At 39.1% G+C, this 72,089-nt stretch overlaps 1 pseudogene; it reads left to right on the top strand.

Annotated features, from left to right (window-relative positions):
* Positions 1-16,757: 16,757 nt before the first annotated feature.
* LOC118888892 lies at positions 16,758-17,206 on the top strand (annotated as a pseudogene).
* The last annotated feature ends 54,883 nt before the right edge of the window (positions 17,207-72,089 follow it).

The following is a 72,089-nucleotide window of genomic DNA, read 5'->3' on the forward strand; positions in this document are numbered from 1 at the left end:
ACTCTGTATGACACTCTCTAGGTCCATCCACATCTCTACAAATGACCCAATTTTGTTCCTTTTTATGGCTGAGTAACATTCCATTGCATATATGTACCACATCTTCTTTATCCATTCCTCTGTTGATGGACATTTAGGTTGCTTCCATGTCCTGGCTATTGTAAATAGTGCTGCAATGAATATTGGGGTGCATGTGCCTTTTTGAATTATGATTTTCTCTGGGTATATGCCCAGTAGTGGGATTGCTGGGTCATATGGTAGTTCCATTTTTAATTTTTAAAGAAACCTCCATACTGTTCTCCATAGTGGTTGTATCAATTTACATTCCCACCAACAGTGCATGAGGGTCCCCTTTCAATAGATATATTCTTTGTGGTTGCCATAGGGATTACATATAATGCCCTAAAGTTACAGTAATCTATTTTAAATTGTTACCAACTTAACTTCAATCACATACAAAAACTGTACTCCATTACAGCTCTGCCCCTCTCTATATTATTGGTGTCAAAAATTACATCTTTATATATACCAATTAACATAGATTTATTATTTTAAATACATTTATCCTTTAAATCTTACAGAAAATAAAAAGTGGAGTTACAAACCAAAATTACAAAAATACTGGTTTTTATATTTGTCCATGTGTCTACCTTTATCAAAGATCTTTATATTTTCATATGATTTCAAATTATTGTTTGGTGTTCTTTCATTTCAATTTGAAGGACTCCGTTTAGCATTTCCTGCAGGACACGTCTAGTGGCAATGAATTCCCTCAGCTTTTCTTTATCTGGGAATGTCTTAATTTCTTCTTCATTTTTGAAGAAGAGTTTTGCTGGGCATAGAATGCTCAGGTGACAGTTTTTTCCTTTCAACACTTCAAATATGTCATGCTGCTGCCTTCTGCCTCCACGGTTTCTGCTCAAAAATCTACTGATAATCTTTTTGAGGATCTCTTGTATGTAATGAGTCACTTTGTCTCTTGCTGCTTTCAAGACTTGATTATAATGTATTCTGGGTCTCTTTGGGTTTAATCTACTTGGAGTTCATTGACTTTCTTGTATTTGTATATTCATGTCTTTGCTCAAATTTAGGAAGGTCTTGGCCATTATTTTTTTCAAATAATCTCATGCCCCTTTCTTTCTGTCTTCTCCTCCTTGGACTCCAAAAATGAATATAGTGGTCCCCTTGATCATGTCCTGTAAGACTTTTAGACTCTAATCATTTTCCCTCATTCTTTTTTCTTTTTGTCTTTCAGACTTGATAACTTTAAATATTCAGTCTTCAAGTCCACTGTTTTTTTCTTCTTCCTGTTTGAGACTGGTGTTGAACTCCTCTAGTGAATTTTTCAACTCAGTTATTGTGTTTTTCAGTTCCAGATTTCTGTTTGATTCCTTTTAACAATTTCTATCTCTTTGTTGTCTTTCTAATTTTGTTAATATATTGTTTTGCTGACTTCCTTTTTTTCTTAGTATTTTCCTTTAACTCTTTGGGCATATTTAAGACAGTTGTTTTAAAGTCTTTATTTGGTGCATCCAATGCCTGTCCTTCTTTGGGGATGGTTTCTGCCATTTTATTTTCTTCCTTTGATTGGGGCATGTTTTCTTGTTTCTTTACATGACTTGTGGTTTTTCTGTTGAAAATTGAGCATTTGAAAAAAAAACAGTCACTCCTCTCAGTCTCTGTGAATTGATTTTGCACTAAGGAAGACCTTCACTAATTAGTAGGGCATGTTGTAAATCTTCAAATTAACCCAGAGTTAACACTTAAGGTCTTTGGTCTTTTGTGAGCATGCATATTGGCTGGCCCTGAGTGTGTGTTTTTAAAATTTGCCATATACATGGTTGCTTTGAATTGTCTTAATTTTTCAAAGAGTCTCACCCCAAACTCTTCTCAGGGTCTTAGATGTTCTACTGTATTCTTCTACCCATATTCTCTTGCCTCAGGCATTGGGAGATCTGTAGGCCTCCTGCAGCTTTCATGAGCCCTGGCCACTGTGGGTTTCCATGGCTTTTCCTAGCCTGAGACCTGAGTCAGGTGAAACAGAGCTATCCCACAAGCATCCTTTAGATAAGTCAGAATGTTGCAAATAAGGTCTACTCTGTTCCTTCTATTTTGAGGGAGGGAATTTGGAACTGGGCTATGACTTCCTTCAGACTGTGCCATCTGCACTGGGGATGGACTGGGGTGAGGGTAGATAAAAAATGCCCTAAAATTTCCTACTGTTTTGAATGTGGTGGAGGATACAGAAGCAAGGACACTGTGGGTGGCATGATAGCACATAAAGAAGGACAAAGGTGAACACAAGAAGTCATATTCAGGAGTGACATCCATAAGATGACAGACTAGGTAGCTATGGTTCCACATTTCCCCACAGAAGCATTTGAAAAACAACTAGAGGGTGGCTAAAGTAATGTTACAGAAACGCTGAAAATAGTCAAAGGTCTACAGCAACCAAGTAAACACATTGGCAGTCTTTCCATTTAGCTGGAGGATGGAAAAGAGAAAATGGAAGATTGTGTGGGAGGTTTTTAATGGGTCAGTCCAAGAAGTCATACACATTTCATTGGCCAAAACTCAGTCATAGGGCCACACTTAAATGTAAGGGAGGCTGGGAAATATAGTCTAGCTTTAAAGAGTCTGTGAGTTTGTTACAATAATTTAATCATATGAAAATATTTATTAGAATAAAATGATTAAACTTTGTTAACACAAATTGGTTTTATATAAACAAAATCTGTCCCTAGGCCAGATGAAGACCCTATAGGCTTTAAGTAGAATGTCAAAAAGACAGTACTCACCCCCATACATAATTTAAACTAATAAAACATCCCTAAACTATAAAGTAAGTAGAACAAAGTTCAACAAAGTTTTGTTTTTTCCTCTGTGATGACTACTTTGAGTCATTTTTTAAAAATTCAATATTAATTTTTTTCCAAAAGCTTTTTATTCTAATTCTAATTTTGGGGGTCTCTGTGTTGGTGCATATGTTTTGACTACTTATTGGGTAATCCAGCTCTGCTTCGGCCTTTTAGAAAACCAAATTAATGTAAAATTATTCTTTAGTTTCACTTTGAGGAGTTTGGGGCAACTATGTTAAAACAGGGGGCCATACCCCACTCCCTCCCTACCCTCATGTCTTGTTTACAGATGCAAAGAAAAAGTTCAAAGAGATTTACTTCTGAGAGAAAGTAAGAGGGATTTCTTGTTCCAGCTTAAAACTCACTGTGTAGACCTCCTCTAGAGGGTAATTCAAAGGAAGACCTGTTTTAGCAGGAAGAGCCACAAAAATAAGTAAGTAGATGGAGCCTATTTTTGACTCATTCCATTAAGTGGTGATTGCTGTTCTGAAATCCAGACCTCCGGCTCACACAAAATAAGAATGGGGTAGAAAGTCAAAATCAACCAAGAATTATAAGTAAAATTTAGCCATTAAAAAAAAAACTGTAAATAGATGAGAATGAGATCAGAATCAATATTTCAAGTTCTGTTATAAAACTGATGACATTTCTTAGTTTTTGTTTCCCTCTGTCTTTGTTTTGGTACTCTCTGATTTATTTCATTATGGTTAAAAAGTTCTTAACTATTTTATGTTTTATCATTGTTAAATCATATTCATCATTCTCTTATGTAAACAAGACTGTTGATGTAGCGTTTCCCTGCAGTTCTTTAATATTTGGTTATAAGAATTAAAACTAAGCATCACTATGTTATCTGAACAGTCATTCCAGCTCAGTTTCAGAGAGAGTGAGCAGGTAATGTCTCCAACTTAGGACACAGCAGCCTCCCCAAAGTGATCACGTTGTCTTAAGGTTATACAAGCCTAGACTACAGTGTTCACATAAGGAATAGAAAGTGAATATAAGGAGTGCATATCAGAGGTACCAACAACATCAACATGTGAAGCTAAATGAGGTCATAGGGATGAATTTTTTTAAATGAGACATGGGGGAGGGGAGGAGGCAGTTTTTTTAAGTTAAATGATCAACAGTAGGACCTAAGATTAGAGGACTTGAATACTGGTTGACTATAGCACAAGAAGGTGAAGGTAAGAGTAAAAAATGACTTATTCCAAGATTTCAAGCTTGGGCTACTGGGGAGACAGTAGAAAAAGAGCATAGATTGGAGGAAATGATAATAGGTTAAAATTGGAATAAGCTTGATTTTGAGGTGACTGAGGACCACTGACATGGGTGATATAGAGTTGGTGGTTGGAGAAATAAGACTATTGTTCCAGGGAGATTCTTGCTAAAGCCAGAGTTGGGGGTCATGTGAGTGGGTGAACATGGAGAGAAGAAAAGCCTAGGGCTGAGGAGGGCCATGATAAGGTGATAGAAAGTTGGGAGAAGAGCTTCTTGAAGAAGACTATGTAGATTTTAAGACTGGGCAGATTGAGGAAAAGAATATGGGTAGGGAAACACCATGGTGTAGACAAAAGCCTAACAAGGAAAGAAAGCTACAAAAGCACAGAGAGTATAGTCTTTCTCTCCAAAGTATCATTGCCCTCCAACTATTCTTTTGTGGGTGCCTGGGTCTGAAGCATGGCAAGGGAAATTGAGATTCTGCTGGAAGACACATTACCACAAGTATCTCAGAAGAAGAGAAGATCCAAATGGTACAAGAAAAATGAAATGATTATGCCCCATGAAGGAAATGCTAAAGGGCAAGGCTTTTTGTTGGCTTTTTTCTAATTGTTTGCTAGTAGAATGCAGCAATTAGGATGTAATATGACATATTTATATATATATGTCTTTGGTGAAGAGGAGCCAAGTTGGCCAGAACAGGGATCTAATTCCTAGATCTCTTTATTTTCCTCCCTGACTCACTTTATTTTTTTAATCCTCTTTAAAAATGTGTGAGCAGCTTTGCAGTTGTCTAAAAGATTTATGGAAACTCAGGACTCAAATAGCACTAATTTTAGATCATGTACTTGCTCAATGTGAAGTGAAGAGTATGTCAATGTTTCTGTTCTGTATTTCTATTTTAATGGGTTAATTACTTGGCTAAAAAACTAGACTTGAGGCTGTAATATAGCATATTAGGTGTTGACTCCAAAACAAATTTGTTTTCACTGAGATTCAAAACAAGTTTGTTTATATGTTTGAAATTAAGATTCATTTCCTCTAGATAAAACACATTTTTGGTGTATTTTCCACCCACAAATAATTGTCATCAAAATAGAAAAATACACACTCAAGTTAAGCAAGCAATGTATCTTTATTAATTCAAAATATTTCTGGCATTGAGTCACATACGAAAATAACTCTCACTTCCAGCTGTTGAAGGCCTTCCTTCTAAAGAGAATCTCTGTCCACATCACTAGATAGCCTTTGAAGTAACCATTTTTCAGTTGTAGTAGTGTTATTGTTTTCCCCTCAGCTATTTGGTTGATTTGTTGCTCTACAATTGTTTGCCCCTGCCATATACAGTTGAACATAACAACCATTATAAAACCTGCTTGCAACATGGAACAACGTCTGAATTAATTTTCCTGGTGGAGGCCGAGAAACCAGGAACCAATGTCTGTTTTAGGGTGTTGGGGTCACCAATTCATTTACACCTTGCTGACAAAGCCCAATAGCAACAACTACCCCAGCTACCCAACTTCTGTGAGCACCATGTGAAATGCATCACATGCCTTGTCCTGTTGAATCCCCCCAACAGTCCTCTGAGATTACTATTATAGCCCCATTTTGCAGAAGATGCTGATTTAAATGATTTGCGTCAAAGTCACACAGCAAGTAAGTGGCAGAGCTGAGACAGGAACACAAGTTGGTCAAACTGCAAGGTCCATGCTGCTCTATTACCTCTCAAAGTGAGCTGGGCTATAGACAGCCCAAATAGCTTTGAAAAGGAGAAAATATGGTGGAAGCTGTGATGAAGACATCTTAAATATTTTCTCCAATTGTGATTGACGTTAAAAGAGTCAAACTGGTTTGAAAGCTTTTATTTAACCCCCTTTGCTACTCAATTAACAAGTATCTAGAGGTAAATGTCAGGTGAGTCATTTCAGGTCTTAATCCGAATCGTGTCAAGCATCATCTTTTCAGTGAAGTCTACTATGCCCACTCTATTAATAACTGCAACACTCTCCCACCCTGAATACTCCCTATTCCTTTTCCTGCTTTATTCTTCTCCTTAGCACTCACTGCCATCTAACATACTATAACATCAACCTGCTTATTTTGTTGTCTCCCCGACCAGGATGCTAGCCCGCCAAGGGCAAGGATTGCTCACTATGGTATCCTCAAAGCCTAAAAGTGTGTCTCCTACATAGTAGGCTCCTAGTAAATATTTGTTGAGTGAAAAAAAAATTTTTAATGCTCCTTGGCCTCTAGAAGGGCAGCTCTTTGAATAGCGTTGTGTACTGGTTACTGATGTTTTGATACTTCTAAATTTCTTTATAGATTTTCTGGGCTAAGTAATGGAGCTGGAGTAGTTCAGGTAAGCCTTCTTAGTAAGGTGAGTTTGGAAGCGTGTTTTTTAAAGAGAATAGTGGAGAATAAAAGAAAGACCTCCAAATTGAAGAAATACTATTCTCCAGATGGGAATGATTAGGAAATCATTAAAGGGGAAAGTCCTTGTTCAACAGTTATCAGAAATTAGAATAGATGAAGAGCATAGTTAGCCGAGGGCCCTGAAAGCCAGATAAAGACATTTGGAGTTAATGTCTTAGGGAGAGATAACTGTAGGAACACAATCCACAGATGTCAAGTTTTCTGCTATCTATGGGCTGTGTGATCTTTTCCAAATTGCTATATTTCTATGTGCTTCAGTTTTCTCATCTGTAAAATGGGAAGAAAAATAGTGCAGTTCCTGCCTCATAGGGTTGTTGTAAGAATTGAGATAACACAGACAAAGTGCTTGGCACAATGCCTGCTATATAATAAACACTCAGTGAATGTTACTTATTATCAACATCATCATCATCGTCATCATCATCATTTTATATTATGAGTCTTCTCATATGGTTTTTTATTATGAGTATTTTACATTTACAAGTCAAAACTATTGTGGCTTTTAGGGGGCCACCAAACCAAGAGCTATGGTTGAAAATATTGAGAGGGGGGGAACTGGTACGAAAGTTAGTCCATCCACAGGGCAGCAAGCATGAATCACTTTTTATCTTTTAGGTGGAGTTGCCCATCTAAATGCTGACACCAGCAAATACAGGATGTGGTGGATTCTGGAGAGCTTCCTAGATTCTGGACAGCCTGGGACAATGACCAGATTTGGGTAGGGGAGGACAGGCTATCTGACATTTTAAAGCTATGGCACCGAGGGTCAGCTCTGCACATACATTGCTACTACCTTTCTATATAGACAAATGCCTGAGTGTAATTCCCTATACTTAACCGTTTTAGCAAGTGATCAATCAAGCAAGACAGAGGGGAGGAAAATGGTTGAGTTGGTATATGAAGTCAAGGCCATCACTGTCATTTTGAGTCTTGGACACAAGATATGAAGTTTCTTCGTGATCACATATGGCAGACAAGGAAGGAGAGGGAGTAGGAACCCAGGACAAAGTCTGTTCACTAGGGTAGTGCAGGTACCCAAGGCAGTTGGTATTTGAAAATCAGCTAGGTCACCATGGAGTACAGTGCACATGTAGTAGGAGTGGAGGCCCCAGCCCCTGGACTGGGATTTGATCCTGGGGAGAAAGCTGAACAAAAACAAGAGTGGCTGGGAAGATCACTCTATGGAAGAGGAGAGTATATGGGAAATCTGTGATCATCCAATTTAGTGCCAGTTAGACCTTGAAGGTATGATTTGGACATGTGGAATTGTTTGTGGGGAGAAAGGAATTCAAGTCAAAGGGACTAAGGTAAGCAAAGGAATGGAGCTGAGAAAGCAAAGAGTGGCTGAAATGTAGGGGTAGTGGAGGTGGATAGTATGGGACAAGGCTGGAAAGGTAAGTTGTGGCTATGTCATGAATGGTCTTAAACCCCAAGCTAAAGAGTTTTATAATTAATTAAAAACAATGGGAAACTACTGAAAGTTTAGAATAGAGAAGAATGTGCTTAGAGATATGCCTTAGAAAGATTAATTTGTTGGTAATAAGGAGGGTGAGTTTCAAGGATGTTAACCTGGAGACAGGGAAACTAGTTAAGAGACAATTGCTACTATCCAGACACATGGGAATTTGGGACTAAACAGGGGTGTGGCAGTGGGGGTAGAGATGAAAGGACAAAGTGAGAGGATTTAAATGATCAAATGGCATCTGATTGGCACTAGAATACAAGCTCCAAGACAGCAGGAGCTTTTTGTCTGTCTTGTTTACTGCTGAATCTTAGGCACCTAGAATAGTCTCTGGCACATAATAGGTGCTCAATAAATAGTTTGTGAATGATGTCTAAACTTTGTGCAGCTTCTACTATGGTCTGAATGCTTGTGTCCCCTCAAATTTCATATGTTGAAATCCTAATGCCCAATGTGATATTATTAGGAATTGGGACCTTTAGGAGGTGCTTAGGTCATGAGGGTGGAGCCCTCATGAATGAGATTAGGGCCCTTATAAAAATACCCCACAAGAGCTCCATATCCCCTTTCACCATGTGAAAGTACAATGAGAAGTCTGTGACCTAGAAGAGGGTCCTCACCCAACCATGCTGGCACCCAGGTCTTGGACTTTCAGCCTCTAGAACTATGAGAAACAAATTTCTGTTTTTTATAAGCTACTCAGTCTCTGATATTTTGTTATAGCTGCCTGAATGGACTAAGACAGCTTCTATACACTGACCTGTGGTATGTATTTGCACACCTCTCTCCTGACACCAGCTAATCTTTCACACTAGATCCCAGCCCTGCCCCCACCTCAGTGCTCCAAATTCCTGCTCCTTCAATTATACCCATGTCCCACCATTACATATCTTGTGTTTAGTTTTTTTCCACTCTTCTCTTTCACACATTTTGGTTATATAGTCTAGATAACAAGAATGTTTCTTTAGGACCCAGAAAAGACATTGCGAAAGGGCCACCAAAGAAAGATAGTTGTGGTGTCACCATGGATCAAGTTGAGGAGAGGACAAGAGCAGATTTGAAGGGTCTATGCTGTGAGAAGGAAATGGGCAAGATTTTCCTTATGTGATAACTTGGGCAACAGCTTACAATTTGGTATTAAACACTAATTTAGTAAAAATTCTCTCTAATAGGTGGAATCAATTTTAAAATGAAAATTTAAAAAGAAGCCTACCTTTGCTTCTTTGGATACAATTTAAAATAAGTTAAATTATTTACATGGCTTTTAAAAAATACCACCACGTTCTGGTTTCATGATAGTAGAATGTAAAAACACTTTTAGACCTTAGTTTTGAAAAAGACCTGATTTTCCAGACAGCCAAATGCAACCAAAAACAGAGACCCGAGTAAGTTCAATTATGCTGTATTTTTGAGGCCACTGAAACTCAGAGCAATGAAAGTGAATTAGCAGAAACCAAGAGAGCCAAATAAAATACGTAACAGTTGGATATCAAGAAAAGCTTTACGATCATGCTTGTAATTCAAGCTCGTAGTCAGGAGGAACTACATGCAAAGTTGCAAGTATCTTTGGGACTTTTCAGAAGTAGCTAATGTTTATCTTAAGATCATACTCATATAGCATCTTTATATAAGACTTCTTAGCTTGAGAAGGCTTAAGAAATGCTGGGCTTTAATCTTCCCAAGTGCCTTTTTCATAGAAAGTTTGATACAAAACAAAAACCTGCAGTCTGGCTACTGGGGACAATTTATTGCACAGCTGGAGAGAAATACAGCTCATCTAATTCACACAAGACCCCTTTCAGGTATATGTCTTATGCCAATTTGGTTGAGTAATTTTCGAACTGTTCAAGTGCCACTTTTGCTCCTATTCCCCAAACCCAAATACTCTTTTTTGGGTTTTAGAAGCTGAGGGTCTGACAGAGTTATGAGAAAGGTCATTAGACTTGGGCCTACTCAACACTAAGGGATGATTTGCAGTTAGCCTGCTGAGTTTTTGAGTGTCTAATGCAAAGCCAAGCAAAGCCAATAACTTTGGCCTCTTAAAATCCCCTTGGATGCATCAGTCTATCTGGGTTGATTGCCTACGCTGATCAAATAGACTAGAGGACTGCCAGTTCCTTTTTTATGATCCCTCAATTGGAGGGGCCATTTCACAAAGTGAAATCTAGTTAGTGGGTTCCAATTAGTGGAGTCTCAAGGGAACATAACAGCCGGCTATTTTGTTGTGATCTTCAGGAATAACAGGGTGATGGAGAAGCTTGGGCCTGTGTCTTACAATGGCAGAAAGGTTTTCTCAAACATCTTGGTGAAGCACAATAACCAATCCTGCCAGGATCTGGTGATTATGCCACATTTTAGATGAGCCAGAGTGGATGGTTTTACTGAAAGGTAGTGGGGATGATCTCAGGATTGTCATGGATCAAGTGAATGCTAATTTATTGTTATCACTTATTTCTTGGAAGGCAATAACCATAAAGGTTGTGACTAGCAAATTATTGCCAGGTGTCTGGATTTGCTTGGGACTGAGGGGTTTCCCAGGATATGGGACTTTCAGTGCTAAAACCGGGACAGTCCTGGGCAAACTGGGGCACTCTAAAACTCATCACTCTAATCTTGAGCACTCACTAAGTGAATTAAAGTTTAATCTGGAGCATTCACTAAGTGAGGCAATATATAGCATAGTATTTACAAACACACACTACGCATTAGACATGCCTGAGTTCAGATCTGGTTCTACCACTCATTACCTGTATGACTTACTGTCAATTAATCTCTCTGATGTTTAAATTCCTCATGTGTACAAAATATATATATAGTATTATAACTTACCCCAAAGGGTAGTTGTGATGATTAAATGAACTAAAAATACTATGTTGATCTCAATGCTTGGCACATAATAAGTGGCCCATATTTGTTAGAAATTATTTAAATTTGCTATGATTAGGCTTGGAGGAGGGATGTTGCAGTTATGGAGGGCTGAGGTAGGGTCCAGACAAGGTCGTGGTGTGTAGGGACCTGTCAAAGGCACCAAACAGCATCCTTACTCCTTCAAGCACCACTGGATCTGCTGGATCATATGGCCCAAGTGGCAGGGCAGTGTGCACAGCATCCTGGACCTGTTGCACAGCCTTCTCCTGTCCTGGGCCCCACTCAAAACTAGTAGCTTTTTGGGTCACCCAGTAATGGGCTGGTGTAACATATACAAATGGGGAATATGGTGCCTCCAGAATCCAAAAAGTCCCACAACATATTGTGACTCTTTCTTTGGTTGTAGGAGGATCTAGGGTCCAGATCAACTTATCCTTCACCTTTGAAGGGATATTTGATATACCTCGCACCACTGGACCCCTAGAAATTTCACTGAAGTAGAAGGTCGTGAATTTTTGTCAATTTCCCACCCTCTGATACGCAAGTGTCTTACCAATAAGGCTAGTTGCTACTTTTTGCTTACAAGGTACAATCAGCATAATGTCATCAATGTAACGGACCAATGTGGTATCTCGTGAAAATTGATCAAGATCCCTATGTACTAAATTATAAAACAGAACTGAAGAGTTGATATACCCATGAGGTAGGACAATGAAGGTGTACTGCTGGCCTTGCCAGCAGAAAACAAACTGCTTCTGGTGGTTCTTATTGACAGGGGTGGAGAAAAAGGTATTTGTCAGTCAATAGCTGCATACCAGACACCAGGAGATGTGTTGATTTTCTCAAGCAAAGAAACCATATCTGGTACAGCAGATGCAATTGGAGTCACCACCTGGTTAAGCCTACAATAATCCACTGTCATTCTCAAAGATCCATCTGTCATCTGCATAAGCCAAATAGGAGAGTTGAATGGGGATGTGGTGGGAATCATCACCCCTGCATCTTTCAAGTCCTTGATGGTGGCACTAATCTCTGCAATTCCTCCAGGAATGTGATATTGATTTTGATTTACTATTTCTCTAAAACTATCTATAGGCAGTTCTAGTGGCTTCTACTTGGCCTTTCCCACCATAATAGCCCTCAAGGAACCAATGGGAGAGGTTCTGCCAGCTGCTTTAAATGACTATTCCAATTATGCATTCTGGAACAAGAGAACTAACCACAGGATGGATTCGGGGACCCACTGGACTCACTGCGAGATGGACTGGAGCTAAAACTCCATTGACCACCTGACTTCCACTAGCCTGTACTCTGGCTGGTGAACCACAGTGATGTTTTGGGTCTCCTGGAATTAGTGTCAGTTCAGAACCAGTATCCAGTAATCCCTGAAAAGTCTGATTATTTCCTTTCCTCAATGTATAATTACCCTGGTAAAAGGCCGAAGGTACCTTTTGGGAAGGCTGGGAGAAAGATTAACAGTATATATTTTCAGTAGTGCACTGGGGTTCTTCCTCAAGGGGTTCTGGGTTTTTGTAACCCTATGTCCTAGCTCAAGGCAGTCAAGCAGGAGAGTTACCTCTTACTCAAGGGAGGGTAATCTTTTTGTTTTATTCAGACCTTGAACTGATTGGATGAGGCTTACCCACATTAGGGATAGCGATATGATTTACTCAGTCTCCTGATTCAAATATTAATCTCTTTCAGAAATACCCTCATAGACACACCCAGAATAATGTTTGACTAAATGTTTGGGCACCTATGGCTCAGTCAAGTTCTCACATAAAATTAACCATACAGCACTTTTAAACAAAAAATTTAAAAATCTGGTTCTCAAATGACACAGCTAAGAAAAAGGCATAAAACACTTTGGGAGAAAACATTCTTAACAGTCTTTTGTCATTTACAGACAGTTCTGGGTGTTCTCTGATGCTTTTGCAAAAATGTTCCTATAAAAAGGTTTCATCTACAAGGAATTCATGGAAAAGACTCTGACAAGTACAGGTTTCTGGTAACTGACTATACTGCTGAACTGAATTAATAAGCATTTTCAGAACTCTAATGGAAAACTGATGAATTCATAAAAGTGCTAACAAAAGATCAAGATGAAAAAAAAAATTAATTACATGGGACTGAGTGAACTGATGAGGATGATTAAAATTTTTGTGACTTTCTGTTTGAATAAAAAAAAAATCCCACAAGGACTCAGAAGCAAAAAAATATACAAATCAATTTGCACTGCAAAGTAAAGGAGCTGTTACAGTGGAGGATTACTGGACTGAATGTCAATACTATGACATAGTATGAGTGTGTTTCGTGTTTGGTAATTGAAATCATTGTTGCTTTTGTTGTGGTCATCCATGTACAATGCTTGGTGTCAGTTTATTTATCTCTTGTAAAAATAAAATACAGTGTGTGTGAAAATAAAATAAAATAAAATGCAAAAAAAATCTTTATTCAGTATTATAAAGAACTCATAATTAAATACTAAGAAGCCATAAACAACTCAATTTTTATTTTTTTAAATTTTATTTATTTATTTATTTATTTATTTTATACAGTAGGTCCTTATAGTCATCAATTTTATACACATCAGTGTATACATGTCAATCCCAATTGCCCAATTCATCACACCACCACCCCCATCCCCCCACCGCTTTCACCCCTTGGTGTCCATACGTTTGTTCTCTACATCTGTGTCTCAATTTCTGCCCTGCAAACCGGTTCATCTGTACCATTTTTCTAGGTTCCACATATATGCGTTAATATATGATATTTGTTTTTCTCTTTCTGACTTACTTCACTCTGTATGACAGTCTCTAGATCCATCCACGTCTCTACAAATGACCCAATTTCGTTCCTTTTTATGGCTGAGTAATATTCCATTGTATACATGTACCACATCTTCTTTATCCATTCGTCTGTCGATGGGCATTTAGGTTGCTTCCGTGACCTGGCTATTGTAAATAGTGCTGCAATGAACATTGGGGTGCATGTGTCTTTTTGAATCATGGTTTTCTCTGAGTATATGCCCAGTAGTGGGATTGCTGGATCATATGCTAATTCTATTTTTAGTTTTTTAAGGAACTCCATACTGTTCTCCATAGTGGCTGTATCAATTTACATTCCCACCAACAGTGCAAGAGGGTTCCTTTTTCTCCACACCCTCTCCAGCATTTGTTGTTCATAGATTTTCTGATGATGCCCATTCTAACTGGTGTGAGGTGATACCTCATTGTAGTTTTGATTTGCATTTCTCTAATAATTAGTGATGTTGAGCAGCTTTCCATGTGCTTCTTGGCCATCTGTATGTCTTCTTTGGAGAAATGTCTATTTAGGTCTTCTGCCCATTTTTGGATTGGGTTGTTTGTTTTTTCAATATTGAGCTGCATGAGCTGTTTATATATTTTGGAGGTTAATCCTTTGTCCGTTGATTCGTTTGCAAATATTTTCTCCCATTCTGAGGGTTGTCTTTTCGTCTTGTTTATGCTTTCCTTTGCTGTGTAAAAGCTTTGAAGTTTCATTAGGTCCCATTTGTTTATTTTTGTTTTTATTTCCATTACTCTAAGAGGTGGATCAAAAAAGATCTTGCTGTGATTTATGTCAAAGGGTGTTCTTCCTATGTTTTCCTCTAAGAGTTTTTTTTTTTTAAATATCTCTGAACTTTTTTTTTTAATTCAATGCTGTTTTTTATTTATTTATTTATTTATTTATGGCTGTGTTGGGTCTTCGTTTCTGTGCGAGGGCTTTCTCCAGTTGCGGCAAGTGGGGGCCACTCCTCATCGTGGTGCACGGGCCCCTCACCATCGTGGCCTCTCTTGTTGCGGAGCACAGGCTCCAGATGTGCAGGCTCAGTAATTGTGGCTCATGGGCCTAGTTGCTCCACGGCATGTGGGATCCTCCCAGACCAGGGCTCAAACCCATGTCCCTTGCACTGGCAGGCAGATTCTCAACCACTGCACCACCAGGGAAGCCCCTTCTAAGAGTTTTATAGTGCCTGGTCTTACATTTAGGTCTCTAATCCATTTTCAGTTTATTTTTGTGTATGGTGTTAGGGAGTGTTCTAATTTCATTCTTTTACATGTAGCTGTCTAGTTTTCCCAGCACCACTTATTGAAGAGATTTTCTTTTCTCCATTGTATATCCTTGCCTCCTTTGTCATAGATTAGTTGACCATAGGTGCATGGGTTTATCTCTGGGCTTTCTATCTTCTTCCATTGATCTATGTTTCTGCTTTTGTGCCAGTACCATATTGTCTTGATGACTGTAGCTTTGTAGTATCGTCTGAAGTCAGGGAGTCTGATTCCTCCAGCTCCGTTTTTTTCCCTCAAGACTGCTTTGGCTATTCAGGGTCTTTTGTGTCTCCATACAAATTTTAAGAGTTTTTGTTCTAGTTCCGTAAAAAATGCCATTGGTAATTTGATAGGGATTGCATTGAATCTGTAGATTGCTTTAGGTAGTATAGTCATTTTCAAAATATTGATTCTTCCAATCCAAGAACATGGTATATCTCTCCATCTGTTGGTATCATCTTTAATTTCTTTCATCAGTGTCTTATAGTTTTCTGCATACAGGTCTTTTGTCTCCCTAGGTAGATTTATTCCTAGGTATTTTATTCTTTTTGTTGCAATGGTAAATGGGAGTGTTTCCTTAATTTCTCTTTCAGATTTTTCATCATTAGTGTATAGGAATGCAAGAGATTTCTGTGCATTAATTTTGTATCCTGCAACTTTACCAAATTCATTGATTAGCTCTAGTAGTTTTCTGGTGGCATCTTTAGGATTCTCTATGTATAGTATCATGTCATCTGCAAACAGTGACAGTTTTACTTCTTTTTTTCCAATTTGTATTCCTTTTATTTGTTTTTCTTCTCTGATTGCCATAGCTAGGACTTCCAAAACTATGTTGAATAATAGTTGTGAGAGTGGACATCCTTGTCTTGTTCCTGATCTTAGAGGAAATGCTTTCAGTTTTTCACCATTGAGAATGATGTTTGCTGTGGGTTTGTCGTATATGGCCTTTATTATGTTGAGGTAGGTTCCCTCTATGCCCACTTTCTGGAGAGTTTTTTATCATAAATGGGTGTTGAATTTTGTCAAAAGCTTTTTCTGCATCTATTGAGTTGATCATATGGTTTTTATTCTTCAATTTGTTAACATGGTTTATCACATTGATTGATTTACGTATATTGAAGAATCCTTGCATCCCTGGGATAAATCCCACGTGATCATGGTGTATGATCCTTTTAATGTGTTGTTGCATTCTGTTTGCTAGTATTTTGTTGAGGATTTTTGCATCTATATTCATCAGTGATATTGGTCTGTAATTTTCTTTTTTTGTAGTATCTTTGTCTGGTTTTGGTATCAGGGTGATGGTGGCCTCATAGAATGAGTTTGGGAGTGTTCCTTCCTCTGCAATTTTTTGGAAGAGTTTGAGAAGGATGGGTGTTAGCTCTTCTCTAAATGTTTGATAGAATTCACCTGTGAAGCCATCTGGTCCTGGACTTTTGTTTGTTGGAAGATTTTTAATCACAGTTTCAATTTCATTACTTGTGATTGGTCTGTTCATATTTTCTGTTTCTTCCCTGTTCAGTCTTGGGAGGTTATACCTTTCTAAGAATTTGTCCATTTCTTCCAGGTTGTCCATTTGTTGACCTAGAGTTGCTTGTAGTAGTCTCTTAGGATGCTTTGTATTTCTGAGGTGTCTATTGTAACTTCTCCTTTTTCATTTCTAATTTTATACTAAGAAGCCATAAACAACTCAGTTTTTAAAAAATGGGGAAATGGGCCTGCCTTCCTGCCCAGGTGCAGAGCCAGGCCGCGGGGAATGTCCCGGGGCAAGTTCGCGGAGACGCCCGCTGTACTCTGCCCAGCTCCACTGCTCCCTTTAGGGCCTGAGGCTCGCCGTGTTCCGAAATGGCCGAGGAGTCCAACAAAGCCGTGAAGTACTACACCGTGGAAGAGATCCAGAAGCACAACCACAGCAAGAGCACCTGGCGGATCCTGCATTACAAGGCGTACAATTTGACCAAATTTTTGGAGGAGCACCCTGGTGGGGAAGAAGTCTTACGGGAACAAGCTGGAGATGATGCTACTTAAAACTTTGAGGATGTCGGACACTCTACAGATGCTCGAGAATTGTCCAAAACGTTTATCATTGGGGAGCTGCATCCGGATGACAGTTCAAAGATAACCAAGCCTTCGGAAACTCTTATTACTACTATTGATTCTAATTCCAGCTGGTGGACCAACTGAGTGATCCCAGCCGTCTCAGCACTGGTTGTAGCCCTGATGTATCACTTCTACACATCGGAACACTAAACACGTTCTCAGAAGCCAATGGAAGAAAAGACTGCTTTGGTCCTGGGAGAAAGAAGCCACCATTAACTGCTTCAGCTGACAGAACCCTTCACCTGAAAATGATTTGTATACACCTGTTTTCCTTTCCTCCTACATTAGACACAAAACAAACCAAAAAGAACTGTTCTTTCTACTCCTGGATTTTTAGAGTGTGCCTTTTTATTCATCAGCTTTGTTTTGATGTTCCATCACTATGTCATTTGCTTACTGTGGGCACAATCTTTTAAAATATACCACCATGTTTGGCTATTTGATATGTAATTGTCTGTAATGTTTGGAATCTGATTATTTGGCGGTCATTTAATGTGTTAATCTTTCAGATCCAAGTTGTCTGTCTGATGTGAGCAGGGGCGTCCTTGGATCTCTTCTTGTGCTGCTTCGTCTAATTGAATAATTAGGTATTGCATGTTTCCAGTGTAGTTTTTTTTTCAAGGAAATTAAGGAAGGTCCAGAAATAATAGTTTAAAGATTTCTAATAATTGTTCTACTTGAACAATCATATAGATGATAAAAAGAGAAAGTGGCCTGCAAGACCTAGAAAAGATACTCCATCTTTTCTTTGATTAAAAACACCAGCAACATCAACAAAAGCCTGTGAACCATGAGAGAACATTACCACTGTCCCTTCTCTCAGCGTAAACATGTCATTCCGAAGAGATTCTCAGTTATACAGCTTCTCAGGTTTTACAGACTCCTCCTTCAGAGGTGAAAACTGTTTACGTGCTCCTATAAAGAAATGTTGATTCCCTAATCTGTAAAAACACACATTTGAAAGAGATTGTGGGACATTTGGAATCTGATTTTTGAAGAAATTTAGCTCTGGTGATGGGCCATGAAGAACTCTGGTGTGGACTGATTCAGTCATCCCGTCTTTGTTTATTATTCTCTGTGCAGTGCTTTTTCTTTAAATGTCGAAACTTGAGAGATGAATTTATAGACTCGAAGTACTTTGTAGTTAACGATGATTGTCCATTGGCCTGCTAGTCAACTGATGAGCCATGGAGTTCTTCAGAAATAACTAAACACGTTGGAAAGGAATTTGTTTAAATTACAGAGCATAGATTTTTATAATCAGTGACATGTATCACCCTCTGCCTTTTTTGTCACTGGAAGTTAGAGCGAATGTAGGCGGGCAGTGGGGCAGCTGTCTCTATCACATGGGAAAATACCTTGCAGAGGAATCCTTTGTTTAGATTTTAATAAACATAAGCCTGGAACAACAACAAAAAAAATGGGCAAATGACTTGAACAGACACTTCATCAAAGAATATATATGAATGGCTAATTGGCCAATAAGTACATGAAAAGGTATCTAAAATAATTAGTTACTAGGGAAATGCTAATTAAAATAACAGTGAGATACCAAATCCCAGCCACTAGAATGGATAAAATTAAAATTAAAAAAAAAATTTGTCAGTCGACAAAAACACATGTAGGTGAGGTTGTAGAGCAACCGGAACTCTCTTACATTACAGGTGCATATTAAAGCAGCACATCCACTTTTAAAAATAGTTTGGCAGTTTCTTATGAAGTTAAGCATACACCTAGTTATTATTCAGCAATTCCATTTGGAGGTATTTACACAACAGAAATGAAAACATATGTCCAAACAAAGACTTGCATACAAATGCTCATAGCAGCTTTATTTGTAATAGCTAAAAGTTGGAAGCAATCTAAATGTCCATAAACTAGTGAATAGATAAACTGTGGCATAGTCATAAATGGAATACTACTTGGTAACAAAAAGGAATAAATTTCTGATACTGTCAGTAACTTGTGAATTTCAAAAGCAGTAAGCTGAACAAAAGAAACCAGACACAAAAGAATACATATTGTATGCTTCCATATATATCATATTTTAGATCAGCCAAAAGTAATCTATGATATATAAATAACGTTAGTAACTGCTTTATTTTTTTAATATTCTCCAATTATCTTTTTTAAAATTAATTAATTAATTAATTTTGTGGCTGTGTTGAGTCTTCGTTGATGTGCGCGGGCTTTCTCTAGTTGTGGCGAGTGGGGGCTGCTCTTCGTTGCAGTGCATGGGCTTCTCATTGCGGTGGCCTCTCTTGTTGTGGAGCATGGGCTTGAGGCATGTGGGCTCAGTAGTTGTGGCACATGAGCTCAGTAGCTGTGGCTTGTAGGCTCAGTAGTTGTGGCTCACGGGCTTAGTTGCTCCGTGGCATGTGGGATCTTCCCGGACCAGGGATTGAACCCGTGTCCCCTGCATTGGCAGACGGATTCTTAACCACTGTGCCACCAGGGAAGTCCCTAGTGGTTGCTTTAGACTTGAGGGAAGTGGACTGCGAAGGAGCATGAGGGAACTTTCTGGTGTGATGGAAATGTTCTATATCTTGATTGGAGTGACTGTTAACATGAACATATACATCTGTCATCAAACCACACACTTAAATGGGTGCATTTTATTGCATGTACTTTATACCTCAATAAAGTTAATTTATAAAATATATTGAACACCAAACCTCAGTAGATACATAGAGCAATAGACTAGATACCACTGAAGGGAGAATTACTGAATTGAATGAGAGATTTCATTCAATGAGATCTCTCAATGAGGATATTACCAAGAATGCAGGATAGAGAACTAAAGACAGAGAAAATATGAAAGAGATATGAAGGATAGAATGAGAAGTTACAACATTTATCAAATAGGAGTTCCAGGAAGAGAAAATAGGGATAATGAAGAGGCATAATTTTATTTTATTATTTTTTAATTGAAGTGTAGTTGACTTACAATGTTGTGTTAGTTTCAGGTGTACAGCAAAGTGATTCATATATATATATATATATATATATATATATATACATATATATATATATACTTTTCCAGATTTTTTCCATTATAGGTTATTACAAGATATTGAATATAGTTCCCTGTGCTATACAATAGGTCCTTGTTATTTATCTATTTTATATACAGTAGTATCTGTTAATCCGAAACAAGGAGGCATGATTTTAATGGTTGAGAATTTTCCAGAATTGAAGATAGACATGAGTGAAAATGTCCACTGAAACCCAAGCAGGAAAAATAAAAGTGAATCCATTCTCAGCCAAATAGGAAACTTGAAAACATTGGAGTTGGCTCTGGCAACCCTTCAGGATCTTAGGGCCTTGCTGTTCTTGTCTAGGTTGCCTTTCTCACTACCTGAATCTTCTTTTTACACTTCCTTCCTCAGACAAATTGATGAGCTTGAAGGGGAAACCTGCTTAATCTCGTCATTCAGAGATCTGGTGGACATCAGTGTTCCCGGCTCTCTCATGGGGTTAGTATCTTCATTTTACTTCTACCTGTGAAAGGGAGATCTTGGCTTTGTTAAGAGAATTTCAGCACAGAAATAGGGAAGACTAGTTAGTTTGGGCGAAAGGGCCTTCCTGGAACACTGAAAGAACATTCCATAAATGGCCACCTGTTCTACGTAAGTACAAGATTGGCTGCTGGACTGGTGTGACTCCCTTCTTCCCTACCACACAGTAGCTTAAGGCTGTACTAGAGGAAGTGTGGCCAGTCACAAAGCCATGTCCAGTGCATCCTCTAAGACGTTTTATTTTGATTCTATCTGATCAGCACTATATGGCTGTAGCAATGGTAGCCTCTCCATGATCTAGGACTTGTAGTCAGCTCCAAGCTCTCCTTCTAGCATAAATCCACAGCCTGAAAGGCCAGGAAAAGGAGGTGCAATTTAAAGGAGCTGGTCTTGCTTCTGGTGAGCAGCTCTTGGCTGGGTAGAGGAGGAGGTTGAAAATTTGGCAGGCTAATTTTTTAAGGTTTTAAAATAACTGTGGATTTCAATTATCCAGACTCTTTATGTAGACTTCTCCATGACTTCATTGGCAGGCCAGGCAGTAGCTGCTGCTTTATTTATTTTAAAACCTATTACAGCTTTTTCTTGATCTAAAGGAGAAAGAAAATTTTCACATATTCACATCATTAGAAGTGTAACTTTTTTCCCCCAGCAAAACATGAGATTGGCATGTCAGGAATGCAGATGTTTGTCTATATCTGTGGATTCCAGCCTTTCTCACAGTCCCCTTGCTAATTGTTTTGCCAGGCGGCTTTTGGCTTTTACAAAGCAAACCTGACCTGTGTGTCACTGCACTTTTTAACAAAATTCAATCTCAAAGAATAAAATAAAGAAGGTACCCTTAAAGGATGTGTGGAAGGAAAAAAGAAAAAGCCTCAATCAATAGAAATTGAATAAGAGGTTGGAACCTTGGGGTAAAATTACATGTAACTAATTGGAATTCTTTTCTTTTCATGAGATAATAAAATTAGGCACCTTAATAACTATTCCTTGGGATTAAATGAATGGCCTGAGGATACTGAGGCAGGATGAGGGGGCTAGTCTGTAGTGACTAGGGGACGCAAGTCTATTGCTCCAGCTACAGACAAAATGCATGACTGTATTTTCCGAATAACCAAATAGTTTACTGGTAGTTTAACAAAACTGATGGACCAGTTTTAATCAGAGTGGTACAATTATTTGAGTCTGTGTGGAGAGACTGCAAATATCTAGATGAAAAACAGGAATAACTTCAATCAATCATTCATATGTTTTATGCTTCCACAGTATCAAGCACAAGGAACGGACAAACAGTTGAATAATTTATTCAATTTTAGCTTTTTTACCTGGATGCTTCTGCAAATACTTTAAGTCGTTTAAGGGTAGTTACCATGCCTGATACTCCCTTTTCCTCCCACATAACATCTACCACAGAACAGCCTGAAATAACTGCTTGATTAAATGGTTGATGATAGGATATCTGTGAGTCTGTATGAAGAACTTAAGTTTATATCAGTCTGTGGAGCTGTCTGTGGCAAAGATGTCTAAATGATTCCCAAAGCTTCCTGCTCCCATTCCATGCTGTAGAGTTGCTGTTGGATAGCAGCTATCCAGCCAAGAACTGCATTTCCAGCCTCTGTCACATCTAGAGGGACCATGTGACTGGGCACTGAATTTCCCAGCCCCATCTCACAGCTAGATGAGGACATCTCACATTTAATTGAATTTTGGAGGAATTGCTTTGTGTCATATTTAAGCCAAAGTAGTTAAGAAGCAGTGACTTTAGTCCATTTCCCTATCTACCAGCTGAATGGAGGGAACTCTGAGGGCCCTGGGGAGGGCAGAAGGATGAGATGGAAGGATATGGGTCTTCAATGTCCACGTGAGCCCTCCACAATTAGGAACACTCACATTGGACTGGGAACTACTTTTACTGTGTTATGTCATTGAGAATTTAGAGTTTATGTATTAGAATAGCTAGCAATTTCTTAATTAATACACTGTGAATTTTAGTATCTAAGCTCTAGAATGATCTCTTGGAGGTAACTTCTACTGAGACTGCACGGTATCAGCAGAAAGAGGTAACAGGACATTCTTGTAGGTGGCCATTGCCACAGCGCTGTCACAAGGGAACTGTGTGGGGTGTCTTCTATTTGCCCTTTCTAAATCCCCTCTTTGCCCTTTTCTTCCTTGCTCTCTGCCCTCTGAAATCTGAACTGTATGATTACATCAAGCATTTCTCTTGCCCTCTGGCATCTGGCTGAGTTTGGCTAATAGGAAACTCCCACAGGAGGTCAGAGGGAAGGAGGAGAGGGAGATCAGAGTATTGATTCCTTTGGCTCTCTCACTGTGAGGTTTCCTAGGGATGGCTGTGTCCCTCAACCAAGGTCACTGCTCCTCTCAAGTCAGCCTTCTCCACACCACCTTCCCCTCTGCCTTCCAGCAACCATCCTTTACCTTGTGCCTTCAGGTTTAGGGCTGGTAATAGCTTTGCTGCTACTAGCTCTGAGGTACTGCACTATCCATGATGTGGCCCCTATATCCCATCCACTTTTATATAAATAGCCCCTTTTATGTGTCAATTATATCTCAGTGAAGCTGGGGGAAAAATAGCTCCTTATTCAACATTTCTCGAATTCTCCTGTTTTTGAGTGTGTCATCTGTTTCTTGTTGAGACCCCCAATGGCACAGGGAAGCAGAATTAGATGTTCACAAGACAATCTCCGTTGGTCAATATGAATGGGGCCCATTGAATCCACCAGTCTCTTCCAATTCTGGGTATGTTCTCTTTTAGGAGGGCTTCTCATTTTCCCTTACAACGGTAGCCATAGTGGCTAAAGACAGTGAAGTTTTACCCTATCAGTGGGATCTGAGTTTGTAGCCTAAAGTAGCTGGCTACAAGTTTGATATTTCTTCAAAGTGTTATGCATTTGAATTTTATTTTCTACTAAATCTCTGTGTTTAAAACAAGTGGAGCATAGTAGTTATGAATACTTGGCATCAGTTTAAAGAAGTAGAGCATAGTAGTTACAAGTACTTGGCATCAGTGAGACCAGGCTTTAAGTTAACCTTCAAGTTGGGCTGTCTCCACTGATTATTAACTATTACCTTGGACAAGTTACTTAGTCTCTATAAGCCTCAGTTTCCTCATCACTAAAGTGAGGATAATAATATCATCCACCTCATGTGGTTATTTTGAGGACTAAATGCCTGACTCATATTAAGTGCTCAGTAAATTTTTGCTCCATATAACCATATGTGTTTGAATAAAATTGATGCTCCAAGAAGATGAGCCTTGCTTATCCTCTAACTTCATGTACCCTCTGTATATAATGACACATATCCCAGTTTGAGAAGCACTCATACACTTACATAAAGTCTAAAGTTATGTTTAGGAAAAGCAAAGGGGATACAAGGGCCAATTTGCTGATATTTCATTTCTCAGAAGAAAGAAAAGAAGGAAGGAAGGAGGGAGGAAGGGAGAGAGAGACAGAGACAGAGAGAGAAGTATCATCTTGAAGAGGTTGTATAGCATCGCAATTAAGAACATAAACTGGGGCCAAAATCCTGACTCTGTTACTTATCAGCAGTGTGACCTTGGGCAAGTTGCTTAACCTCTATGAGCCCCAGTTTTTTCATCTGTAAAATGAAGGATAATAATGATATCTGTCTCATAGGATTATTATGAAGATTAAATGCATTAACAAACGTAAAATGCTTACAACAGTGCCTGGGACACAGTAAGAACTATAGAAGTGTTTTATTATTTCTTAGGAAAATTCAGAACTTAGTTATACTTCCTTATACAGAATGTTTATTTTGAATGGCATATGGAAGGAGGCACTATATGTCTTTCAAGTGCTTAGTGCCATTAAAGATTTGAATCCAGCCTTGTCTTGCTTTGAATTGTTTCTTGTGTTTTGAATATACTCCCCAGTTAACCCCACCCGACTTCCTTCCTCTCTACCTGCCAAAATTATATTCATCATAGCCCACCTCAAACTTTCCCAGGCAGTTAGCTGTTCTTTCTCCTCTGGGCTCTCACAGCACTCTGCTTATCACATTGTATATGTGGATACTTCACCCATTAACCCAAGATTTCTTCTCTACATCTTTGTAACTCTCAGTGTCTGGCACGTGGTAGGCGGTCAGTAAACATTGTTTGAATTGAAACATGTATTCAGCCTCAGTCTATGCAATGGTCTCATTAATCCTCATCACAACCAAGCAAAATAGGCATTACTATCCCCAGTTTATAGCTGAGAACTCCAGACCATAGCAGAAGGAATTTTTGTTGTCAAGACCATAAAATCAAACACTTTTCTCATGCTAAACATCAGAAGATAAATCTTCTTCCCAAATGAAGATAGCAGGAACAAGGCAGAGACGTGTGAGCCAATTTCAGATCCATAGTTTAAGGTTAGAAAATAGGGCACCCAATGAAGTTGCCAGGAGAAATCAGTCCAGGGTCCCGCCCAGTCAGGGGTCAGGGTTATTAAGCCGCAATCGAAAACTTAGGCTGAGACTCCAAAGTCAGTAAAAGGGTCAAAGCCAAGTGGAGACTGCCATAGAATCAATCACCAGAACAGCCCTGAGGATGGTTATCAAATAGATAATGATGAGCAAATTATTCCTGACCAGTCAATCCAGAAGATAGACACAGGTCAATAAAGGGTTGAACCTCCTCCTCGGGGAAACCAGGACACCAGACGTGATATGAGGAGTCAAGACATGTATCAACCAAGAGATTGACATTTGCCTGTTTTTTCTACCTACGTGTTATGGACCATGCCCAATTCTGACTCTAAGCCGATCTGACAAAGTGAAATCACAAGTATTAACATAATTTCCACTAATAAACTAGACCATCTTTTGATTAAAAACACTGGTTTGTAATTGATATCAAAGTTGTTAATTATCAACACTAATGCTTGAAAACTGCCTAGCCACTCAAGTTTGTTAGTTTCTTGGCAGGGAAAAGAAGAGGAAGAAGAAGAAGAAAGAAGGGACTTGTGTTTTGGGTTAAGATGCAGGACCCTATGGTAAATTGTTGCTATTATCGTTGAATACTTTTTTATTTAGGTCATTTAAATGTGGAAACAGTACTATTAGTTGAATCTCAGCTAGCAGGTAGAACAGATCTAAATTGTTCCTGGTCAATTCAATCAAAACAGTTGACTATTTTTGTAGATATGGTCTTGGTATAAGGAGAGCCATATTTGAAATATGGTTCATAACATATACAAGCATGTCTCTAATTGTGCAAACAAATTTGCAATAGATGGAGTCTCTTTAGACTTAGGCCAAATCTACAGACACATGATTGAGATGAGTGTATTTGAAAAGGCTCAGTGTTTCTAAATTGTCCCAGCTTATTCAGATGGCCCCATAAACCAACAGAGTAGAATTTCTAGTTCTCTGCCATTGAGGGGTCACGGTCCTGGGTTAATGAATTGGAGTCACCGATTTTCCATCATGTCTGATTCATGAGCTCTGTCTAGATTCTGTTTAAAGCCTTTCTTATTCACCAGGGAGACTGTCTTCTGCTCACACAGCAAAAGAGAGAAAACCTAATGAGAACTAAGTGGAAAATGAAGAGTTCATTCTTCTTCAGATTCATTTTGGCTCCAGAGTGAACACACATGCTCGAGGGTGTGTTTTTGTAAACCTCCCTTCCCCCTCCCCCTAAGTTACTTAGTTGGCTTACCCCATAGTTGTGACTAAGTTGGAACAGTCCTCCTGGGTGTGCCTTTCTCTTTCTGGAGAGAGTTCAGAAGAAGCAAGATCAGATCGTTTTGACCTGGAGCAGACTAAGTTTGGGGTTGGGATAACAAATCTTTTGTCTTCTAAGTGCCTTTCACCTTTGAGTATCTGCTAAGATGTCCAAAGACACAGTGAGAAATAGGAGTTTTTATTCCCATGGGGACTATTGTTGGATTCTACAAAATTTGGCTATGCGTCAAGGATCCAGTTGTTATTTGCAGGGCACAGTTGAGAAAAATGTCCCAATAGACTATCTCGAAGCATATATACAAGTTGCTTCACCCGAATAAATCTATTTTGCATTATACGTGTAGTTCAGAGTTGGTTTGCACACTTATTAGTCCCGGAAAGCCCTGGAGGACAAAGTGTAACGTTTGTACACTCAAAGCAGTTCAAGAAAAAGTCAACAGTCCAATTCAGACCTCAAGAAGAGTTCTTTTAACGACTGCTAGTTACTCCTTTAACTGCTATAACTATGACCTGCATTTTCAAATCTCCCCATAGGCCTCACGGCCCTATGCCAGGGTCCTAGGCACTCTCAGACTTTTTCTTGCCTAAGCTGTTTGAATAAGAAAAAGTCAGGCTTCTTTATTCCCAAGCTCCCTTGAGTTTACTTTCCTCCTTCACTTTTCTTTCACCTACATTTTGTCCATTCCAGAATTGGCTGTGTGGACAAATAGAGGAAGCAGTTGTGTGCTGTGATTTCAGAGGCACCACCAGAGAGCACCACGCAAGGATTTCCACTGCTCAAACTCAGTGTCTCTTCTAAGAGCCAGACCTACTTTCTGACATCCTTTCTTCCCTTGTAGCAGCAGGACCCGAAGTCTCTGTTAATTTCCCTTTCTTCCATGGCTGCCCAGCTTGGACTTTTTCCTCCTAAACCTGGTTGATGCTTCTGGCCCCTCACCCTCCGCCATTTGAGGGTCTAGAGCTGTGGTTGGCAAACTATAGTCCCCTGTCCAAATCTGGGCATTCTGTAAATAAAGTCTTTCTGTAAATAAAGTTTTATTGGAACACGGCCACGCCCACTGGTTTACGTATTGGCTATGACAGCTTTTGCACTATAATGGCAGAGGTGAGTAGCTGTGACAAGAGACTACAGCTGGCCTGCAAGGCTTGAGATATTTACTATCTGATAATTTATAGAAAAAGTTTGCTGCTTGACAGGTTTGAAGGCTAATCACTACAAGAGAACAAGCACAAATAGCAAACGTGGAGCCAAGTTGTAAAATTTACGATTTCTTATGTAATCGTTTCTGGTCAACTGTTTCTGACTCCTCAGATGGAAAACCCAAGTCCAGATGGACTTCAGGTGGTTGCTTTCAATTCTGTGGGTGGGCCTTACCCTCTGCTCCATGCCTTCTTTTTCTCTCGGATGTAGGGGTGGGCAAGGGGATTCAACTCTATAAAGGTCCATCTTCCCAGCATATAGTCTCAAGATGCAATCCAAGCAAAAAGTTCAGATGCCTCCTTTATATAAAATAGGCAATTTGTATCTCTGGGACACCTAGACCACGTGACACTTAGGTCCACTAGGTTTCTTCCTGCACTCTGCACTCCCTACCACCAACTCCATCCAGAAATATATTTACATGGGCACTCTACTTATTTCTTATCTTGGATTAAAATATAAATGTGTTCTGGAAAAGGATGACACAGTTAGCCAATAAAACCTTGGTTGGATTCTTTTTATTAGCTTCCTATCAGATGGCAGGACTCTGAGTATCAAATGCTCTCTGCTTCGGAGACTCTACATTCTCCTTTTCCCAGAGCTGAGGCTACTTGCTTTCCCCCTGTAGGCTTCGGCTCCATCTGTTCTCAAGGACCATTCCCAGCCTTGGTCAGGAAGGATTAACAGCCTCCTAGTCTGATACTCTGGGAAAGGGCATTAGGTTAACCTTGTTTTAGGCGAGACCCGACTTTGTGTTCCAGCTCTAACTGCCCTGCAGCCTTATTTCCTGATTACTCATTTTGTCTTGTTTAACTATCTAGTACCTCTAGTTCTACTCTGTCTATGTGCTCTTGGGACAGGAATCCTGTCATAAACCCCTAACCCAGTGGTTGGGGCCCAGCTATCTGCCAACATATATCCTGGATATTGGTTTTCTACCTGGATTTCCAAGTGTCACTCACCTCCGGATAACCAGTTTTTAATATTCTTTCCAGCTGTGGGGCACCCATGATCTCATTTTAGATCTCCCAGTGCCTACAATGGGACCATTAAACAAATGATTACTGAGTCTCTGCAGAAGATTCCTTCTCCTGTTCTTAGAGACGAACATTGATTCAATTGAGGGGTTTCCAGCTCCCTAATGGTTACCCCTGGGCCTTCCCACAATGGATTAGAGCCTTGGAGGTCCAAGGACACCAGCCTTGGCTGCGGAAAGAAGTATCATATAGTCTATGAAAGTTCATGGAACATTTGACTCATCTGACCTTTTTGAGGCTGACTAATGTGATTTTCATGGCTATTTTTTGTTCCCCCTATTTACATTCTTAGTATCATTTTTGCTTGCTTTTCTCACGTTCTTTTTAATGTGTCTCTTTTTAATATTTGTGCACCTTGTCTCTGATGACTGAGAAATCTGATGAAGACTGCAGTGTGAGGGTTTACCCTCTAGGATGGGTTACCCTGGTATGAGTTGTGAGGTTTTGACTTAGAGTTCCAAGGAGGTCAAACTACAGCCCTAATCTCTCCAGCATCTTAACCATGGCATCCAGGAGAGGCGGTCAGAATGGGAGACAGGATTCTGGATGGAGAAGGAGAACCTTACTTTGTCCTCTCCCGAAGCAGCATGTAGCACAACTCCTGACAGAGTATCTACTCATGAAAACATTTGTTAAATGAATAACAGTATGAATTTTTAAAATGCTGACTTAACCCGTTCATTCCATTAACATTTTCTGTAGGTTGTCAGTAGTGTCTTTTTTTGGCCTCAATACTCCTTGTCTGACCAAAGTAATTAGCCTTCATCTCTCTGTTCCCCCAACACAGTGATAAAACACAGCCTATGCAATTGAAGAGCATTTGAATTTCTCCCTAAAAGAGAAGTGTTGCAAGCAACACCAAACCTGAAAACTTTGAAGTGGGGTGACAGCTTATATTTATGGCATTCAGTAAAATTTCTTGCTTGAAAAGAACATCCCTTTCCATGAGAGACTTGGATGACATGCGGGTGAACTGAGATAGTGATAAACACTGGCTTGGCTTTCAACACAGCTTGGGTTCATAAGGCACAGTACGCCTGGCCTTGTCAGATGGATGAACTCTACAGCAGCGGACAGCTCCTGATGCTTATCAGCTACACCTAGTGTGCTGTAACTGTGGTGCGGCCCAGAATTGGCAAAGAAAATGTCCTGCTGTTTGTTTGTTTGTCTGCTCAGACCTTGTCTCAGCCAGTTTTAAGATGTGGTGACTCTTATCTTCTTACAGTCTTTTTGGGATATTTGTCATCTTTTTATAGATGAGGAAACTCAGACTCAAAGAGGTAAAGGGCCCAATCCATCAATCACCCAGCTAGATTTGAGACTAAACTCAAACTTGGCTTTCCTGATTCCCTGGTTCAGGGTTCTTTTGATCTCCCCATGCTGCCATCCTGGCTGTGGTGACACTGCTCATTCTCACTGGGCTAGCTTGGCTCTATGGCTGTCTCACCATTGAGGTTATATCTGACATTTTAACCACTGATTGAAAAGTAGAAAATAATACTTCATAAACCCCAGTCACTTAACTAATTATTCAACCAAAATACTACATGTACAAGTAAAAACAGAAGTCATCACTCTCCCTCAAAGTAGCCACCTCTCCACAAATTCTCCATGTAGGGTGAATCAATTTAGCTAATTGTGTTGGAATATTATTTATCAGCCATGGAAACAATCTGATATGTTTTGTTTCTTTAAGTTTGCCTCAGAACAATTCTGAGGACTTTGCTTTCATTAAAAGACATACTCAAGACACTTTATTGACTTCCCACTGACACATAGATAATTAACAAACATTTATTGTTTGCTTCGTACAAGATGCTCTTATAGACACTGTGTGTGTATTGAAAGATAGTATTTCATGAGCAACATAACATATGTGGTTCCTGCCTTTGAGGATCTTAGAATCCATTTAGGGAGAAAGGGCTAATACTTATGAAACGGGCACAGAGCAATACAAGAGGTACACAGCCAAGTGCTAGTGTAGGTGTTACTGATTATGAAAAGGGAGAGATGTCCTTAGTCTGGGGGCAGTCAAGGAAGACTTTTCAGAAGATATTGGACTTGATCTAGGCTTCAAAAACCTATTAAGATTTTGATAGGTAAAGGAAACAGAGGAAAGTATTTCCAGGTAGAGAAACAGCATAGGAAATATAGTAACGAGAAATATAGAAGTTAGGACGACAATGAGATAATCAGTATAAATGGAGTAGAGAGTGTCTGTGGGAGGGTAAGCTCAGCCCAAACTCCTCTGCTTAGTATTCAAACCCAACATTAACTGCCCTTGTGTAATCGTGCTATAATCCAATGACTTTTCTTCTTCCCAAAGAGCAGGCTAGAGGACCATTATCCTGATAAAATCTAATGTCTTAGTGGTGTCACCTTCCTCCACACCCAGTTGGGACCAAAACCAATTGCATTTCAAAAATTGAGAGGTAACTCCACCAAAGCCTATTAAATCAGTGTGAGCATACAAAAAGCAGATGTAGAACGTTGCTCCTTAAATGAATGTTTTGTCCTAGGATGAGCAATGTTGTTAGGGATCATAGGGAAGGTCATGGAAACGGTTTTGGAAATGTTGGATGCTAGAATTAATTGCCTTCAGTTTCAAAAGAGCCTATTTATCTTTCTCATTTACAGTCAAGATATGGTGAAAGGGGAAAGTTGCTCCTAAATAACGGCAGGAAAATACCTAATGTTTTAGAGAATGAGCTGGCTCTTGATGGAATTGATCTACCTCTTGGGCAAGCTGTGTGTGGTGTAAGATCTGAGACATTCTTTTCCCCAGTGCTCCCATTACAGCTTCAGATTCCTCGTTAAGCCAACAGTTTGGGAGTTTTCTTCAAACAACGCTCCTGTGCGTATTCACAAATAAGCCCCAACTCAGTTCCCTGGTCTTTCATCTGAAGATGACCCATCTCACATGTATTTGAATACATTTCCCATAATTACCCCAAACAGCTGCATTTTGATGATCTGCCTGGGGAATAACTGTAAATTGGTAAAATACCGTCAGCTCATCTCACCAGTGAATAATGTGCTCTCTGGTTCCACCAAGTGAAAATGAGCATCTCAGATCCTTTTTGTCTGGAATGATTTCCAGGGAAAGAATGAGTGACTGAGACTGCTGACACTTTGGAGAAGAACTGTCTTTGACAGTTGCTCCAACTGGCTTGTTTTGGGATAGGCTTGTATACCATGTAAAGTGACTGATTCCACAATCATCCAACCATTGTTCCCTTGTCCTCCTGTTTACACACATCAGTGTTGTTGGTGTTTGGAAGCTCCTAGCAGGCACGGAACATGCTCTTCAGAATTCTTCTCTTCAGAGTTCCCAAGACAAGAGCAAAGGATCTTTTCTCATTGTCAAAATGGCCATAGAGTTGCTACAAGACAGATTTGGGGCAATGTGGTTGGCTGTGTCAGGCTCCCAATTCCAGATAGAACTGGAGTGGGTTAGCTAAATAGGAGATGAGGTTAAAAGGAGTAGTAAATGTCCAGATATTTTTATTGGTTTATTTGCCAAATTCTATCTATAACCAATTAGGAAAATGGTAACTTTTTTTTTTTATGTAACTAGAGGCAGATTTGGAGAGCAGTTGAGTTTCAAACAGAAGTAGTGCTTACATCCAATGGCAAAATGGTGTTTATGTATTTAGGGGTAGGAATTAAGGTTGCTTTTCCTCTAAAAAAACAAGGATTCTCAACCTCTCCCAGAGGAGGAATTTCTGTGGATAGAATCCCCAATTTCTCTTGTGGTGTGTGCCCTGTGGGAGTGTTGGAGACGTCCTGCTCTGGGTTCTCACCACATAGAGATTTAGGGAACAAGTCACACATGGGACAGGTCCTTGGAAAACCTATGTTTGAAACTCTGAGGAATGCATATGCTGCATCAATGCGATCTCACTTCTTCAGTGAGGGAGTTCCTTCCTGACTGGCTGATGCAGTCTGGAGAGAATCCTTCCCTGGTGCTCTCCTGATTACAAATTGGTTATTTATTCAGTTGATGCATTCACCACAGCCATTCTCTTTCATTTCTGTAATTTACTGTTGGACATTGTGGTATAGTAATGGTCTCAATTTGTTCATATCTCCCTGTTCCATGCCCTTGTATAATCTCCTTCCACACTCACTCTGGGGTTGGTTGTGTGACTTGTTTTGGCCATTGGAACAAGTAGCAGATGTAATGCAAGCAGAGACTTGAAAGTTGCTCACACATTGGGACTTGCTCTCCTTCACTGCTTACAGGAAACTGTAAAGGACAGCAGGTGAAGAAGCTTGTGCTAGCCTGCCAAATGAAGAGAAATATGGGGCCCCGTCACCCTTATTGCCCCTGTCAATAAGCTACCAAATGCCAGGCATGTGAGTGAAGCTATTTTAGATCACCTAGCTGTTAGCCGACTCACAACCTGACCACTATACCACAGCATGAAAGAACCCAGCAGAGATCACCCCAGCTGGCTTAGATCAGAAGAATCATCAAGGGCAGGCACTAGGGTGAGGCAAGTGAAGTGCCTAGAGTACAAATTTTAAGGAGGCACTCACTCTTAGGATCATGCAAGTACAGAGTTGACAATTGCACAACCCTATGAGTGGATGCCTCCTTAAATGTTGTGTCCTAGGCATTTCCCTTGCCTCCCTCTAATCCCAGCCCAGTGAACCACTCAGGTGACCCACAAAATTATGAGCCAAATAAGTGATTGTTGTTTGAAGTCATCAAGTTTTGGGGTGATCTGTTACACAGCAATAGATAACTGGTATACGTTGGCTATTTCCAACATTCTCCCCCTCCACTCTCTCTCAAATGGCAGAAACCACCCTGAAGGAATTGAACTGCAAGTCCAACCAAGTTACTGAGATCCTAGAGAGAAGATCTCCTGAAGCAATAGATGAGCAGAAAGTTTTCCATATGAGCTATGGATTCCAAGTCATCACTTGTTCTCGGCATGACTTAGTCTAGAAGTTGATGGCACACCATTCTTCACAAAGTTGGTATTCACTGACTTATTGCTGGCAGGGTGTAGCTGGTTCCTTTTTCTTCTTCTTCTACACCTGGCTCAATCTAACGAGCCCATACTCACACCCTTGTTCTCCTCCACAGCACTCATTAACCTCCTGAGCAAAATTGACCCCTTTGTCTGCTTAGATCCATGGTAATGACAAGGTTTTTTGGCTTAGGTGAATATTTGGGTCTTGTGTGCCCACTCCATGGTCATCTTCTAATGTGAAACTAAGAGCAGCTAGATTAACATAACCAACTACCTTTTTATCTTATGAAAGAAAACCTCTTATTAAAATAACAGCATCAATTATTATCTCTAAATATTCTGTCTTTTTGAGAAAAGATAATATAAAGTAATTTTTAAAAAAACATAAATTCTGCTATACGCTTAGTTCTCTTTCTCACAATAAACTTCAAATAATATACCCCAGATAGTACTTACCCTGATAGAGAATCTTTCTCACACACATCAGATGTCAGAAAGCTGACCCACAGTTACCTGTTTGCGTATTTCAAGCAGTTCAAGCAACTTTCATGCTCTGATAGCTTTGCTCTGCTTGCACTTCATCAAGTGCTTTGCTTTTATTTCTAATTGCGTTAGTGAAAGTACCTAATGAATAAGCACATCATTACTAATTTCAGGGACTTCAATGTTTCTCAGTTTTTTTAATGGGAAGATTGTGTTCTTTTCACATGGCTCTTTCCACCTTTTCCTTTTTAGGTGCTTTCTTATATCTTATACTTTTTAGATCCTAACAGAAATACTAAAGAAAAGTCAGGATCCATGACTTGACCTTTATACATGTTGAGATGGTCTCTTTCCAATCAAGCCTTCTCTGGACCTAAAACAGTTGTCTTCCCCAGGCAGGACAGGGGGCTCCTCATACATGCCCCCAAGCACTCCTGGCTCCTGGTGTATATTACATTGTCATACTACATTACTTACTTATGGTCACTTACTTATATCCTATGCCAGAATGTAAGTTTGTCATGAGTAGAATGGTATCTCACTTTTCTCTGTATCCCGAGCACAATGGCTTACACATAGTAGATGCTCAGTAAATTTGGTAGAATTATTCTATGAATGAATGACTGAATAGGACTAAAAGCTGAAGCTGGACAACCACTGTGGCCCTTTAAGGCATATAACAAAGAGGGTGAGAGCAAAGGCTTTTGAATCAGACTGGTTTCATTCTCTAGCTCCAAATTTTACCAGCTGCATGGCCTTAGGCAAGTTACTTAACCCCCTGGTGACTCAATTTCTTTGTCACTTGACACAATGTCTGGCACATGGTGAATAGGCACTCAGAATGGTAGCCTCTCCAATTTTATACTCTTCCCCCCAAACAAAAAGTTAAAGAATATTCTTTTAGCTTTTTAAGAATTATCTAGTAAGAGATTCATGCTATACAGTTAAAGAATAATTCTCTCTCTAAAAAAATGGTAGCCTCTCTCAATACTGGTGGTAGTAGAAGTAGTAACCACCAAACCCTTTGGGCTTTCAAAATGAGGTCGGCTTTCACTATGCACGGCTCAGGACCCTGAGAGTGCATTGACAACAGGATAGCTCTGCAATAAGTCACACGAAACAAATGGAGCAATTCCCATAAAGGTTGAATTAAATGGTGCAAATATCCATGGTTAGGTAGTTATTGCACTTAGCAGAATTGGTGGGGCCGTAAAGTGAGACTGCCCTTTTGTTGTGTTTTTTATATCAACAGACCAGAACATTTTACACTAACAGATGGGAATCACTTTGAAGTGATTGTGTTGTCCTTCCAAATAACAACCTTGGGGAAACATGCTTACACCAAAGCAGCCACTAGAGTCCAAATATTTTGGACTTTTTTTGGGGAAATGCCTTTAGAATTAGCCTATGAGACACATAAGAAACAAGGTTTTTATATTTCAGTTGTAGTCACACATCCTGTGCGATGAACATACACTCCGGGCCTCTGGCCCTGATTCCACAGCATAGTTTCCCAAGAGCCCAGCTTCCACTGTGACAGAACTTCTAATCAGTGGGGAGAAAGGATTCTTTCTCTTGGATTTTCACAGAATGGTTCTAGGAATGGGAAAGTGTCATCTGTTGTTTCCTACTAGACCTTGGAGTATTGGGATAAAGTATTTTAAAAGTCAAAAATGCCTTAAGTATTTTCACTTTAATTTTTGCTAACTAAAAAAGGTGGTTTCCTTCATTATATTAATAAAAATGCTAATATTTTCTACTTCAGAAATGTAATATATTCCATTGTAGCAAAAAGTAAAGCATTGTATGAGGAAAAAAATAGTTGTTTCCCCTCTTCCTTCTCCAGTTCTATCTTCCTAATGAAATACATATTATCAGTTTGATGTATGTATTTCCATACTTTTCTGTATGTACAGGCACACGTAAATGCATAGGCTTCCCCCCTTTTTTGGTTTGCAAAAATGAAAGCACACTATATACATTATTCTTTTTTTAAATTTAATTTAATTTTTTAAATTTATTTTTTTAATTGAAGTATAGTTGATTTACAATGTTGTGTTAGTGTCAGGTGTATAGCAGTGATTCAGTTATATATATGTATAATAAAATATTGAGTATAGTTCCCTGTGCTGTACAGTAGATCCTTGTTGTTTATTTTATATATAGTAGTGTGTTATATACATTATTATATAACCTATTTTTACTTACCAATATGTCATGGACATTCCTCCAAGTCAGTAGTATAGAACTAACTGATTAAAAAAATCTGAAGAATATTCTGTTAAATGGATGTACCTTAATTTAGTCTACCATCCCCTTATTGATGGATATTATGTTGTTTCCATTTTTTTGTGCTATTATATATATATATATATAATGCTGCTTTACATTCCATATATACTTATGCTTTTAATTCTGCAGAATATATTCCCCACAGTAAGAATGCTGGATCAAAGTGTACGTGTATTTAAGATTTTTATAACTACTGCCAGAACAGAAAAAAGTTGAAATAATTCACATTCTCACCAGCAATGTAAGGAGGTGCTCACCAATATTGAATACTAACAATCTTCTACGTTTTTATTTTTACAATCTGAAGGGTAAAAAGTATTTCCTTGTTATATTAATGTGCATTTCCCTGACTGCTAGTAAGTTTGAGTATTTTGTATTGTTGTATATGGCTTTGCCATTTGCATTCTGAGGTACTCTGCTGTGATTCTAAGTAGAGATTTTCTGCAATGATTCACCTGTTCATCATCTTTGCTGTTTTCTATTGCATGGGTTGTCTTTTTCATATCAGATTGTAAGAGCCTTTACAAATATGAGGGATATCAACTCTTAATCTGTCCTACGTGTTGCAAATATTTTCTCCTGCTTTGTTTCTCTACTGAAAATTTTCCATTGTTTTTTGCTTGTTAATTCCTTTCAAAGGAGCTATTTAGACATCCCTTTATTGTCAAAAAATTTTCCCTGACATTTAACCTAAATTCTTTGTGTTGCAATTTACCTCTCTTTTCCTGGGTCATGGGCCTCATTATTGCCGTCTATATCCCCAGAGACAACTGAGCTGTATCTATTGGAGCTTTCCTACGGACTGAGTGACTAGATTGAATTGACTGACCAGTTTAGTCAAGCATCTCCTTTGACTTACATTTTTTCTTTCCATTAAATTGACTGGTTGTTTGACTGAATTGACCTCATTAGTCAGTGCCTCTTTTGGTTCGGTACATCCGTGTGTGTACACATGTGTGTTCATGCACACCCAGTGACAGAACCACTATCCAGTGGTTTCAAATGCTGCTTTCAGTTGAACTGACCCAATGTGATCCATTTACCAGGCCCGCAGTGGATCTATATCACTCCAGTTGCCCCACTGGCTAGAGAGAAGAAAAATTTGATTGATTCAACTGAGAATTCTGTTCTGATTCTTCCTCTGAGCATGTAGAGCAAAAGTGTGAAACAGGCCTGTTTGGTTGGTGATGTCTCATCTTTCTGGTTCCCTTCCTGGCACAGTGCTGATATTCTCTACACCTTTCTCTCTCCTCCTGTAGCCAAATGTCTGTCTTATTTTCCAGTGTGTAAGTTCTTTGCTCAGTGGTTGAAAGTAACCCATTTTCTGGGTGATTCTGGGTGTTGAAAGATGAAGCAGTGAGAACAAGGCAAGGTTATAGTTAAGAGGTTGGTGAATGGGGGAACTACCTTCCCAAAATTGATTCTGCAAGAGACTAGTTCTGTGGGATATAAAGAGGGCTTGTGGGCAGAAAATTTTTGTGGCCAAATATTGCATAGAATCAAATGGCTGGGTTTAAGAACCTTCCTGGTCATGTTCCTACTGCATGAACTTGGGCAAGTCACCTGGGCCTTGGTTTTGTCATTGGTAAAATGAGAATAAGCACAGCACAGAGGTCATAAGAATGTTTGGTGGATAGAATAAGCTACTGCATGTAAAATACTTAGCACAAGGCCTGGAACAGTACTCAATTAATGTGAACTCTTCTTATTCATAAATACTTTTTGGAAACTCTGAGTTATACAGATTACATCTCAGAGCCTCTAACATGTTTATGCGCCTAGTGTATCACCACAAGGGGAGTAGAAAAAGAAGAAAATACGTATTATATCATGGAATTCCACTTTCTGCCAACATGATTCTCAATGAACTTATGCTCTGTGGAGAAAACTTTGGGAAATACCAATGTAGAGAAGGAAGACAGGGTTTGGAGACAGAACACTTGGGTTCCAGTTTGACTTGACAATTACCTCTATTGCTTTTGTGACTTTGGGCAAGTCACTTAATCTGTCTGGGCCACAGGTTTCCCACTTGTAAAATGAGAAGCATAAGACTATCTCTTCTACCTGTCTTACAAGGTACAGGGAGAGAGTTTTGTAAGCTGTACCCCACTATACTAACCCCAAGGACCAGGAACAGGAGTGACTGCTGTGAATCCAGGTGCAGAAAGAGGTGAAGAGAGGACTCTTTGTGTGACAAGTTCAAGGGCATGACCAGTGACACCTCTGGATGGCAGTGATTAGGATTAAAGCATGCACACAACAGAGCTCCCTGGAGCTTGCACTCTGAGGCAGGATTTCTAGGCCCCATCCAAGTCTCTGGGACATTTTCTTACTGCAGTTAATCTTCAAAGCAGGGGTACTTTCTCTAGATGGACAGGAGAGTTCTAAAGAAATCCAAACACCCCATGATCTTTGGTCAGGCCCCTGGCTTACATTATTCACTGCTTTCCTCAATGTGAATTGATAAAACCTCTGTAAATCAAATATATGCCTAGTTCATACTAAGATTTTAGTGGCTGGAAACAGTCTTTAGTGTTTTTTTCCAAGGCTCTTTTAAAGGCAACCTCAAAGAAAGGAAATACTTACCTGGAATAGCAGGCTGATGGGAAGATCATCTGAGGCAGGAGAGCCTCTTCAGCACTCCTCAAGCCAGATCACAAAGGTGACTGTCTCCTTCCTCTACAAAGTGGACCAGACACAGGCTCAAATTAATTTTTCTTCTGTATTTTGTTTCCAGATACACACAACCCAGTGGAAAGACCATACAAGGAAAGCATGTGACTGACCCTTGTCTGTAACATTTTGGCCAGATGTTAAGCTTCCCTGCCTTGGAACCACCCACCATTTCCTTCATCAGTAACTTTCAGCATGCTTCTTCCAACTGGTCTAGATGTCTGATGAGTATAGTTGAAAGAACACTGAGCTGGGAGTTGAGACCTAGAGGTCCTGTCTGTGCTATGGACTCACTCTGTGACATGGGGGCAAACCATGACCCCTCCTTGAACCTGTTTTCTCATCTGTTGCACAAAGCATTCGAACTGGATGATCTCAAAGTTCCCTTCCAGTTCAGTCTATAGTTTTACTTGTTTTTCTACACCCTCAGATCAGAGTCACCCTCATTCCATCTTTCTGTGTGGAGCGTATCCATTTAAGGCTAATTGCAGGATATTGGAGAGCTGTCCAAGAACATATGAAGCATTGTAATATTTGTTGGAAATTAATCAGATACAAAAAAACATGCGGGTGGTTTCTCTTTCCCTTGGACTCCTGGCCCCTGGGATCTTGCCTCCTGGCTCCTGGGATCTTGCCTCCTGGAAGGTGTTCACAGGCTCCAGCTGCAGAGCACAGCCTGTGGATTATTGCCCAGAAGAGCAATTTCTGTGAATGGGAGGGGACTTGCTGGTGATGACAAGGCCACTCATTGGGCTCCTTTTCCAGTGGATAGGGGTGAGAATGTTGAGGGATGGGGTGCAGGATAGGAGTCAGGGAATCCAGACTTACCAACAGCAAGAATTGAGGTCACAGCCTTCATTTTTCGGCCCCTGTCTTGTCTGGGAACTGGCTTGGGTTGACATCATGAAGGAGACTGTCTCATGCTAACCCACACAAACCTCCATATATTTCCAAATATACTGATGCTTGGGATCACATAGACACAGAGTAGTCTGGCAGTTTTTTCATTTCTCATCAGTGCTTGAATCCCCATGGACCTCCCCCAATCCCATTGCCTCTACTTTTCAGCCATACTCAAGTTGAGTTCTCTCATTGCGGAGGCCTTAGCATACGCTGCCCTCAACTTGACTCACTGTCTCCTGTGGGGAATCCCCTTCAAGGCTCATCTCAAATGTTACAGTCTATGAAGTCTTCTGCTATTGCCCTAGACCAAGTTGGTCATTCCCTCCTCTATGTTTCCATAGAATATTGGACACTCCTCTACAGTATTCCCACTAGGCTGCAAGCTCCGTGGACCTTGATTTAATTCAAACTCCAGTAAGAGATAAATCCCCAAATTTTAATCTCAATGGCATAACAAAGTAGAAATTATTTCTCACTCCTTTAAAGTCCAGGTAGTGATGGCAGGGTGGGTGTTAATGTTGTGTATTCTGTCCCATGAAGTCAGTCAGGATGCAGGCTGATGGAGGTGCTAGCATCTTTAACACGTGGCTTCTAATGTCCTCTTGAGAACCCATATCCAGCCCATTAATGGGAGAGGAGAGAGAAGATCATACACCTAAAGTGGTTTTTATGGGACAGGCCTGTTAAATGGCACACATCACTTCTGTTCACTTTCTATTGGCTGAAACTCTGTCACAAAACCACATCTAACTGTAAAGAAGGTTGGGAAATATAGTCTAGTTATGTACATGGGAAGAAGAAGGAAAGGATTTTGGTAAACACATAGCTGTCTCTAGAGGCCATAATGCTTTATTCACTGCTGAATCCCTAGGACTGAGCACAGTGACTGGGAGAGGGTTACTATACTGGCTTGTGACCTCATGATCTAGTATCTTAGTACCCCAATCAAGCATGGACACATAATAGAAGTTTATTAAATATTGGCTGGTCGTTATTGGAATTGCAGTATCCAGGGGGTTCAAGGCGATCTTTCGGTATAACTCACCTCCTAAGGACAATTCATCCTCTAGGAGAGAGCTCCTGATCAGGATGGCTCTTCTGCCATTGGTCTTTAACGCAGCTGTCTCTAATCACCAGATTTATCTGCTCCTCAAACTTCTTGGAACCAAGATGTCAACTCCTGTCTAGCTAGAGACAGTTTCTGAAGCCCCGAGCCCCTTTCTATGTGATGGCCTGTCTTATTCCCTCTCTTCCCCCCTACCTTTCCCACAAGCATGCACTCCATTTCTGCAATTTTAGTTTTTTCTTTGCTAGCTACAAGTGTGTTTAGCTACTTCCTGCCCCCATTATTTCCATAATTGGAGGGATAGAGGTGAACGGGATGGAGGAGATGCTGATATCCTAACCAACCCTAGTGTTATGAATACCTCATAATGCTTGTCTCTGCTCTAGCCTAGTCTAGTACATCTCAGTCCAGACTAGCTATTGTGGTTTAGCCAATAGGCATATTTTGTTACTTGGAGATACATTTCTGGAGCCATAAAGAAGACATTGACTAATGGTGACTGGGAAATGTGTTTTTGTCTTGCAGAATGTCCTACCAGCTAAAGGTCTGCTCAGCCACATGTTGCTGTTCCTTAGGGACCACTTCTCTGTGAGAAAAATAGAATCCACAGTATGTAGGATGGGCAGGATACACCAGTACTTCTGAACAGGTCTGTAGAATCACTTGGACATGACACAGAGAAGTATTTGGCCAAGGAGGGCACAAGATTTGGGATTATAGCCTGCCTAGGGGTGAGCCTGGAGCAATTTTGTGATATAGCCACAGTAGTCTTTTGCCTCAATTTTCACCCACCCCTTACAGGGACCCAGAGCCCTGCACCCCTAGGCTCTCTCCCATGCTACCCTTGGCCACACCTACTCAGGTTATTTCCATCCCTAGGAAAAGTACTGTCAATATGCCTCCCCCTTTCCCCATACTTTCCTTGTCATGACCTTGTGATTGGGAAAGAAAGGGATCTAAAGGTCTGACTCAATGACTAATAGGGGAAGTGGTTATTAGTGTCTGGAAGGCAGCTATTCCCTGAATGGCAGCTCTGGCTTGACCCAATTATTTTTCCAGAAAGGAGTCCCTTCACCTCCACAGAATTTGGATCACAGACAACTGGACATGGGACCCTGATTTATTTATTTTTCTTAATTGTGCTTTAGAGAAATATGTGAGAGCTTGTTCAACTGACAGAAGCCCTCAGATACAGAGGTGAAAATTGAGGAGATAGCTCAAGGAAGCCCAAGAAACCAAATAAAGGAAATACCTCAGTCTTTGAGCTCATTGGAGGAAAAAGCCAAGAAATGACCCCCTTCTCTGATACCTTGAGGATGAAATGGCCACATACTGCTATGGATTGGTTGCGGGGTGGTAGTCATAGGGTTTGAGGGGAAGGGAGCTAAGTACAAAACTTGAGTCTACTGAGCAAGATAGCACAAGGTATAGTCATTGGAGCCATTTTTTGAGAAATAAGAACTGGAGAAGCTGGAACATGCGCCTTTCCCTGAAATTTCTATCTGAAAGCAAAAAATAAAAAAACCCAACAAAACAAAACAAAACCAGCTTGTGGAGGAAGAGATACCATGAGATGCAGGAGGTAGGGGTCAAGGGTTTGGGAGGGGGGAGAGAGAGAGAGAGAGGATCTGAAAAAGTTGGCCCCAGATACTTTTTTCCTTTAAAAGAGGAGGGAAATGTTTATCTGGATTAACCAATAAAACAAAGGGAAATCTAATAAACACTGTAAATTCTGCTCTCAAAGTGTTTGCGTCAAACATCTTCCGTCTCTGTGGTATAGTAATAAGGAGACTAGAGAGAAAAAAAATCCTGGGGTTGTTTATTTTAAAAAGTGAAAAAGAAACCCAACAACAGGGGAAAATGTTTAATTTAATCATTTGCGGAAAACAATTGCATGAAGTAGCTTTTCTTACTCTGCTGTGAAAACCCCTTCTGAGTCACCAGAGAGTCCATGATTCCAGTGTGTCACTAAAGGAGAATGTCAGATGGATTTTACACACACATGAATCCTTTTAAGGGTAGCTTGATGAGCAGTATCACTTCTGGGACAGGAGGCTCTGACAACCACACTTAGAATGTTGATCTTGGAACTTAGACTAATAAGGATTGATCATTACACCCTCTTCTACCTCCACCCACTCCATGGTTCTCAAGGCATTTCCAAGAGCTTTGGCTCTGATTCAACAATCGGTTTTGATGACTTCCAGGAAAGAGACTGTTGTTCAAGTACAAGGACAGGAGAGAGAGAATCCTAATCTTTGTTAAAAGCCTACTTGTTATAGTCAAGTTCCCTTATTTATTTATACCATGATAGAAGCTCATATGCTAAGGAGTTTCTGGTCAGCACCTGAAGGGCGGGTAGCAGACTGAAAAGACATGAGAAATGGTGTGAATCAGTCCCGGGTTCAATTCTCAGATTTGCCCCATACTGACTGTGTGACTTTAGGCAAGTCACTTAACCTCTCTGAGTTTGTTGTTTCATTTGTACAATCAGGCTGATAATAATAATACACATTTAATGTGGACTTTGCAAGAATTAAATGAGAAACAGATGTAAGTGTTCAGTAGCTATTAGGTATAATAATTATAAAATAACTACATTCAAAAATCAATCTATGTAATCCATCATGTCATCAAAGTAAAGAAGAAAATCATATAATCATATCAATGCAGAAAAAGCATTTGACAAAATCCAACCCTAACTCATGGTAAAAGCTCTCAGCAAGTTAGGAATAAAAGAGAATTGCCTCAACCTGATTAGGAGCATCTACAAAACAAAAAAACAAACCCCCCAAAACTCCAGCTAACATCATACTTAATAGTGAAAAACTGAATGTTTTCCCTCTAAGTTTGGGGACAAAGTAAAGATTTCTACACTCATCACTCTTATTCACCATCACAATAGACGTTCTAGCTACTGCAATAAAACAAGAAAAAGGAATCAAAGGCATACATATTGGAAAGAAATAAAATTGTCTTAATTTACAGATGACAGAACTGTCTATGCAGAAAATCCCAAGTAATCTACAAAAAAACTCCTTAGAACTAATAAGTGAATTTGGCAAGACTGCAGGAAACAAACACCCACAAATCATTTGCTTTTCTATATACTAACGAACACACAGAAAATGAAATTAAAAGCACAAACTATTTACAATCATTCCAAAGAAAATGAATTACTAAGGCATAAATTTAACAAAACATGTACAGGATCTGTATGCTGAAATTACAAGACACTGATGAAAGAAAAAAAGAAGACCTAAATAAATGGAGAGGCACTCTGTGTTCATGGGTCAGAAAATAACAAGTGAAAATGGCAATTCTCCTCAAATTTGTGTATAGTTTAATACAATTCTTATCAAAATCCCACCAAGATTTTTTGTAGACATAGACAAACTTATTTTAAAATTTATATGGAAAGGCAAAGGCCCTAGAATAGTTAAAACAATTTTGAAAAAGAGAATAAAGTGGAAGGAATTACTCTACCCAATATTAAGGCCTCTATATGGCTATAGTAATCAAAACAGTATAGTATGATACATAGATAGGTGGAATATAGATCAATGGAACAGAATAGGCAACCCACACAATTATGCTCAATATACTGTTCACAAATATGCAAAAGCAATTCAATGGAAGAAGGATAGTCTTTTCAACAAATGGTGCCAGAGCAACTGGGCATCCAGCCCAGCACCCAGAGAACCATTTGCATGGGCACACTTTCACTAGGATCCTAATTGTGGGAATGAAGGGGTGATTTCATGTCAGCCTGACACAAACCTAGCCACCCTGTGAGATATAAGAGGAGGGCAAAGGGAAGACTTTTTCCCCTATGCATTTTAGAGGCTGCATGGCTAAGAATTGTAGGGCTACATGGAGCTCTTTATCTTACTGAGCTAATGTATTCATTGCAGGTACAGTCAACTCTCAGTTATCCTCCGGTAAAATTTCCAAATTACAGCAAATAATTAGACACATTAGTAGACAATGAAGCACTTCATGAGTACTGCCTACTAGTTTCTGCTTCTTTTTAGTCCCTCATGAGGCCTGCAATCCAGCCAAAATGATTATTTACCTCTTTCAAACCAGAGAAGATATATATTAGAAATTCAATAGGTCGAGAGAAAGAAAGAGGACTTTTAAAGAGATCTTTGCCCCAGTCAACCCAACCTCCCTCTCCTTGAAGCCTCAGATGCTCTCAAACTTCTTGATTGCTCAGAAGGAAAAGGAACATATCTAGGTGCACAACAAATACATCTCCAAAATCGATCTCAAGTCCCTCCCCTTCCTACTCTTCCTCTCCATCTCTGTTGTCTCCACCCTAACCCAAGTCACCAATCTCTATCTTGCCTGGACCACTGCAGTAGACTCTGAACAGGTAAACTAATACTTTGCTCAGTGCCTTTTGTTGTTGTTGTTGTTGTTTGGCATTCCAATTGCAACTTTATTGTGATTGTCTAATATTTGCAGTTTTTCAAATTGAAAAGCCCAACAAAGTATGGGTAATAAGAGGTTAAGACTGAGGAAAGCTTTACAGAATATTCTGGACAGTTAAGATGCATTAGTTATATGTATAAAATAGTTGCCATTAAGATGTTTTGTTGTCTTAATAGCTAAAACTCCCTTTTCTATCTTCTGTATACAATTCACTGGCTTAGAAATATCTGTGGTCCTTGGATGGGGAAAGGTTAACCTATAATTCTTTCAAAAAGCTAGTGCTTCCTATTTCTTTTCTCTTTGTGACAGAGCATCTTTTAAGAATGTAAATGCAGAAAGGGGTACAAGATGGTGGCATAGGAAGACCCTGAGCTCACCTCTTCCCATGGACACATTGAATCTATACCTACATATAGAGCAATTCCTCCTAAAGAAGACATGAGGGCTGATTGAACAACTACTGCACATAGAAGGACCACATAGAAATGAGTAGGAAAAGCAGAGACACCGTATCCATGTGAACCCCACTCCTGACTCAGTGACCTGCAGTAAGAAGGAACATTGCTGAGGGACCTGAGTGCAGACTTGCCTGTCCTGGGACACAGCAAAAAAATTCCCAGCAGTTTAAAGGGTACCTATATTATATGAGAAGGAAATCCATTTAATAATGCTAGAGCTTCTGCCACATGGACAGAGAACTGTTGGAGTCCTCACCAAGATTGGAGGCTCTCTGCCGCTCCCCCACTCCGGCCCCTGCTTGCTACAGCTCCAGCTATCCCACCAAAATGGCCTAAGGTGCAGTGCTCCCCAGACATCCCCTGGCCCAAATCCACTTCAGCTCCAGCCAGCTTGCAAAAGCCACCAAGGCCAAGTAACCTACACAGGAAATACTTCCACAGAAGGCCACTCCTTCAAAACCAGGAGAGGTAGTTGTTACACTTAATTCATAGAAACAAAAAATGAAAGTCAAATAAAATGAGGAGACAGAGGAATATGTCCCAAATTAAAGAACGAAATAAAACCCCAGAAAAAGAACCCTAATGAAATGGATACTTATATCCATTTATATCCAAGTAATTTACCTGATAGTATACAAAGAAATGGTCATAAGGTTGCTCATTGAACTAGGGAGAAGAATAGAAAAACTCAGTGAGAACTTCAGCAAAGACTTAGAAAATATAAGAAAGACCAATCAGAGCTGAAGAATATAATAATTGAAAAAAAATACACTAGAGGGAGTCAACAGCAGATTAGATGATACGGAAGAATGGATAAGTGATCTGGAAGACAGAATAGTGGAAAATCAGCCAATTAGAATAGCAAAAAGAAGAAAGAAATTTTTTTAAAATTCAAGAGAGTTTAAGCGACCTCTGGGACAACATTAAGCATATTAACATTTGCATTATAGGGGTCCCAGAAGGAGAAAAGAGAGAGAAAGGGGCAGAAAACTTATTTGAAGAAATAATGGCTGAAAACTTCCCTAACCTGGGGAAGGAAACAGACATCCAGGTCCAGGAAGCAAACAGACTCTCAAGGAAGAGGAACCCAAAGAGATTCACACTAAGACATCTTATAATTAAAGTGGCAAAAGTTAAGGAGAATCTTAAAGGTAACAAGAGAAAAACAACTGATCACATACAAGGAAAACCCCATAAGGCTATCAGCTGATTTTTTTTCAGCAGAAACTTTGCAGGCCAGAAGGGAGTGGCAAGATATCCACAAAGGGCTGAAGGGGAAAAAAAATTTATAACCTATAATACTCTACCCATTAAGGTTATCATTCAGTATTGAAGGAGAGATAAAGAGCTTCCCAGGTAAGAAAAAACTAAAGGAATTTATCACCACTAAACTGGCCTTGCAAGAACTGTTAAAGGGTCTTTAAGTGGAAAAGGAAAGGCCACAACTAGAAATAAGAAAATATATGAAAGAAAAAAAGACAAATATATAGTAAAGTGGATCAGCCACTTAAAAGCTAGTATGAAGCTACTACTTAAGTAGTATGATCAACTATAACTACAATAAGTAGTTAAGGGGTACACAAAATAAAAAGATGTAAAATATGTTGTCAAAAAATAAAAAGTTGAGGCGGGGGAGTAAAAATGTAGCGAATTTAGAATACCTTCAAACTTAAGAGACTACCAGCTTAAATAGATGGCTACATATAGAGGTCAATATATATGAACCTTATGGTAACCACAAACCAAAAACCTCCAATGGATATACAAAAAATAAAGAGAAAGGAATCCAAACATAACACTAAAGGAATCCATCAAACCACAAGGGAAAAAAACCAAGAGAAGAAGACAGGAACATAGAAGAGCTACAAAAACAACCAGAAAAAGTTAACAAAATGGCAGTAAGTACATACCTATCAATAACTACTTTAAATGCAAATGGACTAAATGCTCCAATCAAAAGACATAGAGTGGGGAATGGATAAATAAACAAGACCAATCTATATGCTGCCTACAAGAGACTCTCCACAGATCTAGAGACACACATAGACTGAAAGTGAAGGGGTGGAAAGAGATATTCCATGCAAGTGCAAAAGAAAAGAAAGCGGAGGTAACATTACACATAACAGGCAAAATGGACTTTAAAATGAAGACTGTAACAAAAAACAAAGAAGGTCATTACATAATGATAAAGGGGTCAATCCAATAAGAGGATATAACATTTGTAAACATTTATGCACCCAACATAAGACCACCTAAATATGTAAAGCAAATATTAACAGACATAAAAGGGAGAAACAAAGAGGAATACACTAATAGTAGGGGAATTTAATACTCCACTTACATCAATGGATAGATTATCTAGACAGAAAATCAATAAGGAAACACTGGCTTTGAATGACACAGGTGAATTCTACCAAACTTTTAAAGAAGAGTTAATACCTGTCCTTCTCAAATTATTCCAAAAATTAGAAGAGGAAGGAACATGTCCAAATTTGTTTTATGAGACCAGCATTACTGTGATGTCAAAACCAGACACCACAAAAAAGAGACAATTACAGGCAAATATCCCTGATTAACATAGATACAAAAATCCACAACAAAATATTAACAAACCAAATTCAACAATACATTAGAAGGATCATACACCATGATGAAGTGGGATTAATTCCAGGGATGCAAGGACGGTTTAACATCTGTAAATCAATCCATGTGATACACCATGTTAACAAACGGATAAAAATCATTTGAATATCTCAATAGATGCAGAAAAGTCATTTGACAAAATTCAACATCCATTTATGATAAAAACTCTGAACAAAGTGGGTATAGAGAGAACACACCTTAACATAATAAAGACCATATATGACAAACCCACAGCTAACATCATAATCAGGGGTGAAAAGCTGAAAGCTTTTCTTCTAAGATCAGGAAGAAGACAAGGATACCTAGCCTCACCACTTTTATTCAACATAGTATTAGAAGTCCTAGCCACAGCAACTAGACAAGAAAAAGAAATAAAAGACATCCAAGTTGGAAAGGAAGAAGTAAAACTGTCACTATTTGCATATGACATGATACTATATATAAAAACCCCAAAGACTCTACCAAAAAACTATTAGAACTGATGAATGAATTCCATACAGTTGCAGGATACAAAATTAATATACGTAAAATAGTTGCATTTCTGTACACTAATAATGAACTATCAGAAAGAGAAATGAAGAAAATCCCATTTACAATTGCATCAAAAAGAATAAAATAATTTTAACCAAAGAGATTGAAAGACCTGTACTATAAAAACTATAAGATGTGTACTATCCATTATGGCTTTTAAATATCATTTTCCTAATGAGTTATCCACTATTTAGCACACAGAGCTAAGAGTCAGCCAGTGTAATCCATCCTGGCAGACTTTATAATTCAATAATCCCATAATCAAACAAGGGTACCAGTAGCCATTGGCAGAAGCCTGATTGATTAGCAGGTCAGATTCCACTGACAGGTGTCTTCTAGAAGAAATTTCTCCAAGTCCTTGGAGATGACTCTGGGGAATCAGATTGGTTCTCCTCCTCATCTAAAAGAACACCATCTAATCCCAGGTGCAGATTAAGAAAGAGTTGGCTCTGGGAAGAACTGTGTTGTAGGCCAAACCTGTTGTTGGGATTTCCTCTTTCAGCAGATTTCTTCTGTCTCATGGGGTGCAAACCACTCCCTTACCCCATGTACCTGGTGTCCTTCTGCTGTCCCACTTAATTTCTTTCTCCAGGTGGTACCCTAAGTGGTGGACTTTCCCTTGGCATTCATTATGACTTCCTGGACTAGTTTTGTGACCATGGGCAAGTCATGACCTTTTGCATTATCTTTATTTTTTTTAAACTTTATTTATTTATTCATTTTTGGCTGTGCTGGGTCTTCGTTGCTGTGCATGGGCTTTCTCCTGTTGTGGCGAGTGGGAGCCACTCTTCGTTGCAGTGCATGGGCTTCTCATTGCAGTGGCTTCTCTTGTTGCGGAGCACAGGCTCTAGGTGCACAGGCTTCAGTAGGTGTGGTGCGTGGGCTCAGTAGTTGTGGTGCACGGGCTTAGTTGCTCCACGGCATGTGGATCCTCCCAGACCAGGGCTCGAACCTGTGTCCCCTGCCTTGGCAGGTGGATTCTTAACCACTGTGCCACCAGGGAAGTCCTGCATTATCTTTAAACTGCAACTGGTACAGGCAGAAAGTGCTATATAGTATGTGAAAGAGCCTAGCATAGTGCCTGGCATATACTAGGTATTAAATAAAATATCTCAGGGTGTGTTCCCTGCTTCTGATGATAGCAGCCTGCTGTAGGACAACTAATCTGAATGCTGTAGGACACCTAATCTGAATACTATATTAATTTGGTATAGTTTAGTGTGTTGTCCCACCCCAGGCATTTTCTCTTTGACAACCAATGACTTCTGGTAGTCTTTGTCTGTTGTTTTAACTCCATGCGATGAATCTTCAATGGTAGATTCTGAAACAGTAGCCAGATAATTGGCAGTGGATATTTTCATGGTCACTACCTAGATCTTTGTGTTTGGAGAGCACCTATTATGTAATCTATTCAAGGTTTAAAACATATTTTTTATGTCTTCTCTGGTAGACTATAAATATTTCAATCATATTTGTGTTCCTCCCTGCAGTGTCTCTACCCACAGAAGGATAATACTTTTCCACCCTTCTAAAATCAGGCTCTGACATAAGACTTGCCTTGGCCAATGAAATATGAATAGAAGTGGTATGTGTCACTTCCAGGTGGAAGTTGGAAGAACCAGTGCTTGCTTTGTTGCTTTCCCTTTTCTATATGATGTGCTACTGGCAACATCCCACATGGCTCCTTCTCTATTAGCCAGTATCCCAGAGTAAGGACAACTAAGATCTACTTAAAAATAGAGCTCTCCCCACTGCCCTCCCACCAACCTATTTTGGACATGTAGTATGAGCAAGAAATAAATGTTTACTATAAGTGACTAGAATTTTGAGATTGCTTCTTATTGCAGCATAACCTAGCTTACACTAGCTTGTATAGCCTCCAAGGATGTCGGAAGAGTGACTATAAACAAGTCATGTGCAGTTTTTACATGACAACTGTCCCTTGAACTTGGACTGAAGGGCCAACTTACTTCTTGCTTCAATTCTAGTATAAATATTGAAAAAGTCCAGGCGTGAGAGGTGGCCCTCTAAAAGACAAAGCCTGTTCTGCGACTAAGCACTTTGCCCTCTCTCCCTGGATAATGAAGTAGAACCTCTGGGCAGCACCAGAGGTCCCAGCTCAATGGCTGTCACGACTATGGAAAGCATATTATAAATCTTCACTTTCTCTCATCATAAACCAGTGTGAGAATGGGCATCTGTGTTGCAAGTGGAATTTTCTGCTTTTAGTGACTTGACACTTTGGCCCTTTTGTTACAAACCCAGTTTTAATTTTCTTAACATAGTCCAGGCATAGCACATAAACCTCTGCACCCTGGGGAGGCCTATATAGTCAGTTCCATTAGGGGCTAAGCTTTTGATTTTTTTTACTTTGCTTGAATTGATTACAAGTGTTCCAACAAGTAGCCAGGTGATTTCCTTGTCTGAGAGGCTCAGGGGCAAGAGGGAAACCAAGGTGTTGGAGCACACAGAGTAATTGGTGAACTTGAGGAAGGTATATTAGTGACCAGATGGGTGGAAAACAAGGCACTGTCAATGCTTTTTCTAGCTTTCAGGTTTGATATTTTTAGAGTCCTTTGTGTCCAGAAAATTGAAAGTGAGAATCAGGTATTCAGTAAATATTCAGTGGGCACTTGTCTTCTTATATTACTTGATCTCTCAATCTTCAGCATTTCAGAGAGTTGACCTCTCCCCCTTGAAATATCCTCTTCTTTCGGCTTCTATGACACTTCTGGTTCTCATCATATCTCTCTAGTTCCTCCTTGATCTCTTTTGCTGGACCCCTACCTCTGCCTAGTTGTTAAATTTTGGCATTCACCATGGCTCTGTCCTAGCACCTATTCTTATTTGACACATTATTCCTGAGCAATTTCACCCATTTCTTTTACTTCAGCTACCATCTCTATATCACCAACAAATTCTCCTTCTAGAACATCATATCTATATATTCAAATGCTACTGAACATCTTCATTTGGATGTCCCATGGGTATCTGAAAATCAACATGTCCAAAGGACCATATGATCTCCTACTCCTATGCTCCTCCTCTTGTATGTTCTTTATATCAATGAAGGCACCATTATCGACCAAGCTGCACAAACAAGAAACACAAATGTTACTCAAGATCACTCTCTCTTTCTCTCTCATCATATCTAGCCAATACTTATATACTGGTGACTTCCAAATCTTTCCATATCTATGTTCCCATTGGTTTATAACATCCAAAGGGAAGTTCCATAGGCATCTTAAAGTCAACATTTTCCAAATATAATTCACTACCTAGTCTACTTCATTTGCTTTACCTCTCACCATGCATAAATATCATCCTCATCATACATGCCATGTGATTTTATGCCTCCATGAATTTACTTATGCTGTTCCCTCTGCTTAAAATGCTCTCCTTTTCTTTTTTTTTTTTTTTTAAATCGAGACCTTTTTTTTTTTTTAATAAATTTATTTATTTATTTATATTTGGCTGTGTTGGGTCTTCGTTTCTGTACGAGGGCTTTCTCCAGTTGCGGTGAGCGGGGGCCTCTCTTCATCGGCTCTCCTTTTCTACATCTGGAAATTTCCTGTTTATCCTTCAAAGTCCAGTACTAATTTCACCTCCTCTGTGAAGTCTTTCATAGCATCCCTTAGAATAAATCTTATACTCATCTATATTCCCATAGCATAACTATATCTGTCCCAAAACACTTACCATGTTATAACACATTTATATTTCATGTTTTTCTCTCTATTAGACTTTAAGCTTCTTGGTGGCAGGGACAATGCTTTATTAATCTTTGTTCTCCCAGCACCTAATAGTGTGCTTGACACGAAGTAGGCCCTCAATTCATGTCTGTGAAATGAATGAATGAATTAAATAATATTTTACTTATCTTCATATTTTCAGAAGAATATGAAGAGGATTAGAGATTAATTAGTCTTGGATAGCGATGTTTAAGAGATAATTTCATACATTTCTTCAGGTAATTATTAATCCCTTACATTTATAGACCCTTTAAACTATCAAACAATATCAGACACATTAAACAGTCCTCCCAACAACCTTGGGAGGTGGGTGGGGTAGGGTTGGAGTTATTATCCTCTTATGGAAAGCACAAAATAAAATACTAAAAAGCATCCTGTTAGGTTGTCATGGAAATGTGACTAAAACCGAGACTTCTACCTAGTCCAATGCTCTTGAAGTGTTAACGTGAGGATGATAAATATGTTCTTCAGTTCTACAACGGTCCAAACTAGAGTAAATAGGCTTCACTATTGTAAAGAGAAAGCATTTAATTGGATGAGAAAGTAGATACTGGATTAAGCTACTAGGAGAGGTTGTAGTTCTAGATCCTTGAACAATTTGAGAGCCCATTCAGCTCCATCAGTCTCTGATAATAACAATAGCTACTATCATACTATGTGCCAGACACTGTGTAGGTACTAATTTATTTAATTCTCACAGCAACCCTATGAGGCATCTTCATTTACAAAATAAGAAAATTTAGGCTCAAGGAAGTTAAGCAAGTTGTCCAAGGTCACACTGCTAGTATTTAGCTGAGCTGGAATTCTAGGCCTATCTGATTCTAAAGCCTTTAACTCTTTTCTCCATATATGTGTGTGTCTGTGTGTGTGTGTGTGTGTGTGTGTGTGTGTGTGTGTGTGTGTATATATATATATATATATATATATTTATTTATTTATTTATTTATTTATTTATTTTTGGCTGCGCCGGGTCTTAGTTGCGGCATGTGAACTCTTAGTTGCAGCATGTATGCAGGATCTAGTTCCCGGACCAGGGATTGAATATGGGCCCCCTGCATTGGGAGCGTGGAGTCTTACCCACTGGACCATCAGGGAAGTCCCTTCTCTGTATTTTTAAAAGTTAGTGGGTTTTTTTTAGTTTGTTTTTGGTTTTTGTGTCTTATTGTTGTTGTTTTTGTTTTGTTTTACAAATAGGTCTTATTTTTTTAGAGCAGTTTTAGGTTTACAGCAAAATTGAGTGTTAATTACAGAGAGTTCCCGTATACCCCCTTTTCCCCCCACATACACACAGCCTCTCCCACTATCAACATCTTCCACCACAGTGGTACATTTGTTACAATCGATGACCCTACATTGACACTTCATTATCCAAAGTCCCATAGTTTACATTAAGGTTTGCTCTGTATTGTACATTCTATAGGTTTGGATAAATGTATAATGACATGAACCCACTATTATAATATTTTATGGAATAGTTTCACTGCCTTAAAAATACTCTGTGTTCCATTGATTCATCCCTCCCTTTCTTCAACCACTGGCAACCACTGATCCTTTTATTGTTTCTGTAGTTTTGCCTTTTTCAGAATGTCATATAGTTGGAATCATACAGTATGCAGCCTTTTCAGATTGGCTTCTTTCACTTAGTAATATGCATTTAAGATTCATCCATGTCTTTTCATGGCTTGATAGCTCATTTCTTCTTAGTGCTGAATAATATTCCATTGTCTGGGATGTACCACAGTTTATTTATCTACTTACCTACTGAAGGACATCTTGGTTGCTTCCAGGTTTAGGCAATTATGAATAAAGGTGCTATAAGAATCTGTGTGTAGATTTTTGTGTGGACATAAGCTTTCAACTCATTTGGATAAATACCAAGTAGAGTGAGTGCTGGATTGTAAGGTAAGAGAATGTTTAGTTTTGTAAGAAACTGCCAAACTGTCTTTCAAAGTAGCTGTACCATTTTGCATTTCTACCAGCAATGAGTTCCTGTTGGTTCACACTGTTGCTACATTTAGTGTTGTCAGTGTTTTGTATTTTGGCCATTCTAATAGGTGTGTATCTCACTGCTGTTTTAATTTGCAATTTTGTATTGACATATGATGTTGAGCATCTTTTCATATGCTTATTTGTCATCGCTATATCTTCTTTGTTGAGATGTCTGTTTAGATCTTTTGTCCATTTTTAAATTGGGTTGTTGTTGTCTTATTGTTGAGTTGTAAGGGTTCTTTGTATACTGTGGATAACAGTTCTTTATCAGATAGATCTTTTGGAAATATTTTCTCCAAGTCTATGGCTTGTCTTCTCATTCTTTTAAACTTGTAAATTTTTAGAAGCAGGAAAAAAATGGAAATCTTCAGAGAAGTATATAGATAATAGAATATTTGTGTATGTACCATGAAGAATTTACAAATGCTATATTTTGTGTCATATTTCCCTATCTTTATATACATTAAGCAAATATTACTTTAAAAGTTGATGTTCCTCTTTTCCTCCTTTCATTTTAATGCTCTCCCTTCCTAAATGCAACCACTATCATAACTCTGGTGTATAGCCTTATAGTCTGATTTTATACATTTACTACAATGTACTTGTACACACAAATAATATGTAATCTCATTTTGTGGATTTAATTTTTTGTGTGTAGTTTAAATACCCAAAAATGGCAGAAGAGAACCCCTGGGCTCTATCCACTCCACTCCACTCCAAAAAAAAAAACAAAACAAAAACCCATGAGCTGGCAAAAACTGTTATAATCAATTTTGCAGAACTCTGGAATCTGGTCAAAAACTTACAACAACCGGGGGAGAACTTAACAAAGAAAGAAGTTGCTGCACTGTAGCATTTAAAATTACCTGCCTATTATCCCTCTTTCTGGAGTGTAGCAGCAGCCATAAAAATGGCAGCCCACACTCCTGGTTCAGGTTGCTAGTACCAGAGAGAGCAATACAGATCTTATTCTCAAAGAACTGTGTTTGTTTCTTGTGACATGATTGGAGGCATCTTCAAAGATCAGTGCAAGGACTTACCTTTGTTTTGCTGACTTGGAGCGTTCCCAGGACTGGGACAGCTTTTATTGGGTGACGTTTGCTGAAAGAATTTACAGGAAAAAGTATTGCAACATCCTGGGGCAAGGGAGAACAGTCTGGACTAGCAATAGACCGAAAAGATTGGGAAAGGTGATAGAAAGAGGTAAAATGGGGTTTTTAAATCTCTCATGTAAGGTGAAGAATCAAGAGGACCATGTGCAAGCCCAGGGCTGGATGCCTGCTCATAAAAGGACTGAGAAGACCCTAAGCTTTCACCTCTAGCTGACCTTCAGGCTCCATGCGAGCAGGAAGTGAAGGCTAAGGCAGAGCTGTAAACAGTCTGGTTAACCATTGAAGGAATGCCCCAAGACAGAACCAATTTGCAAAAACTAGGAAAGTAGTGTTTTTTCCTTTTTCTTTTTTTCCTTGGCTCCAGGCATTTAAGAAAATTCTGTCAAAACACTACCTGATTACTACAGTAAGAGAACACAGACTTCAGTGGTCACACATGACAAAGTATATAGATTTTACAAAAATAGTTTAGCAAAGACGTTAAACAAACAACAGCAAAGAATCAAGAACAACATACAGCAAGCAGCAACAACAAATCCCAAGTAGAGGGGGAGAGTCTCATTTCCAGAATCTGATATCTAGAGTTGCCACATTATAATATTAATATTTTCCAAGTTTTAACAAAAACTGTGAGGCATGCAACAAACAAGAAAGTATGCTCATTCACAGGAAGATAAGAAATTAATAGAAACTGTTCCAGTGGAGGCCCAGGCAATGGGCTTAACAGACAAAGACTTTAAGTCAAATGTCTTAAGTAAGCTCCAAGAGCTTAAGGAAATAATTGGAAAAGGAAACCAAGAGAACAATGTCTCACAAAATAGAGAATATCAATAAAGAGATAAAAATTATTTTAAATAACCAATAGAAATTTTAGAGCTGAAAACCACAATAAGAGACATGAAAAATTATTAGAGGGGTTCAACATCAGACTTGAAGAGGCAGAAGAAAGAATCAGCCAAGTTGAAGATAGGCCAATTGAGGTTATCCAGCATGAGAAAAAGAATGAAGAAAAATGAATAGAGCCTAAGAGATCTGTGGCACACCATAAAGTATACCAAAATATGTATAATAGAAGCCCTAGACGGAGAGAAGAGAAATGGGCAGAAAGAATATTTGAAAAATAATGGCCAAAACCTCCCCAAATTTGATGTAACACATCAAGCTACATATGTAAGAAGTTCAATGAACTCCAAGCAGGATAAACCAAAGAGAGCCACACCAAGACACATTATACACAAATAGTCAAAGGACAAAGATGAAGAGAGAATCTTGACAGCAGGAAGAGAGAACAGACTCATCATACACAAGGGATTCCAAATACAATTAATTGCTGATTTCTATTCAGAAGCTATAAAGGGCAGAAGTTGGTGGGATATTTAAGGTGCTGAAAGAAAAAAGAAACCTGTCAACCAAGAATTCTACATCTGGCAAAAAACAATGCTTCAAAAATGGAGAAATTAAGACATTCCCAGATAAGCAAAAGCTGAGGGAGTTTCTTACTGATAGTCCTGCCCTGCAAGAAATTCTAAAGGGAGCACTTCAGACTGACATGAAAGGACACTAGACAGTAACTTGAAACCCTATGAAGAAATAAAGAGCAATAGCAAAGTAGCTACATAGGTACATATAAAAGCCATTATTGTTATATTTTTGTTTCATAACTCCTCTTATTTTCCTACAGAATTTGCGATGCAAGTGTATTAAAAAACTGTTGCAAATCTATGTTAATGGGTACACAATATATAAAGATGTGGTTTGAAAAATAAGAACATAAAGGGTGGTTGAGATATAAAGGAGCAGAATTTTTGTATACTATTGAAACTAAGTTGGCATTGATTCAAACTTGATTGTTATAAAGCTAAAATATCAATTGAAATGCTGACAAATAACTTAAAACTTCCTTAAAAAGAAAAGCCTAGAACCAGATGGCTTCACTGGTGAATTCTATCAAACTTTTAAAGAAGAATTAACACCAGTTGTTCTCAAAACCTTCCAAAAAATAGAATAGGGAACACTAAATAACGCATTATATGAGGCCAGCATTAACTTGATATCAAATCCAGATAAAGATATCACAAGAAAAGAAAATTATAGACCAATATCCTTTATGAATATAGGTGCAAAAATATGCAACCAAATCTAGCATCCTATTAAGAGAACTATTCATTATGAATGAGTGGAATTTATCCCAGGAAGGTAAGATTGGTTCAACATATGAAAAAATCAGTGTAATATACCATATTAATAGAATGAAGGGGGGAAACTGCAAATGATCATTTTAATTGATGCAGAAAAAGCATTTGACAAAATCCAAAACCCATTCATTGTAAAAACACTGAAAACTTGGAATAGAAGGAAACTTCCTCAACCTGGTGAAGGGCATTTATGAGAATTGCACAGGTAACATCACATACAATAGGGAAAGAATGAAAGCTTTTCCCTAAAGATCAGTATGTAGCTTTATCAGATTGGCCAATGTTCTTTACATATCTATTTATTAACTCAAGTTTATTGTTTTATTCATTTCATTCAGATCTTATGTGTCCCTGTGTACCTGTCTATTTAGGTCTTCTGCCCATTTTTGGATTGGGTTGTTTGTTTCTTTAATATTGAGCTGAATGAGCTGTTTATATATTTTGGAGATTAATCCTTTGTCCGTTGATTCGTTTGCAAATATTTTCTCCCATTCTGAGGGTTGTCTTTTCGTCTTGTTTATGGTTTCCTTTGCTGTGCAAGAGCTTTGAAGTTTCATTAGGTCCCATTTGTTTATTTTTGTTTTTATTTCCATTACTCTAGGAGGTGGATCAAAAAAGATCTTGCTGTGATTTATGTCAAAGAGTGTTCTTCCTATGTTTTCCTCTAAGAGTTTTATAGTGTCCGGTGTTACATTTAGGTCTCTAATCCATTTTGAGTTTATTTTTGTGTATGGTGTTAGGGAGTGGTCTAATTTCATTCTTTTACATGTAGCTGTCCAGTTTTCCCAGCACCACTTATTGAAGAGACTGTCTTTTCTCCATTGTATATCCTTGCCTCCTTTGTCATAGATTAGTTGACCATAGGTGCATGGGTTTATCTCTGGGCTTTCTGTCCTGTTCCATTGATCTATATTTCTGTTTTTGTGCCAGTACCATATTGTCTTGATTACTGTAGCTTTGTAGTATAATCTGAAGTCAGGGAGACTGATTCCTCCGCTCCGTTTTTTTCTCTCAAGATTGCTTTGGCTATTCAGGGTCTTTTGTGTCTCTACACAACTTTTAAGATTTTTTTGTTCTAGTTCTGTAAAAAAATGTCATTGGTAACTTGATACGGATTGCATTGAATCTGTAGATTGCTTTGGGTAGTATACTTATTTTCACAACATTGATTCTTCCAATCCAAGAATATGGTATATCTCTCCATCTGTTTGTGTCAGCTTTGATTTCTTTCATCAGTGTCATAGTTTTCTGAGTACAGGTCTTTTACCTCCTTAGGTAGGTTTATTACCAGGTATTTTATTCTTTTTGTTGCAATGGTGAATGGGATTGTTTCCTTAATTTCTCTATCTGAACTTTTGTTGTTAGTGTATACGAATGCAAGAGATTTCTGTGCATTAATCTTGTATCCTGCAACTTTACCAAATTCATTGATTAGCTCTAGTCATTTTCTGGTGGCATCTTTAGGGTTATCAATGTATAGTACCATGTCATCTGCAAACAGTGACAGTTTACTTCTTCTTTTCCAATTTGGATTCCTTTTATTTCTTTTTCTTCTCGGATTGCCATGGCTAGGACTTCCAAAACTATGTGGAATAATAGTGGTGAGAGTGGAATCCTTGTCTTGTTTCTGATCTTAGAGGAAATGCTTTCAGTTTTCCACCATTGAGAATGATGTTTGCTGTGGGTTTGTCATATATGGCCTTTATTATGTTGAGGTAGTTTCCCTCTATGCTCACTTTCTGGAGAGTTTTTATCATAAACGGGTGTTGAATTGTGTCAAAAGCTTTCCCTGCATCTACTGAGATGATAGTATGGTTTTTATTCTTCAGTTTGTTAATATGGTGTATCACATTGATTGATTTGCATATATTGAAGAATCCTTGCATCCCTCGGATAAATCTCACTTGATCATGGTGTATGATCCTTTTAATGTGTTGCTGGATTCTGTTTGCTAGTATTTTGTTGAGGAGTTTTGCATCTATATTCATCAGTGATATTGGTCTGCAATTTTCTTTTTTTTTTTGTAGTATCTTTGTCTGGTTTTGGTATCAGGGTGATGGTGGCCTTGTAGAATGAGTTTGGGAGTGTTCCTTCCCCTGTAATTTTTTGGAAGAGTTTGAGAATAATGGGTGTGAGCTCTTCTCTAAATGTTTCATAGAATTCACCTGTGAAGCCATCTGATCCTGGACTTTTGTTTGTTGGAAGATTTTTAATCACAGCTTCAATTTCATTACTTGTGATTGGTCTGTTCATATTTTCTATTTCTTCCTGGTTCAGTCTTGGTAGGTTATACCTTTCTAAGAATTTGTCCATTTCTTCCAGGTTGTCCATTTTATTGGCATAGAGTTGCTTCTAGTAGTCTCTTATGATGTTTTGTATTTCTTTGGTGTCCATTGTAACTTCTCCTTTTTCATTTCTAATTTTATTGATTTGAGTCCTCTTCTTCTTTTTCTTGATGGGCCTGGCTAAAGGTTTATCAATTTTGTTTATCTTTTCAAAGAACCAGCTTTTAGTTTTATTGATCTTTGCTATTGTTTTCTTTGTTTCTATTTCATTTATTTCTGCTCGGATCTTGATAATTTCTTTCCTTCTACTGACTTTGAGTTTTGTTTGTTCTTCTTTCTCTAGTTCCTTTAGGTGTAAGGTTAGATTGTTTATTTGAGATGTTTTTTGTTTCTTGAGCTAGGATTGTATTGCTATAAACTTCCCTCTTAGAACTGCTTTTGCTGCATCCCATAGGTTTTGGATCGTCACGTTTTCATTGTCATTTGTCTCTAGGTATTTTTTGATTTCCTCTTTGATTTCTTCAGTGATCTCTTGGTTATTTAGTAACGTATTGTTTAGCCTCCAAGTGTGTTTGTGTTTTTTACAGTTTCTTTCCCTGTATTTGATTTCTAATCTCGTAGCATTGTGGTCGGAAAAGATGCTTGATGTGACTTCAATTTTCTTAAATTTACCGAGGCTTGATTTGTGACCCAAGATGTGATCTATCCTGGAGAATGTTCCATGTGCACTTGAGAAGAAAGTGTAATCTGCTGTTTTCGGATGGAATGTCCTATAAATATCAATTAAATCTATCCGGTCTATTGTGTCATTTAAAGCTTGTGTTTCCTTATTAATTTTTTGTCAGGATGATCTGTCCATTGGTGTAAGTGAGGTGTTAAAGTCCCCCACTATTATCGTGTTACTGTTGATTTCCTCTTTTATAGTTGTAGCAGTTGCCTTATATATTGAGGTGCTCTTATGTTGGGTGCATATATATTTATAATTGTTATATCTTCTTCTTGGATTGATCCCCTGATCAGTATGTAGTGTCCCTCCTTGTCTCTTGTAACATTCTTTATTTTAAAGTCTATTTCATCTGGTATGAGTCTTGCTACTCCAGCTTCCTTTTGATTTCCATTTGCATGGAATATCTTTTTCCATCCCCTCACTTTCAGTCTGTATGTATCCCTAAGTCTGAAGTGGGTCTCTTGTAGACAGCATATATATGGGTCTTGTTTTTGTATCCATTCAGTGGGCCTGTGTCTTTTGGTTGGAGCATTTAATCCATTCATGTTTAAGGTAATTATCAATATGTATGTTTCTATTACCATTTTCTTAATTGTTTTGGGTTTGTTTTAGTAGGTCCTTTTCTTCTCTTTTGTTTCCCACTTAGAGAAGTTCCTTTAGCATTTGTTGTAGGGGTGGTTTGGTGGTGCTGAATTCTCTTAGCTTTTGCTTGTCTGTAAAGCTTTTGATTTCTCCATTGAAAGAGATCCTTGTCAGGTAGAGTAATCTTGGTTGTAGGTTCTTCCCTTTCATCACTTTAAATATATTGTGCCACTCCTTTCTGGCTTGCAGAGTTTCTGCTGAGAAATCAGCTGTTAACCTTATGGGAGTTCCCTTGTATGTTATTTGTCATTTTTCCCTTGTTGCTCTTAATAATTTTTCCTTGTATTTAATTTTTGTCAATTTGATTACTATGTGTCTCAGCATGTTTCTCCTTGGGTTTCTCCTGCCTGGGACTCTCTGTGCTTCCTGGACTTGGGTGGCTATTTCCTTTCCCATGTTAGGGAAGTTTTCGACTATAATCTCTTCCAATATTTTCTCGGGTCCTTTCTCTCTCTCTTCTCCTTCTGGGACCCCTATAATGTGAATGTTGGTGCGTTTAATGTTGTCTCAGAGGTCTCTTAGGCTGTCTTCATTTCTTTTCATTCTTTTTTCTTTATTCTGTCCATGGCAGTGAATTCCACCATTCTGTCTTCCAGGTCACTTATCTGTTCTGCCTCAGTTATTCTGCTATTGATTCCTTCTAGTGTAGTTTTCATTTCAGTTATTGTATTGTTCATCTCTGTTTGTTTGTTTTTTAATTCTTCTAGGTCTTTGTTAAACATTTCTTGCATCTTCTCGAACTTTGCCTCCATTCTTTTTCCAAGGTCCTGGATCATCTTCACTATCATTATTCTGAATTCTTTTTCTGGAAGGTTGCCTATCTACACTTCATTTAGTTGTTTTTCTGGGGTTTTATCTTGTTCCTTCATCTGGTACATAGACCTCTGCCTTTTCATTTTGTCTGTCTTTCTGTGAATGTGCTCTTCGTTCCACAGGCTGCAGGATTGTAGTTCTTCTTGCTTTCACTGTCTGCCTTCTCTCAGGGTGACTGTTTTTCCACCTATGACTTAGGGCAGAGACCACATAATTGCTGTCCTCAGGCCATCAATTAGATTATTTTCAAAGAAGACAGCTTTTCCGTTTCTCTGCTTTCCCCCTTCCCCAGGTATATCAGCTTTAACTCTCTGCCTTACATGGAACTTGCAGCCCTGACTCTTAGTCTCTTTTAAGCATTAAAATTCCAGATCCTAAGAACTATATCTGGTTCACTCATCCCTTTGAGCCTCAAGTCTTCAAATCCTACTCACCATTTTGGGTATTTTCTTTCTTGCACCTGGATATTTCTTTTCTTCCTTTCAAGATCAAGTCTACATTTACACTTTAAAGTCTGCCAATTCTACATATCTGGAATGTGTGAGTTTGTGGAGTGTGTGTGTGTGTGTGTGTGTGTGTGTGTGTGTGTGTGTGTGTGTGTTGGTGGGAACTTGGATTACTTCCTACATTAGCCTAGGCTTTGATCTTGACTGAAAACAAGCCTGTGCTTTTAACCACTAGGCTCTACTGCCTCCCAGTGTTGTTTTTCCTCTTAGGCTTCCATTATTACCCTTGATGCTTCTGTGCATTGTGTAAATAAGGAGACAGAATTTGTGACGTGCACTTTCTGTGTACAATATAAATAGACATATCTGTCACACTTGAAGTTATCAAATATGGAAAACATTTTAGCAAGTTAATTATCCTTTGTTTAATTTCTACATGAACTAATTATTTTCTTAATTAGCTACTGTTTGGCTTTGATTCAGGACCTTAATAAATGAAAATATTATTTGCCTATTTTAGTTGTATACCACATTTCACTGGACCAGGGAACCAAATTCAGATAGTTCCTTCTTATGAAAGCAAGGTTTAAAGTTTAATGAAGAAACTAAAAATTGGTTCTTGGAACTGAAGTGTAAGCAGGATCCTATATAGATATGCTGACTGTTTTTTCCCATTCCAGACATTCTGCTTTGACTAATATATTTAGAAGATTGAAGATCAACACCTGTTCCTCCAGTAGTTCTCTCTTGTACAGTGACCTTTGCCTCACCCTGTATAAATACACAGGGTGATTAAGCTGTCAGATATCATAGGGGACTTTTTCAGGGGTGAGGACAATGAATCACTCCTGGAATTTCTCACTGTTTATCCCCCAGATGTCTGCCATTCACCTTGCCACTTATTTCTTTGCCCACTTTAAAAAATTAAGCCAGAGTCTCCAAAAGAGTCACCAATGTTGTGGCATTTGAGAATTCTCTATGAAGTTATAGGACTTGGACTAGATGATCTATTACTAAGAGCCCTCCCAATTCTGGCATTTTATGGGCTCAAATTTCATTGCCAACTACCACGATTGAGGACAGATCACATGACATTAAGTTTGTGCTTAAGAAAGTGTCAATGCTCATGTTTATTGCTACAACAGGACTTCACACAAAGCCATTTGTAGTATAGAACTCTCCAATGTCCCAGGGCTTTTTTAATCGGTGGGGAAAAAAGGAAGGAAACTAACATTTATTGAGTTATCACAATAGCATGTATCATCTGAGTTAAAACTTACTGCCTATGAAAGAGGTTCTATTTCACCCATTTTAAAAGTTGAGTTTGAAAGAATTTAATCAATTTGCTCAATGTTGCATATCTAGTAATTAGTGGAGGTGAGATTTGAATCCAAGTCCTTGTTTCAAAGTCTTTCCACAACTCATGCTTCCTGTCTATCTATCCATCAATATATTCATTTATCATATATTTATTGAGCACCTACTATGTGCCAGATAGGCACTGTGAATACAGTGGAGAATAAGACAAGGTCTTTGCTCTCCATCAGGGTTCATTTACAGCATGAAATTATCCTGAATATGGTAGACCACAGGACAATGAGCATCCCCATGGCTGCAGAAAGATTCAAAACAGATGACTTGATTACAAAGATCCTGGAGGGCCATGGTGAGATCTGGTTAACATTGGTCAGGAGAGGGACCAATTTTGATCTGATCATCCTCTTATTAGAACCCTAAAAAGACCCCATCACTTTTGACCAAAACAGATGTCAAGCGGTATGAGGGGAACTTAATCCTTCTTATGTATATAAGCCTCTGAAAAAAACAACTTTATTAAGGTATAATATATATACCATAAGATTCACCCATTTTAAGTATATGATCCAATGGTTTTTAGTACATTTATAGAATTGCACAACCATCACCACAATCTAATTTTAGAACACTTTCATCACCTCAAAAGAGAAACCACATAAACATTAGCAGTCATTCTCCATTCCTGCTGTCCCTCCCTCTCTGCTCCAGCCTCAGGAAACCACTAATCTACTTTCTGTCTCTATGGATTTTCCTATTTTGGACATTTCACATAAATGGAATCATGTAATATATGATGCTTTGTGACTGGCTTCTTTTACTTAGCATAACGTTTTCAAGGTTTATCCATGTTTTAGCTGTATCAGTACTTCATTCTGTTTTATGGCCAAATAAAATAGTATACTACATTTTCTCTATCCATTTATCAGTTCACTGACATTTGGTTGTTTCCACCTATTAAGAATGATGTTGCTGTGAACCTTTGTGTACAAGTTTTTGTTTAGGCATCCATTTTCAATTCTTTTGAATATATATTGAGTGGAATTGCTGAGTTCTATGGTAATTTTTAATGCTTAAAATATTAAGGAACTAACAAACGGTTTTTCAGCAGAGGCTGCACCATTTTACATTCCCATCAACAATGTATGAAGGTTCCTGTTTCTCCACATCCTCACCAATGTTTTAAAAGCCTCTTTAAAGTACACCATGTAGTACTTTAATAATAATAAGATTATTAATATTAATAATAACGACAACTTTAATAGCCAACACTTACTTTGTGTCAGGTACTTTTCTAAGCACTTTACATAAACTAACTCATTGAATCTTCATAGAAACCCTATGATGTAGGTACTATTATTTCAGATGAGGAAACTGAGGCACAGAGAAGATAAATAAATTGCCCGAGTTCACACAACTAAAAAGTGTCAGGGCCAAGATTTGAATATAGGAAGTCTGACTCCAAAATTTGTGCATTTGACAAATAGGTAACATTGTTTTTCTAATGAATATAGCTTGCATTCTAAGTGTTTTACACCTATCTTCTCATCTCACCTCACAAAATGCTATTTTATCACCACCATCTTATACGTGAAGTGACTATGTCAAAGGGAGGTTAAGTAACTTATTCAAGGTCACATGGCTTGTATTTGTGAAACCAAGATGAAAACCCAGGTCAGGCATGCTGAGCTCTTCTGCTGTTTGGAACAAGGCTGGAGTAAAAGTGGAAGGGAAAACAATACCTATAAGTAGTTCCCATGCTTAGGGGTAAAAGCTACAAGAAACAGAATCACCTCAACCCTACTAAATTCTCATTGACCCCTGTTTGCAAATATTTTCAAGTAAAAAGTGAATGCAAAATTAATTGAGAGGTTCAGGTGCGACTCCGTGACATGGGGACCTTTTTGGGTAAAGAAGTGGAACATTGTACAAATAAGAATGCATTTCCACTGGACTGTCAACCAGCAGTTGTCACTGGTGCCAAAGCAGAAGCACTGGCTATCCTTTAGAATGGTTTTCAATTACACTTTTCTTTAAAAAAAATTAACAGTTTTACATTTAGTATTTTATCTTTCCAGGTAAGAAATCAGTGGCAGGCTCCTTGGATAAGGTACTTGTTTTGATGAATGAAAGGTGGGGGATGTCTTGGTGAGGAAAAATTTGGAAAACATTGGGAAATACCTATAACTCCATCTGTGGGTTAGAACTTAAAAGCCTAAGGTTGATTGTTTGCTTTATCAAATTGACAAAGGCTGGGTGGTGGTGAGGATTATAGGCTACTGTCCTTCTGAGTTCTATTCTGGACTCTGCCACTTGCCTCACATGTAACTTTAATCGAGTTACTTAACTTCTCTCTACCTTGGTTTCCCCACCTGTAAAATGGGCATCATAGCACCTATCACATAGAATCATGGGGAGGATTAAATAGGTTAATACATATAAAATGCTTAGAACAGTTTCTGGCATACAGTAAGATCTATTAAGTGTTTACTGCTTGTATAATAGTAGTAATAATAATATTATTATTGTATGTTGTCAAGAAGAGGTAATATTATAAATCTTAAAATGTAAATACCCTGAAATCTCACTTTTAGAGAATTATCCTAAATAAATAATTACATATTCAATTACAAGTATGTTCACCGCAACCATGTTTACATAGTGGAAAACCAGAAACCATCTATTAATAATGTAAACCTTCATGCCTTGACAAGGAATGATCTTTACAACATCAAGCTAAGTGAAAAAAATCAGGCCATAAAATAGTACATTATAATTTTTTATTTCGAAAAATATGTGTATACACATGCTTGGAGAAAGGTCTGGAATATCGATACATTAAACAGTAGCTATCCCTGGTTGTTGGTCATTTTTATGCCCTCCTGGCTATTTATATTCTACTCATCTTTTCTCAATGAGCAAGTATTTGTGTAATTTTAAACAGTCATCTTAAAATGTCGAAGCCTGCAACGTCTGATCTGCCTCACCCGGCAGCGGGTTTGGACAGTTAATAGATGCAGCCCGGGTTGCATATGAGGTACTTTACATTCTCCACAGCCATCCGGGGACAGAATCTCAATTAGGACATCAAGGTCTGGCTTCTGCGGCCCCTTGCTGTGTCAGTTCCACCTAGGAGCTGCTGTGGATTTGCATAAATTAAACGCCCGCTGGATAGCTGCCATCATCTTGAAAAATGGAATGCGATCAGCATGGGGGAGGGAAGGAAAGGGAAAATTCGCCTTTGTTTCATGGCACCCTCTTCTTGTTAATGCTCATTCTAGACTGCTTTGACCGCAGCTCAGTTGTGGTTTGGTAATTTCCATGGCTTTTTTTTTATGATGGGGGGAACAATTTGAGCAGCATTTTCTTCCGTGAGAGGCACTCCTTAGGGAAGAGATCTTGTACAGCCGGATCACATGCCATGGCATGTGCGTGGGCTTAGAATCATAGAATTTTCAAAAGAGAGGTGCCCTACGGACTGTCAGTCTAGTGCTGCCCGCAACCATTGTAAGGCCATGCTGACCTTTCAAGAGACAAAAACTCGTGTTCTTTTTGTATTTTGTATCATGAAAGCAATCCTTCTTTTTTTATATTTTCTCTTTGTAATTTTTTTTTTTGGCCACGCCGCAAGGCATGTGGGATCTTTAGTTCCCTGACCAGGGATCGAACCCGCTCCCCCTGCAGTGGAATCGCGGAGTCTTAACCACTGGACTGCCAGGGAAGTCCCCTCTGTAATTTTTAAAAATTTTAAATAATTTTTAAACTTGAACTATATATTTGTAATGAAAAAGTGCTTTTTTAAGAGATTCTGATTTTGATATTCTACCCGGGGTTGGGGGAAGGAGGGTTTGTCCACAATGCCCTCACACATAGCAAGAATCATTGGTCTAAGCCAAGCCTCCCTCCCCATAGCCATCTCTTGCTTTCATTCAGTTCACTGAGTCACTACCATGTTCCAGGGAATGTGCCAGCTCATGTTATGTGCCTTCCCATGAAAAGAGAAGCTCCATAGATTTCATGAGTACGTCTGTGGTTCAGTGTGAATTAGATTCATTCATCCATCCTTCTATCCATTCGTTGAACAAATGTTTATTGAGCATCTATTACATCCTAGGCAATGGTCTAGGTTCTGCAGGTAATGATAGTGAGCTGGAACTTACATTCTAGTGGGGAGAGAGGCAATAACTAAATAATATAAAGTCAGGCAATAGTAAGTGCTATGAAGAAAAGAAAGTAGGATATGGGAGTACTCCTTTAGATGGGATGGTCAGGGAAGGCTTCTCTGAGGAGGTGACATTTGAGCAGATAGCTGAATGGAAGAGACTGGAGCAGGATCAGAGGCATTCCTAGGGTTGAAGTCTGTTTTAAAGAGTTATTTAGCATCTACTTCCAGAATTTGTTGAGACTCGGGGCAGAAAGTTTCCCCTGACTACAGAATAAGAGATGACCAGGTTCAGGCAAGCAGTGGGAAGCATTCAACAGCCCATATCAGAGTCCTAGCATTAGTCAGGCCACGGTTCACAGCAGTTGGAACTCTCAGTTCCTTAGGCTCTCAGGCTCTCTGCTTCTGTGATGGGTAAGTAAGTCATGGGTCCCTGCTAACCTCCTCTACTCTCCCTCTATACCCTCACCCCACCCACCCTGGAGGGTAACTGAAAGGTCTGGAGGAGCTCCTAGTGCCACAGAACAAAGTCTTAGAACCATTGGGATTGACATGTACACACTGCTATATTTAAAACAGATAACCAACATGGACCTACTGTATAGCACAGGGAACTCTGCTCAATGCTCTGTAATAACCTAAATGGGAAAAGAATTTGAAAAAGAATAGATACATGTATATGTATAACTGAATCACTTTGCTGTACACCTGAAACTAACCCAACATTGTTAATCCACTCTACTCCAATATAAAATTAAAATTTTTTAAAAAAATAAAAATTTCAGAACACCAAAAAATATATATATATAATTTTTAAAAAAACCCCATAGGAGTAGATGCTCTGAAAGCCTGCCCCAGGAAGGAACAGGCCCGGTTGTCAGGGCATCCAGGTAGCATTTAACTGAGCCTGGGAGGAGCATTTTGTCGGATGACATTCTCCTAATGCAGGCGAGTGCCAGCTTGAGGGACTGGTCTCCCCGTTACTGTTCTGGCCCTTTCATCTGTGTCTTTCTTGGTCTGTTAAAGGATGCAGCCTTACACGTGGAGCCTTTCCGTAGGACGTTCTAGTAGTTTCTCCAGGCGGCTGTAACAAACTTCCACAAACTCAGTGGATCGACACAGGAGAAATGTATTCCCTCACAGTTCCGGAGGCCGGACGTCCAAGATCAAGGTGTCGCAGGGCTGCGCTCCCTCGGGAGGCCCCGGGGAGGACCGTCCATCGCCTCCTCCAGCGCTGCCGCCCCCGGGGTCTCCTCGGCCGTGACCGTGCTCCTCGGCCCCCCCTTCCCGCCACAGGCAGTTGTGGGGAGAAAGGGAGAGAAAGCAGGTAAACCCAGACAGGCTTCAGGGAAGACAGTAGCAGCAGTAGCTGTGTTTGTAACCTCCCGTCTTTCCTTTTGGTGCCCCATCTCTGTTTCCAGCACCCCTGATTTAGCTTCCATCCAGATGCTGAGGTTGTTCTCAATTAACTGCCCACTAATCTCTCCAGAAAGGGTAACTTGGAACATCTCTAAGCACTGGATTATAAACTAATTATCCCAGAGCCCAGGGTTCTGAGGCAGTGCTTTGGGGGCCACTGTGGGAAATGAGTGAGGTTGGCTGAGCATGTGGGCTTTCGGGCCCCAGCCCCTAAACAGATATTTGCACCTGCTATCCATACTGGCTGCTATTAAAAGGTCCAAATTCTTTTTTAAAAACCCATAAAAACAAAACTAAAACTGTCACCTTAAGGTGTTACTTCTTCTGGGAGGTAAGTAGAGTCTAATAGCTAAGAGTTAGGGTCCAGGATAAGGCAACCTGCATTGGATCCCAGTTTCATCATGGCAGTGATCTTGGGCAAATTACTGAAAACTCTCTGAATTTGGGATTTCAGTCATTCTCAAATTACTGGAAATACTTAGTTTCATCATAAGGTTGTCACGAGGATCAGACACAGTGATAGTGTATGGAGGGCTTTGTACAATGCCACATAATAAGGACATGGTAAAGGTTAGCAATTCTTAGCTACATTTATTAAGGTGTTCTAGAGCCTTGCTACTCAAGGTGTGGTCCATGGACCAGCAATACCAGCATCTCCTGGGATCATGTTAGAAATACAGAATCTCAGGCCCCACTGCAGACCTACAGCACCAGAATCTGCAGCTTAACAAGATCTGCTGGTGATTCATATGCATATTACAGTTTGAGAAGCACTGGTCCAGAAGACATTCAAGACCAAAAGGATTGATCTTTAATGGTGGTATTCTGGGAGCTATCTGGGAGCCATTAGAGGTCCTTCCTGGTACCCTTCAAATCATACCATGTAGACTGCTACTTTCTCGAACAACAAAGTTGATTTTTCAAGTGAAGTGCCTGACTGCCTCTGGAAAACTCACTCATCTTTCAAGGCACAGCTCAAGCGTTCCCTTCTCAGCACAGCCTTTCCTGGCACACCTGTCCCACCACGCACACCCTCATGGAACCAAACACTCCTCCCTTTGTCCCCTTCTGGACTCTGAACTGACTTCTATATCATATTGCCAAAACACATACAGCAGTTATGGAATGTATATTCAGCAACTCAGATGTGCAAAAATGTTCTCTAGAATTGAACCAAACTACCCCCAGGAACTTCCCATCCTGCTGGGTAGCGGGAGAGGAAGTGCAGACACACAATTCATTGTGCCAATTGAAAGAAATCTGCCTCTTTGGATAAATGCTGAGTCTTGCATGTTTTAACTTCCTTTCCCCTCCCCTTACATGGGAGGAGTCTAGGAGCTGTGGGGTTGGGGACAATAGAGCCTTGGGTCTGTGCTCATTCTTCTGGGTGCTCACTATTTTCTGCTAGGGAGTGGCCGGTCCGGGATAATCCTTCCTCTCCTGTGCCAATGGATGCTGAAGTGCAGTGGGTCCCTTCTGGCCTTTTAGGGACTTCGTTGGTTGCACACGTTGTTGAAAGCCATAGTCCTAGCTATTTGTTCCTGGTTGCAAAGCCCCCCTGATTTTGTATCCTCTTCATTCCAAACACAGGCCTCTGGCGGCCCACTGGTCCTCTCTACCCCTTCAATTTTGGATTTTCTGCATGCCAGTGGCAGGTTGTGAAGAAACAGAAGTGTTACATCAGGCCCATGAACTTTGAGACCTCCCTCCCCTATCACCCAGATGCCAGATTGTTCCAGCACCAAGGTGAATGCAGGGCTTCATATCTTCCTAGTCTGTTCCAGTTAAGAAACAGCCCTCACTGCTTTGGTGGTGTCTACCAGGCTCCTCTGGTATCTGTCCGCTTGCTCCTCTCCTTGGTGGCAACTTTCTTTATATCCTAGACTGAGTTCTCTTTACTCTTGGCCTATAGTAAAACCCCAAGCTTTGCTTTGAATATATAAAGGGAGCTTCTGGTGTTTGAAAATTCTTTTCTTCCTTGATAAAACCTCATTTTTAATGACTTTTTAATATTTATTTTTAATTTTATATTGGAGTATAGTTAATTTACAATATTATGTTAGTTTCAGGTGTACAGCAAAGTGATTCAGTGATACATACACATATATCCGTTCTTTTTCAGATTCTTTTCCCATATAGATTATTACAGAATATTGAGTAGAGTTCCCTGTGCTATATAATAGGCCCTTGCTGATTATCTATTTTATATATAGTAGTGTATATATGTTAATCCCAAATTCCTAATTTATCCCTCCCACCCACATTTCCCCTTTGGTAAACCTAAG

This window comes from Balaenoptera musculus, chromosome X, assembly GCF_009873245.2.
Source record: "Balaenoptera musculus isolate JJ_BM4_2016_0621 chromosome X, mBalMus1.pri.v3, whole genome shotgun sequence".
Lineage (NCBI taxonomy): Eukaryota > Metazoa > Chordata > Mammalia > Artiodactyla > Balaenopteridae > Balaenoptera > Balaenoptera musculus.